At 37.5% G+C, this 72,089-nt stretch overlaps 1 protein-coding gene and 1 pseudogene across 1 annotated transcript; both read right to left on the reverse strand.

Moving 5' to 3' along the window:
• Positions 1-4,176: 4,176 nt before the first annotated feature.
• Positions 4,177-4,932, reverse strand: LOC149192272 (NDR1/HIN1-like protein 1; annotated as a pseudogene).
• A 12,550-nt stretch (positions 4,933-17,482) lies between these two features.
• Positions 17,483-23,582, reverse strand: LOC149192273 (folate synthesis bifunctional protein, mitochondrial-like). The gene is made up of 7 exons (XM_089404511.1): positions 23,514-23,582; positions 23,370-23,422; positions 22,904-23,193; positions 22,531-22,583; positions 20,396-21,114; positions 19,436-20,026; positions 17,483-19,051 (listed from the first exon to the last, which is right to left on the reverse strand). Exons 6-7 carry the CDS (start codon positions 19,521-19,523, stop codon positions 17,559-17,561), a joined length of 1,581 nt encoding a protein of 526 aa, XP_089260637.1. The 5' UTR covers positions 19,524-20,026; positions 20,396-21,114; positions 22,531-22,583; positions 22,904-23,193; positions 23,370-23,422; positions 23,514-23,582; the 3' UTR covers positions 17,483-17,558.
• Positions 23,583-72,089: the final 48,507 nt, after the last annotated feature.

Consider the following 72,089-nt stretch of genomic DNA (forward strand, 5'->3'; position numbering starts at 1 on the left):
CTCCATGAATTCATTCAATTGGCCTCTGATACCCTTCACCCACCTCATTAAAATCTGCAAATGTCGAGAAGTGGCTCACCATGATTAGATCGAGAATGTTCACATGGTGTACATGCTCAAAGGCTTCGACTAACCCACAAACCATCTCACACTATTGTTTCATCTATGCAAATGTGCACATTTTAATTGCCACACCACTTAGCATTTAAACACAGTAAGGATGGGTTGCCACATCCCCCATCCTAGTAGTGAGGCAGGATAGTGGAAGCCCATCTGCCACTTTCAACCTTGATTATCACCCCATTCAAGGTTATTTTAAGTTATTATTATTACTATTGATTATAAATGGAATTAATGTATGCGTTAAACATATATACATTTTTAAAAACATGAAACAATATTCTTATCAATGTAGATTCACCCCCACTTTACCATGTCAATTCTTAACTTGCAAATAGCTCTCAATTCCATACATAGGCCAATACCATGGCTTATCAATGCCACATGCCCAATATGAAATGTGTTCATATGACATTTTTTTTAATTGACTATTTTGACATAAATTAATTAGAAGAGCGTAACTAATTTGGAGATAACTCTTAACCATGGATCTATGAATACTACTATAATTATTTCAGCATATTTTAATGGAAATTAAATTTCTACCAAACTAAGTTATTGTAAAATAAACATACCTATCAACAAAATAATATAATCTATATAAAAATAAACTATTGTAATCTAATTATCTATTGTAATCTAATTATCTAATATAAATATTGTATAGATAAATAAATATATATATATATATATATATATATATAAATAATAAAATTTTATTTCTATCAAATCTCATAATACATCCAACATTATTAACTTTTATTTCTATCAAAACTGATAATACATCCAACATTATTATTATAATATTGTATTAATATTAACACAACACCCATAAAGTTTGACGAGGTATTATATATAAATGTGATAAAAACAAATTCGTACAAAAATATTATTATTAAATTGCATAACGCTATTAATAAATTTTATAAATATTAAAAACCATAAAAATGTTATACAGTTCTCTCAGTTCTCTATTGGTTATGAGTTTAGCATTTTAAAATTTACGATTTCAAAACTATTATCACTACCCTAAATTTAGGGTTTCGGATACATGTGTGAGAGAACCTATAAAGATTAGAACCCATTAAAATGTTACACAGTTCTCTCAGTTCTCTATTCGCTATGAGTTTCGCATTTTGAAATTTACGATTTCAAAAATATTACCACTATACAAAATTTAGCGTTCCGGATACATGTGCGATGGAACGTACCCGTGGAGACGGATATTGAACAAGTGGATCTTGCATCCGTTGGTCGAGGGACGGGTCTTATACCAAAAATACTGCGCATGGGCCAGTGATTAACGTGTTCTGATTGGGGGGTCATGAGTAAGAGAGCACATATGGAATGGCATGTAGCCAAAACTCTTTATCTTCTGCCGCCAATAATAAATAACTTTCAGTTAAGAAAAAGTACTTTAATGGTGTATTTAATCACAAATGTCCATAAAGAGTAAATTAATGGTGTATTCAATCACAAACGTTTTAAAGCTTCTAGAGTAATCTTATATTATATTGCTTAATATTTAAGTTAAATATATAATAATCTCATTACATATATTACAAATATATAATATATTTATAATTAATATTTGTATCAGATGTTGCAAAGGAAACATTCGCTGTAGAAAAGAAATTAGTATCTTGAATTGTTTTGTAAAATCGTTGTAATTTCTGCAAAGTATTGTAATGTTTTAAAATGATATATTTAGAATGTCTACATGTTGAAAGTTATATATTATTACTACATAAGGACCAGTGATAGGGTAAGATAAACGAGTAAAAGAGTGATAGGGTAAGATAAAAGGGTTTAAATTCCCTCAAAACTCAAATGACACTCACAACTTCTTGAGCACTCATGTTACACTCACAACTTCTTAAGCACATGTGTTCTCGCAGTTTATGGGTGCAAAACAGAGGGAACTCTCCAATCACCTAACCCAATAGTGAAGGTAAATAGTAACCTTCCCATAGGGGGAGGATGATTTTTTAATAATGAACTCACACATCACGATGCATTTAAGTTTGAAAGCAATGGTGTGTTTTTACCAAATACAACTATATAAACCATAGAAAGAGCAAAAGTGGAAAAAATGGTTGACAAGCTCCTTACAATAACTAGAGATAAACACATAAAGATGTTCCCCCATCTCGTCATCTATTTTACCAACTTCTTTTCCATTGCTTGCCCCTCTAAGCTCCACTAACTGGTAAAAAAATATCTATCTTGGTGAGAGTGCAAAATAAGAAAACCTTCAGGTACATTGTAATTACTTCAAGTGACTCAGATCCTTCAACTACTAGACTTCTTGTCATGGGCTTTGAAACATGTATATTGTTACAAAAAATTCAACTAAAGGCTAATTTTGGAATTGACAAGCTTCGAAAAATAAAAATAAAAATAGAGTGCATGTCATGTTTAAAAACTAATATGCAATGGATATGAGTAATGACTCTTGTAAAATAAAATTGTCATTGTAAATAAAAGCTAAGGTCAAAACTACAACAAAATATATGCTATCAAATTCATAATCAATGAACATTATATAAACCATAGAAGAAACTAACATGAAAACTCAATACAAAACCTTACTCTCAACAAACCTTTAAAAAAAAATGAAATATAAAGCAGAAAGAAAGAAACTAGTCCATTCGCTGTGTCGAAAAGGTACCCGTGAACTTTATATTTACAATCAGGCCTTGTTAACTATTGTTTCAATTTCACAATTGGTCTCTCTGCTTTGTATCCCTCCCTAGCAATGCCTTTGACCCAGTAGGGCTTCTATTTGCATTCTATGGAAATAACAGTTGTCCTAAAGAAAGACACTGTCGAAGTCAGAAATTTGGAGATAAGATTTTGGAAAGATCCCAAACTTTAATGGAGCTAGCAAACCTCTATGAAACTAGGAAGGAGAAGATTGCTACATATACATTGTATTGAAACTATTTTTCCATAAACAAGTATCTTGAAGAAAACCTCCAAGTACTTAGTAATTACTTCAAGTGAATCAAATCCTTCATCTACTAGACTTCTTGTCATGGGCTTTGAAACATGTATATTGTTACAAAAAATCTAACTAAAAGCTAATTTTGGAAATTGACAAGCTTGGCAAAAAAATATATATTTAAAAATAGAGTGCATGTCCCGTTTAAAAAATAATATGCAATGGATATCAGTAATGACTGTTGTAAAATAAAATGGCCATTGTAAATAAAAGCTAAGGTCAAAACTACAACAAAAATATATGCTATCAAATTCATAATCAATGAACATTATATAAACCATAGAAAGAGCTAACATGAAAACTCAATACAAAACCTTACTCCTGACCAACCTTTTAAAAAAAATGAAATATAAAGCAGAAAGAAAGAAAGTGGTCCATTCGCTGTGTCGACAAGGCACCCCGTGAACTTTATCTTTACAGTCAGGCCTTGTTAACTATTGTTTCAATTTCACACTTGGGCTCTCTACTGTGTGTATCCCTCCCTAGCAATGCCTTTGACCCAACATGGCTTCTATTTGCATTCAATGGAAAGAACAATTGTCCAGAAGAAAGACATTATCAAAGTTAGAAATTTGGAGATAAGATTTATGGAAAGATCCCAAACTTTAATGGAGTTGGGAAACCTCTATGAAACTAGGAAGGAGAAGATTGCTACATATACATTGTATTGAAACTATTTTTCCATAAACAAGTATCTTGAATTAACTTATTACTTCTTGGAAACTTACTACTTCTATGAAACGATGCCATCAATCTCCAATTATGAGAAATAAAAGCTTCCAATATCTATACTAATATTCGCTATTGAACTCAGAAAATGATCACCTTGAAATTAGAAGAAATTGAAACTTGATCTCATATGGGTGTAATTCTTATCAACATCAAAAGATTGAAATAGAATTGAATGATTCAACTAGAATTGATTGATCCAACTATACAAGGTTGTCCCTTTTTTACATATCATCTTCTTTTGTAGATGTTTAGAACTCTCAATGCAATAGAAAATACATTTCCAGCTGCACATTATTGCTCTAAACTAGACATTATAATGTCTATACCAATGACCCTTTCATCCTCTCGGAATTCAGGTGCTCTCACACGACAAGAGCCAAGGGAACAGAATTCTGATATAAAATGGGAGCCAAGACACTAATATCCTTGGGGTCTTGGTAGAAAGGGGGCAATGCACACTCGACCGTGATTTGCTAATCCAGGTACGAGGCGTACGTGCTCTAGCTGTCATAGATGACACTGATCCTATAATTGGGGTTAAGTGACACCACCGTGAATTGCAAGATGGAAGTGAGCAATCTGTCTCTCACATTCAGCTCGTTGATTGTAGCATTTTGCAGGTAGAATCGTGGCTCGTTCGGATCGAGCGCTAAGAAGATGACGAGGATCACAAACAACACAATGAAGAGAAATGCCAACAGATCCTGTAGAAATCTCCTGAAGGGAAACTCTTCCCACCAGTGGAAATGGTGGTCGCAATCATTGCGTGTCACACATCCCTTGGCAGATATGGCTAGATTTTTTTGCTTGGTCCCAATGCAAAATTCTAGCCACAAATCAACGGAAAAGCACCAAATTAGCACTGTAATGCTCAGAGCCCTACCACTTCTGATGCTTGGTGTCAAGCAGGAAATAAGAAAATTGAGTTTAAGAAAACCCAGGAAAGATAGACTCTTAAAGAACGGATTGAACACATAGTACTACTAGAATCTTTAGTGCGCTTACAAAGAAAATTCGAGTGGGTCGTTACGGTAACGAACTACCGTAACTTCTACCGTAGCATTTATGAAAACCATTTATGATGATCGGGTGGTGACAATATTTTTAATCATTTAACATCTCAAATCAACGGTCCAAGATAGTACATGGTGGCACAAAGGGGAGTTCATTTCAAAGGGAAATGCCTTACGACATAATTAATTTCCATCTATATATACCTGGTTAAATTTTAGATATATTATATTTAAAATTGAAACCATCATATAAAAGTGTAATTCATATATGTTATTTATTGGTATCGTCCTTGAAATCACAATGCACTAAATTTGACATAGAATTAAATTTTTAGACATAATTTTAAACTTTGCAAAATAAAAATTGTAGGACTATTTATATGTAAATTATCATATATACATTTTTCATTAAATATCCTAAATTTTCATATCAATTATTTTAAATTACATTAAAATTAATAAATTTAAAAAAAATAAAATAGAATAAAATTAGTCTATTTGTATAAATTAGAGGATTGAAAGAATACTTATCTCATGATAAATCTCATTTGCATAGATTTAAAAAAAAAAAAAAAAAAATACTTAATTATAACTTTATTTTATTTTTGTGGGGTGAATGTTTGTTAACTAAAAAAATTGTGTTTCCATTAACTAAGACATTCTTTCAATAGTCTCTCATATAGGAGATCTAACCATGACAAAAAATATACTTTCCTTAAACTAAACATAGATAGTTTAGAGCAAAGAGATACAAAGATATTCACGCCAAAGCTGACACTCAAGGAAGATTAGCCATGTATAAGAGGGAAAAACAAAGGAAATCAACAAAAATAACTACTAACTATCACACTTGTCACTGAGGGGTATGAATATGAGCTTATAATCTCAGTAGGTTCTTGTGGACCATCAGGAGGTCTTCTTGCTACCGGGGGAATGCTCAAGTGGTGCTCAATCTACTCAATTCTTTGATCTAGATCACATAAGTGTATATGAAAATGTTCTAATTAATGGAGAATATCCAGGTGGTATTCATGATTGTCCATGATATTCCTCGATAACAAAAAAATATTTTTCCAATATTGATCCCCAATCTGCATCTTAGAGGGGAGTCATTCGAGAAGAGCGGTCCCCTTCTACTTTAGTAAGTTGTTCCTGCATATTGCGTGGTGTCAGTTCCTCATAACGAGAAGCAAACCCCTTTAATAAGAATTTATTTGAGTATGTTCCTAGTGGGCTCTCTCTCCGTTTTAGGTTTCCCCAAGTGTAACATGATGTAATAGCCCTCGTGATAATTCCATCTAATAAAAGTAAATAAAGTCCACATAGGAGGTTGAATCCAATCATAGTAGCCTCACATTACATGTTTACCCCTGTTGGCTCGTTACTTGGATAGATGTGTGAGGAGGGTGTTACAGAGTGGTATCAGAGCATTGTTCACCCCTCGGACTGGATGAGAAGTGTGTGTTTGTCATGCATGCATGTCAGTTGCCTGTGTGTATATTACACTTGCATTCCATGTGCTTATTGCATTTTCTTGATATTGATCATGATGGTAGTAAGGTTGTCATGAGGAATTTGATTTTGATTTTTTGGAATGCATGGTCATGAGTATATGATTGGTTACATATTGTTACATGTTGCTTACATGTAGATTTTATGTTTCCTACTTACATCCTTGTATGTTAGGCTACATTCTTGTAAGTTTGATTGCATGTATCAATCTTGTAGGTTGATTGCAAGAATTGATTGCTTATGCTCGACTACATGCCTCTATGCATATGTGTAGTTGATTTGGAATTTTTATGCATGCTAATGGTTTCATGTGGAAATGTGTACAATGGAGTAATGGTTTTCGTCATGCATGAGGTCATAGCATGCATTATTCATATGGCCTTGCATTGATGACTAGACCCTAGCTAGAATGATGTTTATGCCTTGATACACTTACTTGTTGTATGTATATATGTTGTTATGTTTATGATATACATGTATCATGTTTATTTTTTGATCTTGCAGACAAGGTATCCTCCCCGAATTATACTAAGGTACATTGATTTATTGTGACTTGGTTTATCTGACATATTATGCATTGCAGAAAAGAGACCAAATGACTAGCAAGGTGGTAGACTACATAGAATCTCCCTATGAATCAGATGGGTAGAATTATGTGGAACACTCTTCTGAATTGGAAAACACATTGAGAAGCTTGAAGGAAGATATAAGGAGTTGTAAGGCAGATAAGGACTGGATCATACATGCACAAGAGAAACAAGTATAAATTAAAGCTATACTACTTCAAAGTTTGTTAGACTTGCAGCGACAAGGGCCACTTCCGATCAGCCATGCACATTAGGATAGAACTAATGGGGTATATGCAAGTAGGTCTCTTGGTAAACATAAGTCAGATAGATATGACAAGGTGAGAGATGGTAGGTTGTTGTACACTCCTGATAGGAGGGGTGATGAGCACACATACTATTCTAGTTTTGGTTCTAATAGACAACATGATCGTCATCACTATCATCCTTACTGGAGCAATGATAGGGGATACTTTCCATATGAGTTTAAGGAAGCGAAGCCACCTAATTTTGATGGATATGTGAAGAAGCCGAAAGATGCAAAGGCTTGGATATTTGGGATGAATAAATTATTTAATTTGCATGAGCACACAAATAACATGAACTCTAGGGTAGTGATCCTCATCTTGAAAGGTAAAGAAGAAATTTGGTGGGAAGATGTTAAGTGGGCCAGAGACATCAAGACAGATGACTTGAGTTGGAAGGAGTTCAAGAGACTTTTCAAGAAGAGGTACTTGTTAGAAAGGTACTACGATAGTGAGGCTAAAGAGTTCTATGATCTAAAGATGGGATCAATGATAGATGAAGAGTACACAATCAAGTTTCTGGAGCTATTGAGGTATGTAACATATCTTACTGATGATAAGGCTAAAGTTTAATGATTTGTCAGTGGTTTTCCATTAGCATTTAGAGATCGGATTGAGTATGATGAGCCTCGGTCACTTGAGGAAGTTATTGGGAAATTGAAGCATTGCTATGAATAGTCAAAGCGTAAGAATGAATCCCAACAATGATGGAAAAGGAAAGACAAAGGTAAAGTTAAATGGAAGCCTAAGAGGACAAGGCCTTAGCATGTAGATGAGAAAGAGAATGTGGCATCGCAGAAGAGATTCAATGCAGCTAGACAAGGACATGGGTCATAGTAGCAACATAGAGGTGTTGGTACTAGTCGACTGGAGTGTTGGACATACAATAAGGATCACCTTAAGAGAGATTGTCCACATAATCAGGGTAGTAGGCCTTAGATATACAATGCCCAGGATGCACAAACTGTTGGGGATGTTGGTCAGAGTATTCCACGTATCTATGTAGCAGTGGACAATAGGTAGGCAGAACACCAGGAATCTATCATTGAGATCGACGATAATATTTGTGATCAAGTTATTTCTATTTTTATTAACCCTGGATCTAATTATAGCTATGTTAGTCCTGACTTGGTGGAAAAGTATGGTTTGAGTAAGGAATTACATGCAAAATCATGGTTAGTGTAGATGGCTACAGGTACAAAGAAGTGAATTCATCATTGGGTAAGAGCTTGTGCATTTCAGCTTAATGGTATGCCTACAACAACACATTTGGATTTATTACCATTGGGATCATACAGTATGTTGTTGGGCATGGATTAGTTGTATTTTCATAGAACCAAGGTAGATTGTTAAGACAAAGCCACTGAGTGTGTTGATTGCAATGGAGAACCGAGAGTATTGCAAGGTAACAAGAAAGCCACATTATTTAGGATGGTGATAGCTATGCAAGAAAAGCTTAGCCATAAGAAAGGGTGTATGTTAATTGCAGTACACATTTCTAGTGACAAGGGTAAGGAGGTTGAGAATGCAGATGTGTTGAGTAGGTACCCAGTTTTGCAGCGGTTTCAGGATGTATTTCTTGAGGACATTTGAGAGTTGCCACCTCACAGGGAGGTATAATTTTCTATTGAGTTACTTCCAGGGGTAGCTCCATCATCAAAAGTGCCTTACAGGATGAGCACACGTGAGTTGGCTAAGTTAAAGTTATAGTTGAAGGAAATGTTGGACAAGGGATACATTATGCCAAGTGTATCACCATGGGGCACACTAATATTATTTGTGAAGAAGAAATATGGAACTCATAGATTATGCATTGACTACAAGCAATTGAAAAAAGTGACCAACAAGAACATGTACCCTTTATCGAGGATTGATGATTTGTTCGATCAACTGAAGGGAGTGGAAATATTGTCAAAGGTCAATCTGAAATCCAAATACCATCAGGTACACATCAAATAGGAGGACATTTACAAGACTGCATTTAGGACCAAGTATGGGCATTATGAGTTTGTTGTACTTCCACTTTCCTTAGCTAATTCTCCAGCTACATTTATGTGCTCGATGAATAGTGTGTTTCATTCGTATTTGGATAAGTTTTTTATTGTGTTCATTGATGATATACTGGTATATTCTAAAATGAGGAAGAGCATGTCAATCATTTAGCAACAGTGTTGAGGTTGTTGAGGGAGCATGGGTAGTATGTTAAGCTCAACAAGTGTCGTGTCTTTCAGACTTAGGTACATTACTTGGGACATGCGCTCTCCAAGGAGGGCATTGCAGTAGATCTAGAAACGATAAGGGCCATCATGGAGTGGGTAGCTCCTAAGAGTGTGGATGAGGTAAGATCTTTCATGGGTTTGGGAGGTTATTATAGGAGGTTCATTAGGAACTTCTCGCAAATTGCTTATCCTATCACATCATTGCGTATCCTATCACATCACTGCAAAGGAAAGGTAAGAAGTTCGAATGTACAAAGGAGTTTGAGGCTAGCTTTGAGTAGCTTAAGCAGTTGTTGACACATGCACCAGTGTTGTAGATTACGGATCTAGACAAGGAGTTTGTAGTATGTAAAGATGCTTGCAAGAGAGGACTTGGTGGAGTCCTTTTGTAGGATGGATAGGTGGTATGCTATGAGTTGCGAAAACTAAACGAGCATGAGAAGAACTACCCAACACATGATTTTGAGTTAACAACAATCATACATGCATTAAAGATGTGGAGACATTATCTTCTTGGGAGGAGGGTTTTACTTATTAGTGATCTTATTGGGTTTAGATATTTGTTTGACTAACCAAATCTGAATGCGAGGCAAGTTAGATGGTTGGCCACGATCAATGAGTTTGATTTAGAGATCAAGTACATCAGAGGTAAAGAGAATAGGGTGGAAGATGCTCTTAGCAAGTGGGTATAGGTAAATCACTTGGCAACTATGAGATCCTATGGGATCGACTTACAGAATAGGATATTGTAGGCAGGTTAGCAAGATGTCAGGTATATAGAGATTGTGCACAAGTTGCAGCAAGGTGTTGGTATAGGTACAACTTATATTACAGGTGCATGTACATGTGTAGGTATAGGTACATGTAGTGGTATAGGTACAAGTGGCAATATAGGTACAGGAACAAGTACAAGTACAGGTATAGGTGCAGGTGCACATAGTATGGATTATTGTCTTACATCAAATGGATTGGTCAGATTTAAAGACATGATATATGTTCCAGATAATAGTGAGCTCAAGAAGGTGACCTTGAGAGAGTTTCATGTGAAACCTTATTCCAGCCACCTAGGTTATCAAATGACATTGATTGCAGTGAATATATATTATTATTAGCTGAACTTGAAGAGGGATGTAGCAGAGTTTGTGGCTAGATGTTTTGATTGTCAGTGAGTGAAGTTAGAGTGCAAACATCTAGGTGGACTTCTATAGCTAATTGCGATTCCAGAGTTGAAATGGGAGGTCATTTCCATGGACTTCATCACAGGGTTGCCAAAGACAGTGAGACAACATGATTCCATCATGGTTGTTGTGGATAGGTTAAAAAAGGTTTCGCACTTCATTTCCATGAAGTCTACATTCTCATATAGGAATGTAGCATAGGTATTCATCCAAGATATGGTCAGATTGAATGGTGTTCCAAAGAAGATTGTGTCAGACAAGGATGTGAATTTCACTTCCAATTTTTGGAAGGAGTTTCTTGCAGGTTTGTGCACAGAGTTGGCCTTCAATACAACTCATCATCTGCAAATAAATGGACAGACAGAGAGGGTAACCAAGATATTGGAGGACATGTTGAGGATGTATGTGATGCATCAACAACAAAAGTGGGAAGAGTATCTCCCCTTGGTAAAGTTCGCATACAACAACAGTTATCAGGAGTCATTGAGGATGAGTCCTTTTGAGGCATTGTATGGGAAAAGTTGCAATACTCTCATCAGTTGGAGTGATCTAGTTAACATGGTGTTGATTAGACTAGAGATGTTGGAAGACATGGAACAAGAAATGTAGGCAATCAAGAATAAGCTAAAGGCAGCACATGATAGGAAGAAGAGTTATACATATTGAAAAAAGTTGTTTAAGGAGTTTTAGGTTGTGGAATAGGTGTACTTGAGCATCAAACCAAAGAAGAGCTCGTTACAAATTTGATCATGTACCAAGTTAGCACCACGGTTTTGTGGACCCTTTAGTATCATTGAGATGATTGGGCTAGTAGCCTATCGACTTGAAATGCCTCTGATAGTGAAAGTCCATGATGTTTTCCATGTGTAACTACTTAACAAGTATGCTAAGTATGTTGATCATGTGATTGAATGGTCTATATTGCAGGTGGAACCAAATGGAAAATTCCCGCTGGAGCCTTAGTGTATATTGCATAAAAAGGTGCTCATGCTGTGGAACTGAGAAATCAAGCAGGTTAAAGTGCATTGGAAGCACTTTAGGACCGATGAAGCTAAATGGGAGATGGCAGATCAGATGTGGGCTATGTATCCTTCCTTGTTTGCTAGTTGAGGCAAAGTAGTTTTGGTATGGTGTTTTGGTATATGTTCTGGTATATGTTTTGACGATTTTTCTATATGTAGATATGTATATGTATGTAAATACCACCATGAGCTATGTTATAAAGCTCCAATAAGAAGTATGGGTGTCATTTCATTATGATGTCATGTTATTATGTTGTTATGTTGGTTTGCTTTTAGCAAGGGTTATCATTGTAAATATTGCATCGAGCTATGTTATAAAATTCCATGGGTAGTATGTTTTCTTTTCATCAGTTTTTCTGAGGTCTTGGTGTGCTCTAGCACTAAGAACGATGTTCCCCAAGGGGGATGGTTGTGTAATAGCCCTTGTGAAAATTACATGTAATAAAAGTAAATAAAAGAAAAATAATAACCACGGTTGATGGGACACTTATTCCAAATTGAATGTTGGGCAAGACATCCTAAGTGGTGTTCATTTGGTTTATTATGGCTAAGGAAATTGGCAAAGGCAATGGCTAAGGCTTTGGAAAGGCAAAATGGAATTTTTGACACATATATTTATGAAAATAATGGAAATTAGGAGAGAAAAGGGAGGTGAAAGGTCACATGTTGCATGTGAGGAGGAAAATGAAGAAAATAGAGGCCTCACTAATAAAAAGGATTCTTAGGATCAATGGGTAACATTTTATCAGTTGATTTTTGGAGCTCTCTCATTATTATCTCTCTCACTCTCTCTCACTCTTAGATTTTTCTTGGAGCAAGAAAGGCAAAGAAGGCAACAGGAAGGAAAGATCAAGTAGGGAAAGGCAAGATCAAGCAACTACAACAAGATTCTCTGCAGGTATCGATTTGCATGTGTATTTTCCTTGTTAGATTTGGCATGCATGGTATTGCATGTGGTTCTTTGGTGTTGTGGCATGGGTTTTCCCAGGTGTAAAATTATTTTCAGCCTAGCCTTGTCATTTCAACATAGCCATGGTGTGATGGGGTTATCATGTTTTGGTTGAGCTGGATTTCTAGATGGATTCGAAGTCGAGTGGGGTGGATATCCAAATGATAGAGCACATGACCTAGTGGTCCCTAAACCAGACTGTGGATCACAGTAAAGCCACTGGCCTAGTGACCCCTGAGCCACATTGTAGGTTGCAGTAAAGCCAAGATTGTGTTGCCTTAGTGGGCCTAGGAATACTTGCCAATGAATGGAAGGATATACAGTAAAGCCAAGAGGTGGTTTTCTCTCAGTTGGGCCTAGTAATCCTGGGTTTGGAATATGCGATAAAGCCTGGAGAGTGGGTCTCGATTTAGGGCCTAGTGATCTGGGTTTGGATTGCGGTAAATCCCGAGAGACTAAGAGGCAGGAAAATTCCTCACAGTGTAGGTGGAGAAATCCGGTGGAGTTCATGCTTGTTTGGACCAGTGATTGGGTGGAGATCAGAATAAAGCATGTTATGATGTGTTCATTGTGTTAGCTTAGTGATCTAGGATGGATTATGGTAAAGTATGGTTTCCATTGATGAGGGAGAGGTGGTTTAGCCTCGATATTCCCTGGTTGGTTCTGTTGTTTTGAGTTCCACATTCATGCTTGGAATATGGCACGAGGGTGAATGGTTGAAGAGAGATTTGGCTTAGCCATTCTATGGGCTGGTGGAACACGAAAGTCCCATCCTGGGTTTGGTTTTTGCATCATTAATGAAATTTTATTTATCCTGGTAGTTCTATGAGAATTTTGATGGATTATATGTGGTCTATATGGATGTACTTTCATGAGTATTTTTGTTGTTATTATGCTGGTTATATATGTGTTTTATGACAACAACTATGTATGGCTCTCAACATGTTTTTGCTTGTAAATGAATGGATAATGTGTCTATGACCTAATAGATGATAATGCAGCAAATGACATGAGGGAAAAATGGTTCATAGAGATTCTCAAATAAGTATGAGATCCCTACACTTAATTCTATTGTTTACACCTGCATGTTATATGTTGATGATATGTTTGATGAAATGCTTGGCATGGCTAGTAGGGGTCTGATTAAGGCCTTGTTTAAATTATTTCTTTTGCATCATTTTTTCCCTGTTCTTTGACTGATCTTAAGCTATTATTCGGTTCTGGGTAGTGACTTAGGCTCTGGTCCTGAAAAGGTAGCTCAAATCCCAGTGTCGCTGGCATAACATTAGAAAATTGGGTCTCTAGACACTAGCAGGCGAGCCTCTGAGAGTAACTTTAGGTTTATGGATGTTATCACGCCTATAGCATGAGAGTGACTGAGGCTTAATATATCCATAACATCAGTGGGACCTAGGAACATGATGTTTGAGTGGCTGACATGTCTTCTGAGGTTTTTGTTGCTAATGTGGATTGGTTAGTTGATGTGTTCCATCGATTCCACTTCATTAAGGTCACATAGGAGGTCGAATCCAATCATAGTAGCCTCTCGTTGCATGTTTACCCCGGTTGGATTGTTACTTGGGTAAGATGTGTGAGGAGGGTGTTACACATAGCCCCTTTATCTCATCATGACTAACCTACTTGGTAAATTTCCCGATGCGAGCCTCAACTCCACCAAAGAAATTAGACCATAGGGATAAAGAGAGTGGCTCATACAAAATAGTCTTAGGACCATGCTTGGAAAGAAGAAGTGGCCAACCCAAATAAGAATATCGATAACCAACCATAGGGGGGTATTATCCCAATTTCACCCCTCCACCATGTATCCTCCTCACCATAACCCACATACCCATAAAACGACCCCTAAAACCACTTGGTAAATATCCAATTACACACCTGAGGAAGACTGTGATTATGACCCCCCCTCTTGGATTGCACCGAAAACACTAAAGACAATGCTAAGGTGTCCCGACCTCTAAAGAACCATTTTCCACACAACCACAAACATAATAATAAGCCAAGAAAAGAACCAAACCAGCCACAACACAACAACAAGGTGAGAAAATAAAGATGGGGGCATTGGACTAGAGGGGAACATACCACAAAAAATTTCATATAATCGTTGTTTCTCCCAACTATTTCCCTGACCCCTAGCCACATAGTTACAAACACGCTCCCAAAATCTCCATGCAATCACTATAAAAAGCTCATGAACAAAATATAATCTCTAAAACATAAGAAGGAAACAATAAAAATATTCATTATAAAAAAATGGAAACCAAGGATTATACATCTTATATTCAAGCAAGAAAAGATCCTAATTCTATTGCAAATAGTAAAAAGGAGGGGTAGTGAACAAATACTAATAATGATAAGGAAAAATATGCAAGTTTCTATCCTACCCAGTTTCTCGTCCAGCGTTATTGCATATTAGCCAATTGAGCTTATGAAAACCAATTATGAGATTCCATTAATCTTTAACTTTAGTAAGGCAAAACCACCAAGGCTGGAAGCTAACTGCTACCACTCCTAGGTATATCCTTACCTAAGTTTGATGATCCCTCATGTTAAGCTGACTTTCGAAGCATCTTGCCTCCTAGATCCTTTCACATTTGGTCTTTTTCACTATAGGATGCAACCATATCTCACATAGATACTCGATAGCGTTATTTTTTACTGGAAAATATTTCAGAGCTTTTAAGCTCGCTAGAGCTGCTCCACAATTTGCGCTCAATTGGATTTAATTCTCTCCTACAATGCACAAACTTTCCACACTTCTCAGCACTTGAAGCCGCTAAGATATGTGATGAACGACTCCATGAATTTAGTATATTTTCCTATGATAGCCTTCACCTACCTCAGTAAAATCTGTAAATGCTAAGTAGCAAACTGCCATGATTAGATCCAAAATGTTCACATGGTGCACATGGTTGAAGGCTTCGACTAGCCCACGAACCATCTCTCACTTTTCTTTGACTTGTGCAGGTTGGTGCATTTTAATAGCCACCCCATTCATTGAAGACAGGTTGCCACATGCCCAGACCTAGTAGCTAGGTAGGGAGATGGCAACACACCCCCACCTTCAACCTTGATCATCACCCCATTCAAGGTTATTTTAAATTATTATTATTACTATTGATTATAAAAAGGTTTAATATATGTGTTAAACATATATACATTTTAAAAAACATGTAACATTATTCTTAAAATTGTAGATTCATCCATGTCACCTTACCATGTAAGTTCTTAATTTGTAATTAGCTCTTGTTACTATACTATGGCTTATCAATATCACATGTGCAATATAAAATGTGTTCATATGATATTTTTTTTAATTAACTTTTTTGACATAAATTAATTAAAAGAGCATAACTAAGTTGGAGTTAAATCTTAACTCTTGATATATAAATACTATTATAAATATTTTTGCATATTCTAATAGAGATTAAATCTTTACCATCTATTCACTGATAATTAGATTATTGTCAAATAAACATGTCTATAAAAAAAATATAATTTATATAAAAATAATAATAATTAAGATATCCAATAGTCTAATTTAATTATTAGGTATAAAATAGAAACATATATTATAATTTTTATTTCTATAAAATTTTAAAATTTGACAGGGGATACAATAGTATTATTATAATATTTTATAATTATTAAAAATACGCTTATTAATATAAATTTGATAAAAAAAATTCCTACAAAATATTATAAATTTTACCATGATTAAAATCCATAAAAATGTTACACAGTTCTCTCAGTTCTCTATTGATTAGTTATGATTTTCGCATTTTAAAATTTACAATTTCAAAAATATTATCACTGCGCTAAATTTAGGGTTTCGGATACATGTGTGATGGAAGCTATAAATATTAATAAACACAAAATTGTCACACAATTCTCTCGGTTCTCTATTCGTTATGAGTTTTGTATTTTAAGATTTACGATTTAAAAAATATTTTCGCTATTGATTAGTTATGATTTTCGCATTTTAAAATTTACAATTTCAAAAATATTATCACTGCGCTAAATTTAGGGTTTCGGATACATGTGTGATGGAAGCTATAAATATTAATAAACACAAAATTGTTACACAATTCTCTCGGTTCTCTATTCGTTATGAGTTTTGTATTTTAAGATTTACGATTTAAAAAATATTTTCGCTATCCTAAATTTAGCGTTTCCGATACATGTGTGATCGAACCTACGCGTGGAAAAGGATATGGCCCAAACGGATCCTGGATCCGTGATGGGCCAGTGATCAACGTGTTTTTATTGGTGGAACCATGAGTAAGAGAGCAGTTATGCAATGGCATGTGGCCAATAATCTTTATCTTCGGCCGCTAACAATAAATAACTTTGGGTTAAGCAAATAAATAAATTTCAGTTAAGCAAACGGATTATATATTTATGTAAATATATAATAATTTATATGACTAGAGTGAAGACAGATACGCTGGCTCTCCTTGCCAATGTAGGGAGTAGTAAATTGTATATCAAAATTTTGGCTCAATGATGAATATTTTCTGATATATTCTTTAGTGCTCAGTAATAAATTGTGAGACGCTTTTTTCAAAACAAAAAAACTAAAATTACGTCCATAAAGGCCCTATTTGGTCTTTGTAAAAGATAAGGAAAAGGATTATATAGCTGAAATGACAAACAGACTAGAATGGATTAAGAACAACGCTGCCTGTCTTATCCTTATCCTTGGTGCAAGGACAAAGTCCTGACAAGCATTTTTGGACCTCAAGCATCATTGCAATTAATCCATGTCCGAAGTTGTGCAAATCAAACCATTTTATGTAGTTCTTTGTATCAATGGATGCCTATAGAATGAAATGGAGGAGAGATGACTTTTCTTGCCAATGTACCTGAATAGAACTGGTAATTGAAGAACAACAAAGACAGATCGAACATTCTTACAAGTTAGTTTGACCTGTAGAGTGTTCGCCTGCATAAGGCATCACAAACTTTCACAGCATCCAAGTTATCCTTAACATTATGTACCCTTACAATGTCAGCCCCACCCAAAACCCCAGCTGTCACGGCAGCAATTGTAGCAGGATCCCGTTCATCAGCTTTTGGGCGACCACAAATTTTTCCCAAAAAACTTTTTCGGGAGGGTCCAATTAAAATAGGCCCATGAGAAGCAGCCACACTGTTGGCTGCAAGTCCTTGTCGAACAGCTGATAGACCCCTAAGAAGTTCCAAGTTCTGCTCAAGCGTCTTAGAGAAACCAATACCAGGGTCTGTTATAATTCTCCATGCAGGTATACCAAACGATTCTGCATTCTTTATCTGTAACCATAACTCATTAGCAACTTCTTTACATACATCCCCATAGGTTGTATTTTCATCGTTCTGTATTGTTGACGGTTCCCCCCTCATATGCATTAAGATATAAGGGACACCGAGATCTGCAACTGTAGAAAACATGTTGGGATCCAAACGACCTCCAGATATATCGTTCACAACATGAGCTCCATTTCTTACTGCCTCAGATGCAACTTTAGCATCGAAAGTATCTACTGATAGGATTTTACCTTCAGCTTCAGGAATCTGCACCACTGCTTCTAAAACTGGCAAAAGCCAAGACAATTCCTCCTCTGTTGAAATGCTTGATGCTGTTGGCCTGGTTGACTGTGCTCCAATGTCAATCATATCCGCTCCTTCAGATATTATCAGTCTAACCTGATCAACTGCATTCTCTACAGACGTGTACCGTCCTCCATCACTAAAACTATCTGGTGTTAAATTTAAAACACCCATGACATGAGTTTTTCTCGACCAATCCAATAACTCATTTCCAATGGGCAAAACTCTCTTCATTCCCTCTCGTCCCATAAGGTCTTCCCCTCCAAGTTTCTCCCATGCCTCAAATATGCCGCCATTTCTTCCCGACAAGGCGTGCCAACAGGCAACAGTGTCGTTGTCAGCTACCAATCCAAGAAGGTCTACAAGCGGAGCAAGAACAAAGGGTCGCTCCCACAAATTCTGATGGGGTATTTTGAGCGTATCCGATGAAACCTTGAGCTTGCCATAGAATAAAATTTCCAAATCAATAGGCCGAGGCCCATACCTTATGCCCTCAGTCCGGCCTAATCCCTTTTCAATTTCTTTCAGAACTGTCAACAAGGCATGCGGACCAAGTTTTGTGATTGCCCTTATTGCAGAGTTAAGGAAGCAAGGTTGATCAGTTACATATGCAGGTGCGGTCTCGTATAAGTTTGCGTGCTTTGTAATACAGACACCAGCTTTCCCCATCATGCTCAAAGCTCTATTGAAATTTTCAACTCTGTTGCCAACATTGCTGCCCAAAGCAATGACCACTTCCTCCTCCGGGGAGTGAACTTCAATGCAAGATTCAGAGGCTGATGAGTATGCAAAGGAATCCCAAGAAGAATAAACCCGCCCCAAAGCTGCAAAAGATAGATCCAGAGACAACTGTTTCAATGAAGGATTCATGAAAATGGTTTATTTGCCCATTTGCATTAGCTTAGACCAACTGCCTAACGCGCGGGTGAAATTCAGTGCTAATGTCTAGCGCATACATACATACAGAAAGAGTGTGTGGGCCCTACCACAAGAGGCTCTAGCATAGAGAATGAATTTGATATAAGTCTGCCTGTAGAAGAGGCTCTATTACTTATATTCTAATTTACTGAAACTTATCTTGATATTACTGCCCGGTCATTGATGAAACTTGGAAGTGGTTTCTATCTTATGCAAATGCCCAACAAATAAAATCACATGGAAGAGAAATTAATGAAAGAAATGAATTTATTATGAGGTAGAAGACTTACCAGCATTCTGGGAACCCCACGGACTGATTCCTCCAAAGCCAAGTCTGAATCCTCTATAAAAGAAGCGTGGGCTGACTCCAAGCCTCATATTGAGACGGGTTTCGTCAAACCCAAATGCCCCTCAGATTGGATACTGGAGTCAGGCCGAACTGGAAGACTGAAGAGCTGTCAAGTTACGCCTTCGGAACCTTTACGTCTATAGGGACTCTGGAACTCTTATAGTTGCGCGCTTCACTGACTTCCGGTACAGCTATGAAATCCTGTCTGAAAGAATCAATCCCAATGCGGGGGGTTATATAATTGGTGGCTCCAAAGGCAAAGGTGAAGATACAGGGCTCCGCGGTTCAAATCCCTGAAGGAGGGGGTGTTATCTCCATACGTAGAGGGTAAGGGAGTATATAATGAATAGAACCAGTGGAAGCTATCCTTCCAGAAATCCATTCAGGAGCTATTTGTCCAAGGAGGTGCAACTGCTCCTCAACTTCACCTGCGAGTACAAAATATTAAGCATCCAATCATCTGCTGACGCATATTAGCAGCAGATACACCCGACTTGCACTCCTCTATCGTCTTCAACTCTTTTTCATAGACCTACAAAGTTACAAACAGTCTTTAGTACTCAAAGGGGAAAATTTTACTCAGAAGCTCAAAAAACTTTACAATTTCAAAGTGACCTGCAGTATGATCTCTGCTACAATATATTTTGACGTATAACATGCATTCAGTTTACAACACAGCATGCAACCAACCCAGAATCAGCCAGAGCAGATAAAGTATTAGCAACTACAAAGAACATCACAAAGAAAAGTCATTGCAATTTGACATGATATGCCAATGCAATTTCCAAGGCACTAACGAACATGGGGTAAAGCTTGGTCTGAAAAGCAATTTAATGTCATTGACTTGAATCAACTAATTATGAACAAAGTAAAACCACGAAAGATAATGACAAGAACTTACCTCTTGCAACACTGGCATTATGATGGAGTCAATGATTTCCTGATCTGATTGAGACATTCCATCGATATGTATCTTGCAAGCCTCCTGAATATTGTTACTTGTCTTTTCAGCTGGCTCTGAAACATTCGATTCTCTACCAATGTCCAGCTTGCAAGGTTCAGCATTGCTTTTCTTAGGAGATTGTAAGCACAGTAGGCTTGTTTCAGAGCAATTCTTAGTTGTGTCAACTTGCAGTGTCTGGGATTCATCTACACCGAATCTGAATCGCTTTGAACTTTGAAGCATGCAAGGGTGGAGTATTAGGGAACCCTTTCACTGGAGTGTTCTCCAAGTTGAATGTTTTTCTATCATGCTGAGGATATGTAGAGTTTCGCATCACCTTCTCATTCTTCTTCGATATGGCAAATGGATTTGCAGCCCTCCTCAAAGGTGATGACTTAAATGAATCCACAGAGTTACCCCATTCACCGGATTTGGCAGGTGTAGAGAGTACAAGGGACTGTGGAGATTGAAAACCTTGAGTGAGGTCATCATCCAAATTGGCTTCCTCTGCCTTCCTTTTCAGAGGTGTTGAACGGGTTCCAGGCTGCTCACAAGCAAGAGGAGCGGAGGAATCTTTTTCTGATCTGTTAAAAGCTATTGCTGCCCCAAAACTGTTTACTGTTTATACCCTTTTCCATAAGTAGGATACATACGCAGCGACATTTTTCACTCAAACCCTGAAAAAGAACAAGCCTTCAGGGAATTTCGTCTGGATCTTTTATCATTAATGTAAACAAAGAAACACAATCTATAAATTCCCACTGTTTTCTTGAAAAAGGAATCAGAAGAATTTACATTTTAAATGGCAGAAGGGATGAGTGGTGCAACCACAGAAACAGTCAAGCACAACTTTACCTTAATCTGGTCTCGTGCCATTGTCTGTAACACCCTTGGTTGAAACTAATTTCAACTGTGAGACAGTTATGACAGTTACCCCCTTCTTCCTGATAAAAGAGGGATCTCAAGGGAAAGAAGGGTTCTTCTTTCTGAAAAGTCCAAGGGGACAGAAAGAAAGGTCTGTGGAACTGGGAGGACGCTGCCAAGGAGTAATTCCTGTGCTGGGCATGTGCCAGTATAGACTCCGGAACAGATCATATTCAGATGGTATTGGCTGGACGGTGGTGCTGATGCCAGATACTTGAGTCTGACAAGCTGTACATACTGCTCTGGAGTGGAAGCTCGGGGGAAGAGGACGTAATTGCCCTTCTCACGGTAGGTAGGGAGGATCAGATTCAGTCTTACAGTAATTCTGGAGAATCGAGTGAACAATTAAGTAGTAGCTGCTTATGTTTCTTGTGTTCACTTTTGTTTTAATAAAGTAATGAGTTAATCCTGGAATCCTACTTCCTTCTGTGAAATGTTTTTGAGATTTTTTGAGATAAGCATAATGATTATAGATGGAATAATGAGCGAAGCCTGGAATCCTACTTCTGTGAATTATTTTTGAGATAAGCATAATGATTATAGATGGAAAATTTCTATTAATCCTAGAATTAATAATGTGGATGATGGAAGGTAATAATCTTGAACAATAATTAAGTTGCTGCAGTGCAGTGTGGGTCATCTGCTAAGGCCCAGAATGAGACCCTTAGAAACAAATGGAAAAATATCTTCCATTTAATTACCGTAGTAAGGAAACAGTTACCTCAGCAGATAACAATTAGACTGGGTTGTTGAGTTAGGCTAAGGGAAAACATTACGCGTGAAAGAACCTGTAAAGTTCTGGGTGAACAAGTTTGGGTGACTGCTCTTCCCTGTTATCAAATTATTCCTATTAAGCTTGTTTTAAAATTATCCCCGAGGAATGGTGGAAAAGATTACCCAACAGGGATAAACATAAAGATTGTAAAATCTATGACATCAGATCCAGAACAAGGCTGGCAAGATAGGGTAACGAGTAATTTCTTGATTTAGGAATTTGTTAACTAAAATAAAAAAGTGGAAAACAATTTAAAAGAAAAAAAAATAGAACTAAATAAAAAAATAGAACTATTTACCAGCAGCATGCTTAAATAATCTATTGCAGAAATTAAATAGAAATTAGATCAATGTTATGGATTATTTGTACAACAGAGGATCGAAGAGGTTGAGACCTGGCAACTGAGGGGTAATAGAAGCCGGGTCCGGTCCTCTTCGAAACTCGATTCTGGATACAAACAAACAAATGTGGAACGAAAACACCGTTTGGTACAGCCAAGAAATTCTCAGAAACCAATTCAGAAATGTTACAGACGCACAGGTAAACTTGCCCACTAAATTCCATGAATATCAATGGCGCTTTATGTAAATTCACGACAGTGGTTGATAACTAAGGAAACTTTTTACATTCAAACAGTCGAACATATGTGGATTGAACCCTCAACATTTCAAGAATCCGCTCTCATGTTCAGACGCATGAGAAAACTTTAATACATACTATAACTAAAACCCGTAAGAACCAATTGGGATTAAACCCAGAAAAATTACCATATAGAGAAGGGGAAACATAGATTAATTCGTATTGTTTAACAGACATTGCAACAGGATTGCTCATTCCAGTAATGAGAGTAATATGGCAGCCGAATCACCTATTCGGTTCTCAGTTCATACAATTACTGTCTTGTAACCCTAAGCTAGAAGCAGAACAACATTATCAATTGAAATGTCGGCAAGACCGGCCATAGATTAACTCTATTTAATCATCTCCGGAAGTTCAAAAGGTGACTTTGCGTTGTCTGGAAGTGAAAGAAAAACCCTCAGTGACTAGAGTAACCAACCTGGAGCATGGAAGAGAAAAATCATAAGTGGTTGCCACTGCAGGATTCCGAACTGTTGAGAAAAGGAGTTGCTGGGCGATACTTAACCTGCAATCAGATTTAAGAGTCAAGTTAGAGAAATTCCAGCGGAGACTGTTAAAGAAGTAAAGAAAAACAGGCCTGTAACAATATAGTACCTGTAGAGTGGTGGTGGGGTCACAATGCACACCTGAGTCAGTGAAACAAGACTCTGTAATTAAATGCCATAAGCATTTATCAGTTTCCTTTCTCTTGCAAAGGATTCGATACTGTTTCTAGAGAAAACGGTTTCCAACCATTACCTGAGGAAGGAAGCTGACCATAGCCTTTCCTTCACCTGTGGATGCAAGGCCGAAACCTGTAAGAACCCCCTGCATTGACAGTGCAACAAATTAGGGCTTCTAAATAGATATAACCGTCAACGAGGGAAAAATCAGGAAGCCTAATCTCTTCAAAATATACAACAGGCAACATACTCGGTATAGCTGCAAACGAGACAACCAAACTTGCAGGTTGCAGAGTGCTGTTGGGCAGAGTTTCCACAATCCACCGCACCGCACCACACGCAGGTTGTTGGGCAGAGGTTCCACAATCCTTAACAGCGCATACAGGGTCATTAACAAATGCGAAACTGCAAAGATGAAAAAAAATGCCAGGTGTCAACCTTAGAATGAAAGGGACGACGAAAGTCTCTTTCAAAGGGAAAGCCTATCGGCCTAATAAATATCAAATATATTTATTTTATATATTAATGATTCACTGATTAAACAATATATTAATGATTCACTGATTAAACAAATCTTTATATTTTAATATTTATTCATTAATATTATATGCATGAGACCTTTTTATTTTATTTCAATATGAAAATGTACCTAGGTCTTTTTCTATTATTTGAATATTAAATATTATGCTCTGTTTCTATTAGAATATATTCATCATGGTTAAGTCTATTCCTATTATAATTCTAAATATTTATTAATATTATAATTGTAAAAATTTTAAATAAATCTACCATATATATATATATATATTCATTCATTTTCACAATTAAGATTAATTTTAGAAATTATTTTATTTATTGTTAATATTCTAATTTAAATGAAAATCCATTTTCTGAAAAATAAATATTAGGAATAAAATGTACTTATTAAGCACTCTCAATACAGAGGAGATGTTGTAATATTATGCTTTGTCTTATAAATATTTACAAGCTATTTTTAAACTCTAAATCTTTATAACACATAATGTTTTTCTCTACTATTACCTATTTAAACAAATAAAACTCCAAAACAAAGAAAATTCCAATAAATTTTCGTTTCTTCTTGAACAGAGATCTATCCTCAACGTTTATGTTGAATGTGTGCCCCCAATTATGCCGCTAATAGACAGCACAGAAATTCATTTCATGATATGGTTCACCATAGAAGAGATGGCATAATCGTGGAGACAGTTTGGCGGAGCTTCCATTTCATTGGTTATCAAATCAAATCGCATCGGAGTTGACCCACAAATAATCACAGTTCTGGCAATTCTGACGAAAATTATCCGTTTGTAGAATCTCGGGGCTCCCTCGGGCTGAATCTCCGGGTTATGTTCCTAATACGACCACTGGCGAGGAAAAGATTTTGGGGATTTATCCCTCGGTTGGAGGTCACTCTTCTCCTGGATTTATAGAGAACCTTAATAGTCGACCAATGGGAAAGGTACTATGATATATATAGGACGAGAGACCAAATTATTTATAAAATGATATTGACTTTCTTCAGTCATAACAAGCCTGCAAACGCCACTATATTTTTTAATATAAATATTTGATTTAAAATGTACCCTTTTCACTACTTTTATATGTATAAGTTAATCATGTTTTTCCTCATTGAAAAATCTTAATTTTATTATGAAATAAAATTACATTGTATATGCTCCATTTTATTAAGACAAAGACCTAAAACGGTGGCATAAACACTAAAAAACACCTTGAAATTATGTATAAATATTTAGCTACCTTGTAAAAATACTTAACTATTTCTTCTTTTCTTCTTTTCCATAGATCTAAAACAGTGATAAAACACTAAAAAGCAACCCAAGACTGAGCAAAGATCTAAAACAGTGATAAAACACTAAAAAGCAACCCAAGACTAAGCAAAAATATTTAGTTACCTTGCAACCCAGGACTAAGTAAAAATAATTACGTAGATTAGCTATACCTTGCAAGCGAGGACAAAGTAAAAATACTTAGCTACCTCTTTCGTCCTTTCTTCATACTTAGCTACCTTGTAAAAATACGTAGCTACGCATTTCTTCCTTTCTTCATACTTAGCTACCTTGTAAAAATACTTAACTACCCATTTAGATTAAAAGTAATATTTAGCTACCTTGTAAAAATACTTAACTACCCATTTAGATTAAAAGTAATATTTGCAATTACTTGCTGATTTGCTTCTAATGGCGTTGGGTTTTCGTTATCTAAGTCCAAACTCTCAAATATATGATAAGTAACCTCATAGCAAGATACCTTTTATTATAAATGTTATTATTTTTTAATACAATACCTCATTAACCATAATTAATAAGTAAAATATACTTAATTGATGTTATACAAATATTGAACAAAAGCCTAATGGATTCTATATATACATCTCACTAAGCCTAATGGACTATATATATAGATCTCACTAACATGGTCAATACGTGAAAGTTGCAGTGTTTGTATCACTGGTTTAAACACTAAGAAAACTATACATATTAAATGTTTGGTAAGTGATAACAAACATCAATTCATAGTTAACATTGAAACAATTACTTCATCATATATTTCAAATTACTAAAGAAAAGAAAAGAAAAAAAAACAAACAAACATACGAATTAATGAAATTATAATTAGATGCTAGCTTTTTGAAAATATGTACAGTTCAATTATACAGTTCATACATGAAAACATGAAAACATCTCGATTTCATTTCATTTATTTTCACATTTCATATTACCATTGTTACACAATTGTATCATATGGAGAACCACCATAATGTATTAGTTCAAATAGAATTTTTGTAACACCATCCTCCCACATTTCTACCCAAGTAACCGACCAACTGGGGTAAATATGTGATGAGAAGTTACTATGATATGATTCGACCTCATAAGTCACATTAAGGAAGTGGAAATGATGGAAACACACCATAGAGACCTTCAACATCAGCAACAAGACTTTTAAGGACCATCCCAACCTCTCAGATAACCAACCCCTGGGTCCTATTAACGTTTTAGACCACTTGACCCCCGGATTCTCCCATGCTATGGGCCTGGAAATGTCCAGGAGGCTCTAGACACTCTCATCACAAGGCATGCCAGTGTCTAGGGGCTAATTTGGTCATTGTTGTGCCAACATCCCTAGGATTTGAGCCACTTTTTTAGGCCAAGAGCCCAGGTCACTGTCCAAAAGTCTTGTTGGGGTTTTAGACCACTTGATTCCTGGATGCTCCGATGATATGGGCCTCAGAGCATCCAGGAGGCTCTAGATGCTCTCATAACAAGGCATGCTAGTGTCTAAGGACTAATTTGCTCAGTGTTGTGTCAGTGTCCCCAGGATTTGAGCTACATTTTCAGGCCTAGAGCCCAGGTCACTGCCCATAATTGAATGAAAACTTTAGAGCAGAAAGATAATAAGGAAACAATGATGAAAATGCAAACACTTGAACAAGCCCTTGAATGGACCCCTACTAGCCATGACAGGCATATCGTCAAAAATATCACAAATGTGTAATCTACTGGTGTAAACAAAAAATCTATGAATATGGGTATCATAATCATCTGAGAATCGCTAAGAGACATAGATGCCTCAACACAATAGTTGTAATTTCAGCCATTAGGTCATATATACATTGTTCATTCATTTACAACTAAAAACATGATGAGAGCCATACATAGCTACCGCCATAAAGCATATATATAATCAACATAATATCAACAAGAATACAAAGGAAACCACAACCATATGATCCACATATAAACCGGTATAATACTCATAGAAATACAAGGAGAAATAACCTCATATTGATGATACAAAATCCAAACCGGGATGGGACTACCATGTTCTACCTGACCATGGAATGGTTGAGCCAAATATCTCTTCAGCCATTCAATCCCATGCCATATTCCAATCATGAATGTGGGATCTCATAAAACACATCAATCCAAAACCATCCAAGGCTTCTAGAGGCCAACCCCCTCAACCCATCAAACAGTGATTCCACCTCACGGTCGGACATCACAAAACCATCATCAGATTGGTCTACATCTAAGCTTTCCAGGGTTCCACAACGCTTTTTCTAACCAAGGCTCCAGGACTAGTAAATCAACCCATAGCTTATACCAAACTCAAACGTGGTTGTACAACCAAGGCTCCAGGACTAGTAACTCAACCCACAACTTATACCGGGCTCCAGAGCGATTGTCCAACCAAGGCTCTAGGACTGGTAACTGAACCCACCTAGGGCTCTAGAACGTTTTCCAACCAAGGCTCTAGGAATTAGTAACTCAACCCAAGCTAAGGAAACATGAGAACCAACCAAAAAACAAAGAAAATGAACCCACAACACCATACCTATCTAGGAAATGACAAGGCTAGGCAAATCCATTATCAATCTAGGCAACCCTCCATGCCAATGACAAATCATAACCAAGAAACCACATCCATCTGCCATGCATAAAAGGACTAGTGAGGAAAACATACATGCAACTGTGTACTTACAAGAAAAACTCGTTGTAGCTGTTGATCCCGATGTCCTGTTGTGCTTTACTGCTCTTTCTTTTCCTTCTTGCTCCAAAACTCCAAGTATTCCACACTCTCTAAAATTGCTCTAAGAAAACCCTAAGATTCCAAGAGTATGAGAGAGAGAGATCCAAAACTAAACTGACCAAGCTTGCCTGCTAATCCTTAGAGGCCTTTTTATCAGTTAAGCCTTTATTTTTTCAATTTCCATTATTTTCCTTCAATTTCCTCCTCACATGCAACTTGTGACCTTTCACCTTCATTTTCTCCTAATTTCCTTTATTTTCATAAATAAAATGCCAATAAATGCCTCATTCTTTTCCAAATCCTTTGCCTTTTCCTTTGCCAATTTCCTTAGCCATAATAAACGGAATGAACACCAACTAGGATGTTTTCCCCACCATTCATCTTGGAATACGTGTCCCATCAACTGTGGTATTACATATATTTTACATGAGTTTTTAACCAGGGTTGTTACAAAACCCTCCCCCTTGAGGGAACACTATCCTCCGTTTTAAATGACACCTATAACCAATGAGCCCGTTGAAAAAAAAACATATTGCCTATGGAGCTTTATAACACAGCTCCTTGCAGTATTTTAAATGACCATCTTCTAGAAAATGACAAACATATCATTTACTGGAGCTTTATAACATAACTCATTACGATATTTACAATAACCACATATACACACATACACATTTGCTTCACCCAATAGATAATCATACTGTCTATGGAGCTTTATAAATCCATCTCAATACAATATTTACAATAATACACACATATACACATTTTCACATTTGCACATTTGCTCAACCAACAAATAAAATGATACGATGCTTGCATCCACAATAAGGGAATCCAGAGGCTCACACCTCCACCCTCAAAGTAATACTAGGACTCACCTCCTTCCCAAGAAGTCTAGAATTCACTACCAAAGTCAAATCTGCATCCAATGTCCAATGCTATAATCCTGCACCACTTGTCCTCTCAATGAACAGTTACTGGCTCATTATTCAAGGGCACACTCTCGATGTGCATTTGACTCCATTTGGTAATGCTAATGACCAAAACGAACAAATACATCCCTGACCTTCCCTTCTCTGCTACACAGTCTCTTGGGAAATCTAGTCACCCCCTTCTATGCAGTCACACACCTTCCAAGTTCCACTAGCACCCCCTTCCCGGGCAATCCATCCCTAGGCGAGGTTTCCTCGCATCGAAAGGTCCAACAACCAAGGGATATACCTGCCTCAAAAGCATCATATCGGTCATAATGTGGTCATGGAAATCAATGGACACTATTATGTACCAGTGTCCCATAATGGCCCTGCTCTTGAAGTGCTTTGCTAGCATACTGCTATATGTTCCAATTCCTTTCATTGACGCTACTAATTCTTGTAGTCATTTTTAACCATCCAACTGGGCATTCCATGCTTTCTTGTACCAAGCACATAATTTCCATTGGATTCACAATATATTGAATAACTTCAAATCATACCTCATTGGTATCATGTCAATAAAGTACACTTGAAGTTATGTTCGCTTCCCATCACAGCAATTCAAGCTAACATCTTTGACCAAATCAACATGTATAAAAATATCACATCAGGTTATCTCAAAACATAACCACCATAGATCAAAATCATGAATCACATGCAATCATCATAAACCAGAATCATAGATCACATGTAATCATCATAGACTAGAATCATAAATCACATGTATAATAAAACTAAAATAAAATACTAATACTTGTCCTTTAACCAATCCTTAGCTTCTACCTTTGTCCTATTCTGTACGCACACCAGATTGGTTGCCACAACCCAAAATCACCCGATGCCTTCTCCTCAACCATGTGCACATACACATAGTGTGCATCACACACATACAACAACACACGACATACAGTACCATGCAATACATGCACCTACCCCTGACATACAACACAACACAATACATACTCCTACATCTGGTGTGCACCATAACACAATACATAGAGTACATAGAGTATAACACAATGAATACACATGGCATGATACCATGACTACATAATGCACATACATAGTACCACATGCTTACAACAAAACATGTTTGACATGCGCACAATGCCACACATATACCAGTACTATATGTACAACATGTACATAGTACCACCTGTACACGCACCACCTATACAACTTGTGCACAACATCACATGTACAAGACACCACCTACACAACATGTACACAACATCACATGCACAACATGTACACAACACCACATCCAAACAACCACATGTAAAACATGTACACAACACTACATGCTCACAACACCACTTGTACACTCATGCACACAACACCATATGTACATATCATTACATATACAACATGTACATAACACCCTATCTAAGAACACTACATATCCAACATGTGCACAACGACATATGCACACAACATCACATATCCATCATACGCATAGTATAATATGTACACAACACTGCATGTCCAACATATGCATAACACCATTTATACCCAGCACTACATATGCAACATCCACACAACACCATATGTACCACCCTGTACATAACATTGCATAAACAACATGTACACACACTATATATGCACAACACTACATGCACACAACATCACAGATGCAACATGTACAACATATACAACATATGCACAATAACAGTACCACACATCCAAAACCAAGGTGTCTCTACCATGCAACCTTGTTTCCAGTTTCTCTCTGACATCCATGTTTATCCTAGCATGCCGCAAAGCACATTGTTTTCATTTTGTTGATGTATCCTTCAATGATCCCTTTCATAACATAAACATTAGAATAATACAAGCATGCAATATCAATTCATATCCACATGATACTGACCTCATATATTTTTCATGACTACTCTCCCACTTGATTGTTTATAAACCAGGAACCTATTCATACCATTCACCTACCTAAGAAATAATTCCTCCACAAGAATGATCCCTGGTGACCTTGTTAGACAACAACATACATATATATACATATAAATATTAGCATTAATAATCATGATCCATGATGACCCTATCAAACATGACATACATACATGCATACATGTATACACATATAGACATCAACATATTCATGGTCACAACATAATTACTGGATCTCAAGGTCAAGGTTAAGAGAACTTCCTTTATTCATGCACAACATTGAGAACAACGATTCCCAACATGGCCAAGGCATCTCATGCCTCAAACCTATTTACCTTACCTTTCTTGTTATATTTTTCATGATTGTCCTACCACCATCCATTTACATTAATGGACCCAATCAGTCCAACTGGTTGTCATACTCTTGCGTTCAATTGCCTTTATACATGCACTGAGCTTCATCCAAGTCTTACCTTACCTATCACATACCACACATCTCTCCCCGAGCTCCATTAACTTCCTCATTCCCCAACCAATTCTTAAGACTCCCAAAAAAATAAAGGTAAGATTGAGAAGCAAACAAGAAGAAAACCATGGAAAACCAACAACAATTCAATACCAAAAACAAAGAGGCATGGCCATGCACAATATGCAAAAAAATTCACAATCAAGCACAAAAAACCACCAAACTACCAAAAGCACATGATTGATAATAGATGACATGAATCAATCCCCATTGTTCCCAGTGCTTCCAAGGGAAAGCTCAACCTGAGCCTTCTTCGATATTTCATGGCAACCCCTTTTCCATGCCATCCCTTGCATCATACTGCCATCAACACATAATTGTCAGGGTATAAATAAACATAAAAATACACCAATTAGCTATCCTTGCTATGCCAAGCATGTTTCTTTCAACTAAACACATCCACAACATCTCTCAAGGGACTCCAATCATTTGACAAATCTCGGCACAATGAGAACTGGCAGTTATACTTTTCAAATACATGTCCACAAATATAGCATGCACTACAAGAAAAAAGGTCATTGGTGAGAGTCATGCCTGTGATGGACCTTTAAGATCCATCACCAATGTCGCATATGGTGATTGTACTTTAAAAAACGTTGATTTAAGTTCATATAGTTATGGTCCTTTAAGGCTTGGTACCAAAGCCATTTTCAGTGACACTTTTGGTGAGGGTTGTTAAAAGCTTATCACTAATTCTCTCTTTGGTGACTCTTCTAGTGGCGATATTTTATTGACTCTCACCGATTCTCTTTTTGGCTACTTTTGGTGACAGTAAAAAAATTTTCATCATCATTGATGATTCCAATGAGTTTTTAATGATGCTATGTGCATGTTACCATGCTTTTTGTCAAAAGATAACGATTGAAGACCATTGTTGTGGAGTCTTTTTCATTATGTTTGCAATGCCATTGTGGTTAGAGTTAGTTAATTTGTTAAGAAGTAATTAGTGTGTATCATTTCCCTTGAGTAATGAGAATATAGTTTTCCTATGAGTCAATAAATGATTCATCTTTATTAAATTTATTATCTAACAAATTCCCTTTAGATAAAGTTCCACTAGTGTGTGTATGAACTATATTATTTAATACATAATCAAGATATGTCAATTATGCTAATGAGAGAGACCTAGAAATTCTCAACACTCTTGGCATGCCTTAACATGCTTTGGCACACAGTAACATTCCTTGCCACCTCGCATGTCTTGGAACATATTTATACCTAGAATATCTTGCCATGACTAGGACACTTAAGCACATGTTGGTAGGACGTAACATAACACATAAGAACTCTGCTAGCATGTTTTGGCATGCCCTGTAGTCCCTACCATTCCCTATAACACTTTGGAATGAATTAACATACATTAGCACTTGGCACACATTGGCACTTGGCATGTATTGGAACCTATTACTAGTGTGCCTAGCATATCCCTTTTGAAAAATATAAAGTCATGGCTTGTTAACCCTCTTATGTGTTCATTTCCTTGCGTTTTAGATTGGTTCTTTCTTTTGTTTCCTTGAAACTCCTTAACACATATTGGCATACCCTAACACCTTGCGCATCCTAGGATGCCTTAGCATTTGGCATGTCTTGGCACTATTTGGCACATTTTAACACACACTATAACTCCCTAGCACACTCTGGCACTTCTTGACATGCCTTGATATTTCCTGTCATGCCTTACCAATGCTTAACATAACTTGTCACTCCCTCATTGGCATGCTAGCTAGCACTCTTTGACACTCCTTGACACACCCTCATATTCATTCACTTCCATGCATTTTGACCTAGTGCTCCCTTGTGCTTCCCTAGTACTCCATAACACTCCTCAGCATGCATTAGCACATCTGAACACTCTTTGACTTGCCTTGCGACTTCATAACATGTGTATCACTCCCTAACACACATTGGCACTTGACACATGTTGTTGCTTGACAAGTCTTAGCATGCCTAGCATTCATTGAGATGTCTTGGTATGCTTTGGCATGGTTTCATATTAGATTTATTTGAGATCAATTATTGGAAAGTATATGAGAAGTAACATAGGAAGATTTGCACTTATAATGCACTAACACTTAGCACTTGGCACCAATTGGCACCTAGCGTTGATGTTCCTAGCATGCCCCTCCTGGAAAATGTAAATTGATGACTTATTAACCCTCTTATGTGTTCATTTCCTTGTAGTTTAACTTGTTTCTCATTTTTGTTTCCTTGACAGTCCCTCGCACATATCGTCACACCCTTGCACATCTTGGCATGCCTTACCACTTGACACATCTCAATATATTTGGCATTCCTTAGCACTTGACACATGTTAGCATCCCCTAGTACACCTTGTCATTCATGCCCTCACAACTAGCCATACATTTTTTCACAACTTAGGGAATCCAATCAAGTCCTTAGCTACTACAATTCATGTGAAATTAGCCCACTTCATTCGCAACAACTTGACACACCTACTACATGCAGATTGTGCCTTGTTCACTTAAGAACTACCTATAACTCATCTTTGGCCACTCATGTCCAAGCTGAACTTGTCCCACTTAAGAAATCAGCAAGACAAGGATCACATCTAGCCATGTCCATAAAACAACAAATAAGCATAGCTTACAAATGCAATGTTTCAAATGTATGTCTAGTTCATATAAATAGTAGAGAATTAACTGCGAGTTCGCAAGAACCACAAGACACACAATATATAAGTCAACACAAGTTGAGTTCCCGAAAGCTTATACAATAATGTAAAATATTAAATTGTCTAAAATAGTTTAAAACACGAAAATTTTGCGAAAGTGTGCCACATGTCATATAAAAATAATAGATAAAGAAAAAACAATTTTTTTCCCAGCACAAAGTCTCCCTTTGTTTAAAACTTCTATGTCGAGCGCCTTATTGCAACCATAGGATTTCCTCCTGCAATCCTATTATGAACTTCTTCTAACACACTTCGTCCTTGGAATACTTGAATTCCCTAACACTCCCTGGCAGACACTCTTAGTTTTTCATTTCCATGCACTTTGACCTGATTCTCACTTGTGATCCCTCAACACTCCCTAACACTCCTCATCATGCATTAACATTGTTTGGCATGTGTTAGCACACTTTTTCATTCCTTAGTATTCCCTAACCCTCCCTGGCTATCATTCCCTCAAAACTACCCTTACTTAATTTGCAGCTTGGGAATCCAAGCAAGTCCTAACTTGACTACAAGAGCTTGACCAAGTTACGGTTACTACAACTAGACTTTGTTGTTGAATTGTGCAGCTTAGGAGGTACTCCACAAGCCTAGTGAGATGGATTTGTGAGTTTGGTCACAAAAGGGTTTTTGGGCAAAGAACCCAAGCGAAGAGGTTTTGGACCCAAAAAGGGGTTTAAAATCTAAAATAAAATTAAAAAGGAAAATTAATATTTCCTAAGGTCTAAGTGGATAAAACCCATAAGTTCTAGAGGATTCCTAAGAGGCCTAGCTAGGAAAATATATTTAAGGAGGCCTTAGTATGAAGGCAAGAAAATCAAGTGAGAAGGAACTCATTTGATCAAGGAGGTGAGGGGAGATGTTGTCCTAAATTAGGTCGAGTAAGAGGGCTAAGTAAGGGTTGCTAAAGGGAGGCCATAATCATCCTCCAAGAGCAAGATCATCATGTGAGGGTTCACAAGAATGTCACATACCTTAATGGGTTCGAGCTAGGATGTATGATGGCATATTGTTGGTTCTCTTTGGGCAGATCGAGCTCAGGAAAGGCGACTCATGAGAATTTGGGCATGTTATTTTAGTGGTGTTTCTGTGTGAAGGGCACATCAAATTATGAAATAGCAGATAGGGTTGAGACCCTGTCTTGTGGTGTTTAGTAGGCTGCAAGTTCTATGGTAAAGACCAACACAAATGGAGGAGGGTTTGCACTGCAATTTAGGGCCAGAACATAAGTAGCCATAGGTGTAATATTGACTAAGGTAATCTTAGTTTGAGGGTCGTAGAGATCTAAAGTTTATTTCAATATTCAATCAAATAAATGCCTAGAATATATGGATCGATTTGAGCTAGGGCAAGTCTCTTATAGAGGCATGAGTTGTTGTTTTTGCCATGGGTGGATAATTTTTTTTCTAAAGAAATTATAACAAAAGTATAATTCGCTAGTTAGGGCAGTTTCCTAGCGTGTTTAGTCCATAAGGTATTCCCTTAAGACTGTGAGAAATTTTTGTAGAAGAAGAGGGGTCATGACCCTTAGAGTGAGGTTTATCTTTGCAATATAAACAACATATATTGAACATGGTTTGCAGAAGTATATGTGGAGATAAAAAACCCAAATGAGGGTGGAACCTGAGTAGAATATTGAGCAGAAGACATGTGCCATATGAGGAATGAATTGACATGAAGAGGAGTTGATTTTGGTGGACTATCCATAGATTTTTGGACAAAGATATGAACTAGCATAAAAAAAATTAGTCAATGGACTGTTAGTGGATGATTTGTGACCCTAGTTGAGTCGTATAAAAATTCTTAGAAGGATGACAAGAGGAGTAGTTCATATTTATTCATAGATTGGACAACAAAAAAATTTATACACAAGAATAATGATTTTTAGAGGACTCAAATCACTATCAGGTGGCAAATTTGAAGAGCATTGTATGAGGGCAGTGTTTTGGGCCCTAGATCAGTAAAAGAATTGACTGTGGTTGGGAAAATTGATGGAATTCCAGGTGGAGTTGAAGGGTTGTTAGGTAACTATCAAATAAGAAACCTAAAACCTGTACTTTTAAAGGACAACAAGACTGGTAGAAGGGTAGGTGTATTGGGCCTAAGGATGTTCACAGTTTGAAGGACTAAAGTAGCAGTCAAGTGGGCTAGCAAACTAGCCCTAGTTCAATGTATAGTAGAGGATTGAGTCAGTGAGAAGAAGGGAAACCCCCATAGCCCTAGACTTGTCATATTGGAAAAGTGGTATCGAAAAAGTGGCCAAACCAAAGAGTTGTTAACAAATGGATTTGTGAATAGTTGATTGAAGACCTTAAGTGTTGTAGACCTTGAAGGAAAAGAAGGTATCTAGAGGGAAAATTTTGTTGAGCCGAGTTCAGTAACCTAAAGGACTTGATCTCATTGACAGTGGCAAATTGAGGAGTTGCAGAATGGGAGGCAAGAGGACCTGGAAGATGTGTTCAGAACATGTGGACTAAAAGGGTTGTTTGTCACCACCATCAACAAGTAGGTCAAGTGTTGTCTTGTTCAAGGTAGATTGGTTTTCAAAGGACTAACACCAAGTCTTACTTGTATCACTTGTATCAATGTAATTGCAAAATGCCACGATCCATGGTATGAGAGCTCTATCCTATTCTATTATAATCTGTAATATAACGAAAAAAGGTTTGAAAAAGTTAAAAATTTTCATGTGCATTAGTTGATTCCCTATATGTGTAGATTTTGTTCTATAAAGTAGATGTGTTGTGGCACTTGAGTGTCTTCGAATCAAATATTCTAAGACCAAAACCAAATTCTCATGTGTCATGGAAATTCAACATATGCCTTGTTCACCTAAGAAATACATGTAACTCATCTTAGGATACTTATGTGCAGTATCAACTCATCCCACTTAACAAGTTACCAAGACAAGGCTCATCACATCCAACCGTGGTTGTAAAACAACTAACAACCACAATTTACATCTTCACATGCCATATCACCTGTCATGTCTTAGAATGCCTTGGCACTATGTGGCATGTGTTAACATCTCCTACATTCCTTTGCATGCTTTGACATTCCCTAGCAGACTGTAGCACTTCCTGACACACCTTATTATTATAACATACCTTGGAACTCCCTAGCATATAACCTTGTCACTCCCTCCTTAACAAACATAGAACTTGTTGAAACTCCCTGTCACACACTCTTATTCATTAATTTGCATGCATCTTGACCTAGTGCTTCCTTATGTTTCCTTGACACTCCCTAATACTCCCTAGCACACATAAGAACACCTTACTTCCTGCCACATCTTGCCCTACCACCCTAGTACACTAGAATTCCTTAGAACTATCTAACATACCTTATCACTCTCTCCTTAGCACACCTAGAGCTTGCTAACACTCCCTAGCACCCCCTAGCACTCCTTAGTATGCACTGGCACTCTCTAGCACACCTTAACAATGTTCAACATGCCCTAACACTCCATAACATGTGTAACACTCCCTGATACAAATTTTCACTTGGCACGTGTTGGTACTTTTCAAGTCTTAGAATGCCTAACATGCATTGAGATGCCTTAGTATGCTTTTGCATGGTTTAAAATTAAATTTATTTGAGATTAATTATTGGAAAGTAAGAGAGAAGTAATAGAGGAAGATTTGGCACTTAGAATGCACTAACACTTGGCACTTGGCATGTATTGGCACCTACACTACTACAAAAAAGGCCTTTAGGAGCAGTTTCATTGCAGCGGTCTTACCAAAACCATCTATAAAATTGTTTTTAAAGATTTAGGGGACGTTTTTGAAAATCCCCCCGAAAGTCATGAAAATTTGAACATTTTCGGGGGTTTTCTAACAATCTCCTTTAAAAGTGTATGGGCTAAGGGGTCTAGAGGGAAGGAAATGAAAGAAATTGACAAGGGAACCCACAATAGTGGTGATAAGGGGATTAGGGGCCCCATTATCACAACCCATAAGCCCTTAACCCATGACCACTAAATTCCCTATCCCTTTAACCCCCAAGCCATACTCCCTTAACCCATACACTGGCATAACTTGTAACACACCCCCTTACCTAACTAAAGGTACTTACTATGCTAACCCAAGACTCAAGGTGTAATTATGAGAATGGGGTAAAAGTCTACCTTTCTTTTTCTTTTCTTTTTTCTTGGGAAGACTTCTAGTGGAGAATCTTCCCTTGAATTGTCCTGAAAGATTGTAAGGTACTAGATGGATTTTCTAGAGTTTGTAGTAGACAACCTTATAAATCAACCTAGATATACTTACATCCTCTCAAGGTAGTCTTTAGTTGACTTCATATGCCCAAAAAAATATAGTAGGCACTAGTTTCTCCCTAAAACCTAAATTTTAGTTCCTATTAATATAGTAGGCACTAGTTTCTCCCTAAAACCTAAATTTTAGTTCCTATTTTATGTTTTAGGGTTGGGTTAGGGTTTACAACAACTTTACATAAGTTCTTAGCCATAAATAAGCTATATGTCTTGGTGACTATGCATTTATTTGACCTAAAATTACTCTTGTCACCATACTTTGTCTTGCTAATTTCATTTACAACCCTGTTAGGGCTAGACATCCTAATACTTAGGATTGGTATATGCATCTTAATGTTCAAATATAGCTAGCTTGATAAACCCTAGTTTAACTCATTGTTTAAACCTATTTTTTCTTGATGATTACTTGTTTTAAGGGTTGAATATAACATGTTCTACTACTATGATTTATCACCTTTTATGTGAGTTTGCAACAACCAATATCTTTTTCTTCTTTTGTAGTGTTTGGGGATCCTCTTGTACTAAGTGATGACTTACTAAGACTTCTAAATTACTTGAGATCCTCATCCATCCAAACCCAAAAATGACGTTCAATAATAACCTTGATCTTACCTTGATTATAATATTCTCTTGATGGTAAGTTTGGTAGTTGCATAGGTGCTCGCAGACTTGATTATCTCGCTTTAGGGACCATCAAGACTATTAAGTAAGACTACCTTATGTAGGAGCCATCCTTCACTAAAATGAGGAAATTTGTTGCCTCGATGAGTGTGGTAATGCTTCCCTATTCGATTAGCCTTATCACCTTGTCAAGGGTTCGCACTAAGGTACTAGAGTTTGTGATAGTAGTCTTATCGACCTATTTCAGTCATTTGTGGACATTGACAAAATTGTTTTGTTTCTTTCCACATTTGCAGTAGAAAACACTAGTTTGGGATTAAATTCAAAGGAAAAGGTTAGGGCTGGTAATTGGTGTGGGATGAGGAAATAATGAAAGTGAAGAAGCACATAACTTGATGTTGTGTAATTTCCAACTTAAATATAAGGTATTCAAACTCCATTTCAAAATTGTTGGGATCGACCTCTTTCATTGTTAGTTGTTGGTTAATTTTCCATGTATTAATCTTACAAGTTTGTTGGACATAAATGTATTTTTCACTCAAGAAACTATTGGAAATATTCTAGGTCCACCACCTACTTGTGAATGTGGCTGCATTCAATAACGGTTTCAAAGCATAGTCAAAGGGTCATTATCAAAAATTCATTTTTCATCTCCATTTTTCCAAAATATAATGGTTCATGGGTCATGTTCACTTGCTACTGAAAGGATATAAGTACTAAAAATCCCTAATAATTAACAATCAAGGGAGGCTATAATTACAAAAAAAATCCACAATAATTAACTAGTCAAGAAAAGTGATAAGGAAGTAGAAATCAACAATTAAAAATGCATCGGTATTGGAATTAACCTTCTTTCAACTTAACCTGGAATATGGGAGAATGTATCCCAAATGCTAGAGACTCTTCCATCCTCATAAGTAACTCCTTCCACCTTGGGAAACAAATAATATTTTTTTCAAAATGAATCACACTAAATATTTAACAAGAAATCCCTAATAACAAATCAAGTGCACATAAAAAGCTAGGATTGACACATATAATGTGGCAGCCAATATTATTTATACCTCAGAGTGTTTAGAGGTCTCTGGTGGAAAGATAGTGATCTTGAATAGCTAATATTAAAGTGTTGAGATTAGAAGTTGGTGATGGAAAGTTTTGTGTTTATAGCACTTAAAACTTGTAGTAGTTGAATGATCACCTCAATTGTTGAATCATGAGTAGAAATTACCATGAAATAATGAATTGGTAACGTATACACTACTATGAAATGGTCAATTCACATAGCCACCTAACACCTCACTAGGTTAGCTCAAGGAGACACCTCATCATCAGTTTTGAAACACACAATTATGTTGATTAGGTTTAGAAACCCCAAGTTTCATTTGTAAGATTATGAATACAATGATTCCAAATTTATCAAATCTACATCATCTGGAATTAGAAATATCCAACCGATATTCCAAATAAATATGCCTACAAGTGTAGTGAAATTATACAAATTATGGTGTTTGAGTGTTTTTTATTAAATTTAAAATTGAATTTGTTCTTACCTATTTGATGATATAATTTAATAAATATAATGATATTTGGGAAACCCTAAACCCATTTTGAAAGCCTATCCTACTTCAAATTACCCCCAATTTATCATTTTTGGTGTAAACCTAAAACCATGAAACACAGAGGAAATGTTTCAAAATGTTAATGTAATAAATGATGGCTTGATAAAGGCACTACAAACTACTGGTAAGCATCATCTACCCATTGAAACACTTCAATGCACAAGAAGAACACAAACAAATTCTATGAGGGAAATTAAGGACTTTCATAGTCACTTCTTAGAAAGAAAAAAAGACATGGCAAGCATGGGGAAAGCTATCCATAGAAGAAGGAAAATTTGTCAAAAGAATATTAGGAAGAAGAGTTCAAAGGTCACATCTATGACCCCAAATACTTGATAACTCATGAAACAAATATATTTAACTTGTATGAGTTTTATTGGATGAATAAAATATTCACTACCAAGGTGGTGGTGGAGAGGTAGCGCATGTCAATTTTTTTTTACATAAATTTAGTGTGATGGAGAAACAATTCGACATTTTTGAGAAGATTTCAATGCATAGATTAAAATGCACAATGATACAAAAAAATAAAACAATACACCAGAGGAAAATGACCAAGTACTAAATTCCAAAGGGGCTCCATTGAATCCCATTATGATGGATAAGAAAAAAGAAGTCTAAAGATCAATAACCATGACAAACATGGAGATTGTTGAAGTATGTAACTCATGTGTAGTGTCATCATGCATGTAGGAGAGAAATTGACCATTGCATTAATCTAGAACCAAGGGTTTGAGGATCACGTTCAAGTTTTAGATTAGCTAAGAAGGCATTTTATTTGCATCCACAATCATTGGCTACAATGTGGACTTGTTGGAGTGCCTACTAGAAATTGTAAATTGTGCTATGCATAGAAAGAAGAGTTGTTTATCTAGTGACAGAGTTTACTAGACTACATATTTTCTCCAGTGGCCATGTGGATATTGAGTCAAGTAGAGATATTGACCACTGGTTCTCCTCCACCCATTACTATGCTATTGAAACATGAAGTGCCAGAATACTCTATTATTCATGGTTATAGCCTCATAGAGATTGCAAGGATGAAGGACATGAGAATGGGGATTTTATATATAAATATTGTCATATAAAAAAAGAAAATAAGGTTGCGTCATAGTTCATAGGAGAGTTATCATTTTGTTTGATAGGTTAAATTTGTGTGTTGATTGAAGAAGGCCATTGACAGTTGCGTTAGTTCAAGACAATGTGCATGTCCATTAAGATCCATGTGCAAGTTTATTTATTAAGAGAAAGAGTAGTGAACAAAGGGCTTAGGTTGTTGGAGTATGTCATGGAGCACATGGATATATGCAATCTCCAAACCATATTGTGAGTGTGTTGTTCAACATGGTGATTGTGTTGGATGTTGACATTATGTGCCCATAGAAAATAATGCCCACAAAGGTTCAATTTTGATAGTAGAAGAAGTGCATCACCATTTACCAAGGTGAGCGTTATCATTGTGGAGGTTTTCAAGCTAAGAATTATCATTGTGGAGGTTTTCAATGGCAAGTTTGAGATACACAAGCAGGTTTTCAATTTCATAGATTGAAATTTGTTTCGAGTTTGAATTGTGTCAAGGTAGTGGAAAAATCTCATGGTAGTGACATGGATTTGAGAGGCCAAATGATGAGGAAAGGTAAAGAATGGTCGACATTTGTGTGAATTGGAAGGGATGAATCAAAAGTGAAATTTATCAAGAATTCCATGTCAGATAGTAAAGGCACAACTTACAACAAAACTGTAAATTTAATCTCCTTCATGGAATATGATATCTTATGCTTGGTGATTGTTTTGATGATGTGCTTTGGAAGTGCAAACAACATGAATTCATGCATAAGTGATAAAATCCCAAGCCTTAATTTAATCTAATAAATTTTCTCAATGGTAAATCCTTTAATCGATTTGGAATAATTTCATGAGTGGTTCCATGGATTACGTAAATAATATTTTTGGTATTTCATTTATATTGTATGGGAACATATTGTTCATAGGAAATTTATTACAGTAGATCTTGTCACATTTAATTATAAGAATAAATCAGATTTAAATGTTACCTTTAAGAGAGTTTATTTGAATGATTTGTGTGGATACCATATCTTTATAATTTTGAAGTTTTGAAACTAAGCATTCATATTGAACTTTTCTACCTCAAAAGGATATAGAATTATTTTGTTAGAATTTTCCACTTTAACAATTGATGGGTGAAATAATAAATATTGAAGACAAATATTGAATAGAGATGTTGAAGAAGCAAAGGTCAAAGACATAGTTGAAGATACTAAGCATGAGGAGGAAGACAATATTACTATCATGTGTCTTACTTTTTTTTATCGATGACATGTAGTCCTATGTAGAAATATTATGTGATGTAAAATAATTCCTAATCTTGCATGGTAGTTGAAAAGGAGTTCCCCATGAACTCTTTGTTGAATGGTGCACCATAAATCCTCATTTCATTAGTAGGTGTAGAGAATTGAATATTGAAATAGATACATTTGATAACCTATTTTTCTAAATAACTCATAAGCACCATGGTTAGGTACCTATATTTCTTATTAGATGAAAGCACTATTACATCCACGAGGATTTTAAGACATTAATACATTAATTTAAGAAGAAATACAATTTCTTCTCAGCTTAACCTTTTTCTATTTCTTATTTATTTTAATTAATATTTATTATATCTCTACCAACATAACATAAATCAATCAATGGTGGTATCGTACTGCATTCAAATATTAATTTTGGTTTTGAAATTCTAGTGCTCCAGTTAGTCCTCCATCACAATTTGTCTATTTGTAGGTGTTGGTAAGTTGTCAGTCCTCCATCATAATCTATTTTTAGGTGTTGGTAGGAAAATTCAGGTATTTATTCATAGGTTTTGTAGGTTTATTTGATTTGTCTATCATTCTAAAACTATCTAGCTCCAACTCTCTTAAACGGTTGGCTGATGCCTGCATTCCTAGATCTTGAGGCATATGTATTTTTGTAAGTGAGATGTCTGGGCTAGATTGGGACTGAGTCAAGTGAGTAATTCAACGATTGAAATATAGGTAGGAGATTTCATCACTGACCTTCCCAAAGGAAACAATTGACAATATCGCCATCATCGACGTCCATCATCCATAAGGCTGCAATGGTTATAGGTACAGAAGGAAGTGATCAATTTTTGGGCTTATATTTTGTAGTTTGAAATCTGGATGCCGACCTTCGTTCTATTGATTTACTATTACTGTGTTTGTTTTGGGTTTCTGCTTGCTGTAGAGTGCAACCACATACGAATTTTGGCTGGGAGTACTGAGGATCATCAAATCTCAGGCCTTCCCCTCTCATTCAGACCTCAAGTGCCCTATTTTCTTGAATCATGCCATTTTCATTTTAATCATCGATGAGTTTACTATTTTTATAATTTATTGAAATAATTTCTTGGAAAACCTTAAGCTCTTGGAACACAAACAAAAGATGCATGAACCAAATCAGAATATGAATTTAGTGAGAAAAAATTTTCAAGAAATATTCATTAATGTCAAACTAAAACAATGTTTTACAATGTTCAACAACAAGTCTGCAGGCTCTTAGATTTTTCTATGTGTCTTGTGCAAGCCATTTCAAGTCGGCATTGCAGTGATCAGGTTCACTTTTCAGGTTGATCAGGTTGAAATTGATTGACCAATAATGGAGATCGACCCATAAAGTTAGAGATAACATTGATTATATTGTTAAGATAGGGAGAGGGGCAACGCTCTTTATTTAGTTAGAAGAGGTTGAGGGGAGATAAAGGAAGTGCAGTGAACAATAGCGAAACGGGGAAATCCAAAATTGAAAGGGATCATTCCACCAATAGAGATTAGCCTTAGCTCGCTGCACCCATTCGTGAATGCGTAAATTTGAACCCTGGCACACCTTGCCTATGGTTCCTTGTTGTTTGAGTTTTTCCTGAGATATTTCTCTACCTCTAGCCATAAACTTCTTGATTTTAACCTCTAATGTTCCTCTTCCTTCCTTCTTGTCTATAATATCATTTGTGATATGCTTTTTCTTCCTGTTGTGTTTCTCTTGTGACCTCTTAATTGTCCTGTTTGGTTTGAAGGGTGCTCAACTTGAGTTGAAGGCCTTCTCTTTCTTTGGCATGGGGAACGTAATGTACCTTCGCCCATTCCTTCAGCTTGAACTTGACATTGTAAACCTTTCTTTCCCACACGAAAGAAGGTGATCCCTATACTTGGATTCCCCACACATCCTCTATGACTTGCACATCTTGTGGCATCTCCCAATCTTTCATGACTGTTGTGAGGGTGTCTTAGCATTATTCAAATTTCTTCTTTAGAAATGGCAGCAATTTGGTAGAGGTATCAAGGTGCTTTTCCATCTCTTCCATCTTCTTGTTGAACATATGGACCTACTCCTTCAAGTGTTCATTCTCTTCTTGAAGTTGAGCATTGCTGGCCCTTAAGTCTTCCAACTTTTCTTTGCTTGCTTTACCAGTCTGCAATGTTCTGTTCAAAGTTCTAGAAGTTGTCATGGTCAAGGATGCAACTGTTTTGATACCTTATGATCCGTAAATGAGGGACTTATAGCCCACCCACTCTCTTTACCAACACAGATCCTCTGTGGAAGTTTGTTTATGGTGAACCTCATACTTGTACAGAGCACTCTATCTGCAGAATGGCCACTAGGCCTCTGTTCCTCTACCTTGTGCAAGGATCTATGTTCTTGGAATGGCTACAAGGTTTATGTTCACTGTGTAACCTCTGCTCTGGATGATTGGTTGATTCCTTCTTTGCGTAACCTGCACACAAGGAACCAGATTACAACGCAATTGAAAGTCTTTGTTCTCAATGAGCCAACCAATGCCAGGTATCTCACTCTGTTTCAATTTGAGTACTTTGTGCAGTCTTTGTTGGTTGTCTTCAAGGCTTGGCAATCCCCAGGCCAATGCCAACAATGGAAAGAAAATGCACCCTACCTATGTTGAAGATATATATTTAGTCTAACAATACCTATCTCCTATTGAATAGCTCCTTCAAGTTTAATAGAAATCCATGACTAAGTTATGGACTTCAAGGATTCACTTTGCAATTCAAAGGTGGTAGTTGCTGCTTGAAGAGAAACTATCCCACTCCTTTGAAAGGTCTACGGGATCCATGTGTGATAAGGTTTAGGTGATCTTGACCCAAAATCAATTCAGATTTCGCCGGACATAAGCTTTCATTTGAAACCACAAGAAGTAATAATTACCCAATTCAAAAGGTATACTATTTAATTCATTATCATGTAATCTATGGAGTAAGTCTCCTCTCATGACACGACAATCATCCCATACTGTCACTTAGTAGGACCCATGTATAAACCTATGGAGAAAGATTTTATTGTTTACCCATAACCCAAATCCTCTGGAAATCATGTTGTGTTTCATTGCATTTTCAATACTTTGTTAAAAATAAATGCTTCAGATAAGCAACAAGTCCATGTAAAGTTGGATTTGATATGCACTGGGAGATTGCTAGGGTTAAGCATTCCACTACAACAAAAAGGGTCATTGATGAAGGTCATGCTTCTGATGGACCTTTAAGGTCTGTCACCAATGTCGCATATGGTGACGGTTCTTAAAGTAGCATTGTTGTAAGTGCATATAGTGATGGTCCTTTAAGGTTTGTCACCAAAACCATTTTCAATGACACTTTTGGTCAGGGTTGCTAAAGGCCCACCACTATTTCTCTCTTTGGTGAAACTTCTAGTGACAATCTCTTATTGACCCTCACCAATGCTCTTTTTGGTTACTTTTGGTGATGGTAAGAAAATGTTTGTCATCATTGATCATTCCAATGAGTTTTTGATGATGCTATGCGCATGTTACTATATTTCTTTTGTCGAAAGATAACGATTTAAGACCATTATTGTGGAGTCTTTTTAATTATGTGTCTAATTACATCGTAGTTAGAGTTAGTCAATTTGTTAAGAAGCAATTATTGTGTATCACTTCTATCAAGTAACAAGAATATAGTTTTCCTATGAGTCAAAATGTGATTCATCTCTATTAGGTTTATTATCTAACAAATTACCTTTAGATAAATTTCCACTAGTGTGTGTAGGTGCTATATCATTTAATACATAATCAAGCTCTGTCAATTCTGTTAATGAGAGAGACCTAACACTCCTCAACACTCTTGGCACACCTATTTAACGTGCTTTTGCACACACATTCATTAGCACCTTGCATGTCTTAGGACATCATTGTACCTAGAACATCTTGCCATGACTAGGACACCCAAGCACATGTTGGCAGGCCCTAACATAGCATAACACTCTGATAGCATGTGTTGGCATGCCTTGTAGAACCTATCATGACCTGGAACACTTTGGCACGCATTAACATACATTAGCACTTGGCACACATTAGAACTTGGCATGTATTGGAACCTATTATTGATATGCCTAGCATGCCCCTTTTGAAAAAGATAAAGTCTTGACTTATTAACCTCCTCATGTGTTCATTTTCTTTCATTTTAGCTTGGTTCTTCCTTTTGTTTCCCTGACACTCCTTGACACATATTGGCATACACTGGCACCTTGCACATTCTAGTATGGCTTAGCATATGGATTGTCTTGGCATGCTTTGGCACTACTTGGCACATGTTAACATACATTGAAACTCCTTAGCACACTCTTGAACTTCTTGACATGCCTTGATATTCCCAGGCATGCCTTACTAGTTCTTATTATACCTTGTCACTACCTCCCTATCATGATAGCTAGCACTTAGTGGCACTCCCCGACACACCCTCATATTCATTCACTTCCATGCATTTTGACCTAGTGCTCCCTTGTGTTTCCCTAGTACTCCTTAACACGCCTCAACATGCATTAGCACTCTCTGGCACACCTTAGCACTCTTCGTCATGCCTTGCAACTTCATAACTTCTGTATCACTCCCTAACGCACATTGGAAGTTGGCACATGTTTCCATTTGGAAAGTCTTAACATGTATAGCATTAGTTGACATGCCTTGGTATGATTTAGCATGGTTTAATATTAAAGTTATTTGAGGTCAATTATTGGAAAGTAGATCAGAAGTAAGATAGGAATAGTTGGCACTTAGAATGCACTAACACTTGGCACTTGGTACCTAGTTTTGGTGTGCCTAGCATGCCTATATTGGAGAAGGTAAATTGTTGAGTTATTAACCCTCTTATGTGCTCATTTACTTGTAGTTTAACTTGTTTCTCCTTTTTGTTTCCTTAACAGTCCCTAGAACGTATTGTCAAACCCTTGCACATCTTGGCATGCCTTATCACTTGGGACATCTTAGCATATTTGACATGCCTTCACACTATTTGGCACATGTGAGCATTACCTAACACGCCTTGGAAATCATGCCCACACAATTAGCCTTACATTTTTTCACGACTTGGGAACCCAATCAATTCCTTAGCTATTGTAGTTCATGTGACATTAGCCTACTTCAATCACAATAAGTTGACCAATTGCACCTACTACAAGTAGATTGTGCCTTTTTCACCTAAGAACTTTCTATAAATCATCTTAGGCCACTCATTTCCAAGCTCAACTTTTCCCATTTAAGAACTTACCAAGACAAGGATCACATCTAGCCATGGCCATTAAACAACTAAGAAACATAGCTAACACAAGAAATATTTCACATGTATGTCCAGTTCATATAAATAGTAGAGCATTAACTGAGAGTTTGCAAGAACCACAAGATGCAGAAGATAGACAAGATATAAGCCGACACAAGCCGAGTGCCCCAAAACTTATATGAAACAATGTACAATATGCAATTGTCTAAAACAATTTAAAACATGAGCATTTGGCCAAAGCGTGCCACATGTCATATAAAAATAATAGCTAAAGGGAAAACAATGTTGTACCCAAGACAAAGTTTACCTTTGTCTAAAACTACTCTGTCGAGCCCCTTATTGCAACCACAGGCTTGCCTCCTAAGAATCCTATTATGAACTTATCCTAACAAACTTTTTCCTTGGCACACTATAATTCACTGGAACTCCCTAACACACACTCTTATTTGTTCATTTCCATGAATTTTTACCTATTTCTCCCTTGTGATGCCTAGACACTCCTTAACACTCCTTAGCATGCATTTACATTGTCTGGCATGCGTTAGCACACATTTTTATTCCTTGGAATGCCCTGACCCTCCATAGCTATCCTTCCTCTCACAACTACGCTTACTTAGTTTTCAACATGGGAACCCAACCAAGTCCTCACTTGACTACAAGATCTTGACCAAGTAACAGTTACTACAACTAGACTATGTTGTTGAATTGTGTATCTTGGGGGGTACTCCACAAGCCTAGTGAGATGTGTTTGTATGAGTTTGGTCACAAAAGGCTTTGTGGGAAAAGAACCCAAGTGAAGGGGTTTTGGACCCAATATGGGGTTTAAGGTATAAAGGAAAATTAAAAGGAAAAAGTAATATTTCCTAAGGTATAAGTGGATTAAACGCATAAGTTCTAGAGTGTTCATAAGAGGCCTAGCTAGGAAAATCTATTTAAGGAAGCCTTAGTATGAAGGTGAGAACATCAAGTGAGAATGAGCTCATTTTATCAAGGAGGCAAGGAGATATGTAGTCCAAAAGTAGGTTAAGTTAGAGGGCTAAGGGTTGGTAAATGGAGGCCATGATTATCCACCAAGAGAAAGATTATCAAGTGAGGGTTCACAAGAATGTCACATACCTTAGTGGGTTTGAGCTAGGAAGTAGGATGACATATTGTTGATTCTTTTCTGGTAGATCGAGCTCAAGAGAGGTATTTCATGAGAATTTGGGCATGTGATTTCAATGGTGTTTCTATGTAAGGCTGTATGGAATTATGAAATAGTATAGAGGTTTGAGACTCTATCTTGTGGTGGTTAGTAGGCCGTAAGGTTTGTGATAAATACGAACACAAATGGAGGAGATCCTACACTGGAATTTAGGGCCATAATAGAAGTTGTCATAGGTGTAATATTGACTAACGTAACCACAATTTGAGGGTTGTAGAAATCTAAAGTTTAGGTCAAGACTCAGTCAAAGAAATTCCCAACATCTATTGATCCATATGAGCTAGGTCAGGTCTCTTATGGAGTCAAGAGTTGTTGTTTTTACTATGGTTGGATAGGGTTTGTTCTAAATTAATTAGAACATATAATGCCCTAGTTGGGTCAGTTTCCTTGCATGCTTATTCCATAAGGTATTTCCTTAAGACTGTGAAAAATCTGTGTAGAAGAAGGGGTCATGACCCTTAGAGTGAGGTTTATTTTTGCAATATAGACAACATATATGGAACATGGTTTGTAGAAGTATGTGTGGAGATAACAGATCCAAAGGAGGGTGGAACCTTAGTAGAATATTGATAAGAAGAAATGTGTCATATGAGGAATGGATTGACATGAAGAGGAGTTGATTTTGGTGGGTCGTCCACAGATTTTTGGACAAAGATATGAAGCAGCCTATAAAAAATTAGTCAATGGATTGTTAGTGTATTATTTGTGACCCTAGTTCAGTCATCTACAAATTGTTAGAATGATGATAATATTAGTTCATATTTTTTCAGATATTGGACAATAAAGAAATTGGTACACAATAATAGTGATTTTGAGAGGACTCAAATCACTATTAGGTGGCATATTTGAAGAGCCCTAGATGAGGGCAGTGTTGTGGGCCCTAGATTAGTAAAAGAATTGACTCTGGTTGGGAAAATTGATAGTAGTCCATGTACAGTTGGATTGTTGTTAGGTAACTGTCATAGAAGAGCCCTAAGTCATGTACATGTGAAGGACAACAAGACTGGTAGAAAGGTAAGCGTATTGGGCCTAAGGATGTGCAAAATTTGAAGGACTAAAGTAGAAATCAAGTGGGCTAGACAACTAGCCCTAGCTCATTGTATTGTAGAGTATTTTGTCAGTAAGAAGAAGCGAAACCTCCATAGCCCTATACTTTCCATCTTGGAGTAGCAATATGAAAATGTTTGCAGACCAAAGAGTTGTTCAAAAATGAATTTATGAAAAGTTGTTTGAATACCCTAAATGTTGCATACCTTGAAGGAAAAAGCAGGTAGATAGAGGGAAAAGTTTGTTGAGCCAAATCCAGTAACCTAAACGAGTTGAGTTCATTAATAGAGGAATGTTGAGGAGTTATATAATGGGAGGCAAAAGGCCCTGCTAGATGTGTTCAGGACACGTGGATTGAAAGGGTTGTGTGTCGCCACCATCGGAAAGTAGGTCAAGTGTTGTCTTGTTCAAGGTAGATTGGTTGTCAAAGGACTAACACCAAGCACTAGTTGTATTCCTTGTATCGGTGTGATTATAAAGGGCCATGATCCCTGGTGTGAGATGTCTATCCTATTCTATTATAATTTGTAATATAACAAACAAGGGTTTGAAAAAGTTAAAAAATGTCATGTGCACTAGTTGATTCCCTAATGTGTGTAGATTTTTTTGTGCAAAGTAGATGTGTTGTGGCACTGGAGTGTTTATGCATCAAAGATTGTAAGATCAAACCTATATTCTCATGTGTTGTGGAAATTCAACATATGCCTTGTTCACCTAAGAACTACTTGTAACTCATCTTCAGATACACATGTCCAATCTTAGCTCATCCCACTTAAAAGGTTACCAAGAGAAGGATCATCACATCCAACTGTGGTCATAAAACAACTAAGAAACACAATTCACATCTTGACATGCCATAGCATTTGGCATGTATTAAAATGCCTTCGCACTATGTGTCATGTGTTCGCATCCCCTACATTTCATGGCATGCTTTGAAACACCTTAGCACACCCTAGCACTTCCTGACACACCTTGGTATTTTAGCATATCTTGGAAATTCTAGCATATAATATTGTCATTCCCTCCTTAAAAAACATAGAACTTGTTTACACTCCCTGTCACACACTCTTATTCATTCATTTCCATGCATTTTGACCTAGTGCTTCGTTTTGTTTTTGTGACACTCCCTAACTCTCCCTATTAAACATTATCTCACCCTGGCACTTGGCACATCTGGGAATGTCACCCTAGAACTCTAGCATTCCTTGGCACTACTTAGCATACCTTATTACTCTTTCCTTACCACACCTAGAGCTCATTGACACTCCTAGTCACAAACTCTTATTCATTCATTTCCATACATTTTAACCTAGTTATCCCTTGTGTTTCCTTAGCACTCCTTAACATTCCTTTGCACATGTTAGTACACCCTAGCACCTAGGACATCTTGGCATGTTTCCCTTACCTCTAGCATGCCTTAACACTTCCTAGCATACCTTGTCACTCCCTCCTTAGCACACCAGGAACTCACTGAGACTTCTAATCACAAACTCTTATTTATTCATTTCCATACATTTGTTCACTTCCATCCTCTTATCACAATCATAGCCTTGCCTCCTACAAGTCCTATTCTAAAATTCTCCTAACACACTTCATCCTTGGGAGAACTGAAATTCACTGACACTCCCTAGAAAACACTCTTATTCATTCGTTTCCATGCACTTTGACCTAGTTCTCCCTTGTGATGCCCTGACACTCCCCAATACTCCTCGGCATGCATTGACACTATCTGGCATGTGTTAACATGCCTTTTCATTCCTTGGCATGCCCTACCACTCCTTAGCTATCATGCCCTCATAACTACCCTTATTTTTTTTAGACTTGGGAACCTGGCCAAGTCCTGCCTTGACTACAACAACTTGATCAAGTTACAGTTACTACAAAAATACTATACCTTGTTCACCTAAGAATGGACTCTAACTCATCGTAGGCTACTCATGTCTAGTCTTAACTTATCCCACTTAACAAGTTGTCAAGTTAAGGCCCATGTCCAACCATGGTTGTAAAACAAGTAAGAAACATAGTTTAAATCTTGGCATGCCATAACTCCTGGCACGTCTAACAATCTCTTGGCACTATTTGACGTGTGTTATCATCCCATACTTTCCTTGGCATTCCTTGGCACTCCCTAGCACACCCTACCACTCCCAAACATGCCATAGCACTCTATCATGCCTTAGCATTGCCTAACATATAACTTTGTCACTCCCTCCTTAGCACACTTATAACTCACTGACACTCCCTATCACACACTCTTATCCATTCATCTCCATGCATTTGAACTAGTTCTCCCTTGTATTTCCATGGCACTCCCTAACACTCCCTAGCACACATTAGCACACCTTGGCACTTGGCACATCTTTTCATGTCACGCTGGCACTCTAGCATTCCTTGGCACTACCTAACACAACTTTTCACTCCCTCCTTAGCACACCTAGAACTCGTTGACACTCCCTGTCACACAATATTATTCATTCATTTCCATGCATTTGAATCTAGTTCTCCCTTGTGTTTCCTTGGCACTCCATAACACTCCCTGGCATGCATTCGCCCACCCTAGCACTTGGAGCATCTTGGCACATTTCCTTAGCCTCTAGCATGCCTTAGCACAACCTAACATACCTTGTCACTCCCACCTTAGCATAATTGTCACTCACTAACACTTCTTGTCACAAAATATTAATTGTTCATTTACATGCATTATTTTCACCTAGTGCTCCCTTGTGTTTCCCTAGAACTCCCTAACACTTCCTAGCACATGTTGGCACACCCTGGAACCTAACACATCTTGGACGTATGCCATTATGGCACACTAGCATGACTTAGCTCTACCTAGCATACCATGTCACTCCCTCCTTCGTACACCTGGAACTCGTTGACACTCCCTATTGCACACTCTTCTTCATTATTTTCCATGCATTTTGACCTAGTGCTCCATTGTGTTTCCTTGGAACTCCCTAACACTCAACACACATTGGCACACCTTGGCACTTGGCACATCTTGGTATGCTTCCCTAGCACTCTAGCATCCTTTGGAACTGTCTTTCATATCTTGTCACTCCCTCCTTAGCACACCTAGAACTCATTGACACTTCATTTTAATCAATTCGAAATTAGTGATCCCTTGTGTTTCCCTGATAACTAGCCCTAGCAGTTCCTAGCATGTGTTTAAGCCGCACCCTGACACTTGGCACATATTTCCAGGCCTTAGAACTTGGCATGTACTGGCATTCCTAACATGCCTTGGAAATGTATAGCATGTGTTAGTACAACCTGGTATTACCTAGCACACCTTAGCACTTCATAGTTGTCATGCCCTCATAGATAGCCTTACATTTTTTGTGGCTTGGGAATCCAACCAAGGCATTGGAAAAACAGTGTTGTGCCAAACCCAAAGTCTCCCTTTCTTTGAACTTTCCTTTTCTAGCTCCTTATCGCAACCATAGGTTTGCCTCTTACAAATCCTATTATGAATATCTCCTAGCACACTTGGTACTTGGAACACCTAGAATTCACTGACACTCCTTGGCACACACTCTTATTTGTTCATTTCCATTCATTTTGACCTAGTTCTCCCTTATGATTCCTTCTCACTTCCTAAAACTCCTCAAAATGCATTGACAATTTTCGACATGTGTTATCATGTTTTTTCATTCCTTGGAATGCCCTGACACTCATTATCTATCATGCCCTCATGACTACCATTATTTTTTTGGGACTTGGGAACCCAACCAAGTCCTACCTCAACTACAACAACTTGTGTTTGCATTATGATACAGGTGTTGTCCTTGATGGCAACTCACTCAGATGACAGTTCATAGTGCAGCAGGTTAACAATAAAGGCTTATCGATTAGACTCCAGAGATTAAAGAAAAGATAGTATTTTGATAAGTATATGCTGTTTCATGTTGTCCAAGCAACGTATAGATGTGGTTGATAGAAAAAAAGGAGCACATACGTATACATGCACTTTCACAGGAGGAAAAGTGCGTACATGTCGGAAAACCAAGGTTTTGGTCCAAGGTATTTAGTCCAAGGTATTTTGGTCCAAGGTATTGATCCAAGGTATTTGGTCCGAGGTATTGACCCTAGATATTTGGTCCAAGGTATTGGTCCTAAGTGGTTTTGGTCCAAGGTATTGAGAAATTCCAAAAACTATATAATGAGGAGAAGATCATTAGGCCAAGGTGTGCAAGTATTGAATATCTTATGAAGTGTTAGATCAAATATGCATGTTATGGGCTTCTGATGCTTTTCTTGAACTGAAATAAGGATGCACCTACATGGTTGATGATGGATGATGGATCAGGATCATAAGGCCTGAAATGAATTATCATTATGTGGTTTGGTCATGGATAGTCTAGATCTGAATGCTGACGCATATTTTATTCTATAAATGTTATGATCTAGGTATGACTGAAGTCTAGAATAGATGTGAAGTTTTAAGTTAGTATTTGTAGATATGTACACTGGTTTGCTTTCGTAAAAGCATGTATACACGCTGGTTCGACACATTGAAGTAGCGTATACATTATGAAATATGATGTTTGAAGTTGCAGTTGGTTGTAGTTGTTGATTCAGAGTTCTAGGTTATGCTTTGTGTTATGGTGATTGTATTCTGGTGACAGTGTTTTGAATGTTCAGATTGATTGATTGTGATTTTCCTTCGTGATGATGGGTTTTCAGTGATTGATTGATTCACTTGTGGTTGATTCAGAGAGTGATGATTGAGTTTCAATGATTGGTTGATGCAGATGTATTTGATGGTTGTATTGCAGTGGTGATTGATTTTGAGCTTCAGTGTTGTTGATGGGTCCAGTATGAAAATTTGATGAAACAAGGCCTTCAGATTGTGGTGTTGTATTCTAGGTGTATCCAGTCTAGAAAATTTATGAAACATGGTCCCTAGAGGAAGAGAGAAGGCCATAGCCTTCTATAGGCCAGTGCTTACGTACTGGTAAACATATCAACCAATACAAGAGCTAGGGGGTTGGAGCTCCCTTTTAGTAGCAGCTAGAAAACAAGTGAAGGTTGGAGCCTTCTATAGGCTGGTGCCTATGTAATAGCAAATGGATCGACTAGTACAAGAGACAGGGGGGTTGGAGCTCCCTTCAGTAGTAGCTGGAAAATGAGAGAAGCTTGGAGCCTTTTGTAGGTCGATGCCTACATACCAATAAACGAATCAACTAGTACAAGAGCTAAGGTGTTGTAGCTCCCTTCCAGTAGTAGATGGAGAACGAGAGAAGGTTGTAGCCTTCAGTAGGTGGGTGCATTCTTACTGGTATGACTCTACGCCAATACAAGATTGTAAATAGGTTTTTTCTTATATTAAAAGAAGACAACAACAGGTGGATTTTGTCCCGCATTAGGTTTCCACCTTAAATATTGGTGTTCATGTCTGTTTCTTATGTCTGATGGTTTCTTTTGTTATTACTGCACATGGTTACTATTTATATGGTTAATGAAGTACTGATGCACTAATTAAAGATCAACATATGATGAATTAACTAAATCATAAGTTTGTTGGATATACATTGGTTTCCTTATATACAGTTGTGTGTACACGCGAGTTACCTTCATTGAAGTACCATATATAAATCAGAGTATGGAAAGAAAAAGCTATTGATTTGAATAATACTGATTCAGCCCCCTCTCAGTATTATTTCCAATAATTGGAATCAGAGCAGGTCCTTTGGCAAAAGCTTGATCACTTGAAGGAGATCCGTATGGGAAAGAAACTAAAGAAGAAAGTGCCTCAGAAAAGGAAGACCTCTCAAAGGAACAGTGACATCAGGAGAGACAATGGGTCATTATGTGGAAGCAAGTATTCAGATTCAGAATCACCTCAGATTGAAGATGAACAAGCAAATGATGTATCAGGTACAATTGTTTGGTCTTTTAGTGATACTTTTCTTTGTTCATGCAATATTGAAGATATTGGAAGTCATTGTGAAAGAAACATAGAGGCAGAAATTAAAAGACTCACATATAAAATTAGAGATCAACTAGATCTATTTAAGAAAAGGGAGTGTACCTTCAGAGAATAAGTTACCAGATTAAAAGCTAAGCTGGAGGAAGGAAACAATGTAAGGAAGCAGTACAAGGAAAAGGAAGATCAATGTCAAAAGTTGTAAGATGAAGTGACATCATTAAGAAATGAAGTAAATGAAAAGAGTACAACAATCAAGAGACTTATAGATAGATCCAGTTACTATGAAAGTCTTGAAGCTAAGATCCTCTCTAAAAGAAGATCTTGAAAATAAGAAGAATGAAGAACTACCTCAAGTAGATGAAGAACAAGAAAATGAGATTCTCAAATTAAGGCAACAAGTGGAAGAAGTAAGAAAGGCCGATGAAATCTTGAAGAAGAAATATCTGGAAAAGGAAGAGCAATATAAAGTTGAGGTAAATATCTTAAAAGGTAAATTAGAAGAAAAGGATAAACTGTTACAATTTCAATACAATATTACTAAAATTTTGGATAGTCAAAGGTCTCCTACCATCAAAACTGGTGTTGGTTTTCATGAATCTGTAGAAGGTGAATCTAACTAACAAGATGAGGCAAGGAACTCTAATGCAAAATATGAAATGCTCAACAAGGAGATGAGAGGTCAACCCCATCAACAACCAAGGAAAGAAAGTCTTCAAAGAAAATCTTTTGTTCCTAACTGTGGAAGTGATAGTCAGTTATTTCCTTCGATGAATAATGTTGAATGTTTTATATGTCATAATTTTGGACATGTTGCAGCAAGATGCAGAAGTAGAATGGTTCAAGACCGTCAGACAGAAAGATCTTCAACTTCTAGGTACTTTAAGGGATATTGTTTTTCTTTCAATATGTTTGGTCACAAAGCCATTGACTGCTATAGAAGGAATATGAAACATGTAGGATGTTATGCATGTAACAAGTTTGGACATATAGCAAAGGAATGTAGGAGAAAATTTCGAGCACCATACTAAAAGGAGAAAACATCATCACATTCGAAGATATGGAAGAAGAAGGAAGTATAGTCAGAAAGATGTGGCATAACTCAGTTTAAAAACATAACAGACTCAGGGGGAGATGAAAGTGTGAAACTTCAGTGTTCTAAATCCCATACACAATTTTCATGAAGACAAGTCGTGCATATACATGGGTTCGAAGCTGCACATTCATGTATATGTTGGTTTGAGGAAAAATAAGTGGGACAGACTCAGGAAAAGGGGTCTGATATGGTTCAGTTAATTATCTACTCTGTTTGATGATGGTTACAATCTGCTGATGATAAGTGGAAATGTGTTGCTCCTCATAAGCTATTAGAAAGTTGATGTATATTTGATTAATGATGATTCCTTGATGATTCTTACTAATATTTGTAATGATCAGATCTGACAATGAACAATTGGCATAGGTTTAGGGGGAACATATGCTTCTAATAATGCATTGTTGGCATTATGTTAGAAGATCTTGGAACATGAAGATGCTTACATTTGCTTGATCCACATAGTTGTTTTGATTCAAGTGACTCTTTTGATGATGGAGATATACAGGTCGTTGATCTTGATGCTGTTGGCAGATGCCGATCATATATGGTGTATGATAGTTGATGATGACTATCATGGTCCTATTTAGATTGTTGGTCCTTGTTATAAATGTCATGTATATCATTTGATGTAAAGGTCATGAAAAGACCTAATTTTTAACCCCACTATGCATTGGAAGGATGATGTAATAATTTCTATTTTTAGTCATGTATAAACATTTGGTATATCCCCACTTGGTTGGGTGGAGGAGTCAAATTTGGTGTATCCCCACTTGGTTGGGATATTGATGTATGTATGATTCATTGATGATAGGAAGGTCATACTCACATAGTTGAGTTATAGAGTCATGTTATTCTTTTGGAAAATATTTTTGTAGACTCTGCATGTGCTCAGGATGAACATGGACAGTTTAGTGCATCTTATGGTGTACAAAGGGGGAGCTTAATCAGATAATTCAGCATGTACTAAGGGGGAGCATGGACACCATAATGTATATGAAAGGGGGAGAATATATTGGTCCACCCTTTGCCCTTGATTGCAAAGGGGGAGATTGTCTTGGTGTTGTTGTTGCCATCAAGTCCAAATGTGGATATTTTTGGCATAATGATACATGTGTTGTCCTTAATGGCAACTCAATCAGATGAAAGTTCACAGTGCAATAGGTTAATAACAAAGGATTATAGATCAGACTCCAGAGATTGAAGAAAAGAGAGTAGTTTAAGAAGTATATGCTGGTTCACCTTGTCCAAGCGGCGTATACACACGGGTTAACATAACAAAAGGACAGTACACACATACACACACTTTCATGGGAGGAAAAGCTTGTACATGTTGGAAAACCAAGGTTTTGGTCTCAGGTATTTAGTCCAAGGTACTTTTGTCCAAGGTATTGACCCTAGGTATTTGGTCCAAGGTATAGAGAAAGGCCTAAAACTATATGTGGAGAAGATCATTAGGCCAAGGTGTGCAAGTATTGAATATCTTATGAAGTGTTAGATCAAATATGCAGGTTATGGGCTTTTGATGCTTTTCTTGATCTCAACTAAGGATGCACCTACGTGGTTGATGATGGATGATGGATCAGGATCATAAGGCGTGAAATGAATTATCATTATGTGGTTTGATCATGGATAGTCTAGATCTGAATACTGACCCATGTTTTATTCTGTAAATGTTATGATCTGGGTATGACTAAAGTTTGGAATAGCTATGAAGTTTTAAGTTAGTATTTGCAGATCTATATGCTGGTTCGCTTTGGTAAAAGTGCATATACACGTTGGTTCGACACATCGAAGTATCATATACATTATGAAATACGAAATTTGAAGTTGCAGTTGGTTCTGGTTGTTGATGCAGTGTTCTAGGTTATGCTTTGTGTTCTGGTGACTGTGTTCTGGTGACAATGTTCTAAATGTTCAGATTGATTGATTGTGATTTGCTTCAGTGATGATGGGTTGTCAGTGATTGATTGATTTAGTTCTGTTTGATTCAGAAATTGATGATTGAGTTTCAAAGATTGGTTGATGTAGATGTATTTGATGGTTGTATTGTAGTGGTGATTGATTTTGAGCTTCTATGTTGCTGATGGGTCTAGTATGAAAATTTTAGGAAACAAAGCCTTCAGAGTGTGGTGTTGTGTTCCAGGTGTATCTAGTCTAAAAATTTATGAAACGTGGTCCCTAGAGGAAGAGAGAAGGTCGTAGCTTTCTGTAGGCCGGCGCCTATGTACTGGTAAACATATTGGCCAATACAAGAGCCAGGGTGTTGGAGCTCCCTTTTAGTAGTAGCTGGAAAATGAGTGAAGGTTGGAGCATTTTGTAGGTTGGCGCTTATGTACTAGTAAATGGATTGGCTAGTACAAGAGCTAGGGTGTTGCAACTCCCTTCCAGTAGCAGTTGGAAAATAAGTGAAGGTTGGAGCCTTTTGTAGGTCGGCACCTACGTACTAGTAAATGGATCAGCTAGTACAAGAGCTAGGGGGTTGTAGCTCCCTTCCAATAGTAGCTGGAGCACTAGAGAAGGTTGTAGCCTTCAGTAGGTGGGTGCCTACTTATTGGTATGAGTCTGCACCAATACAAGATTGTAGACATGTTTTTTCTTATATTAAAAGAAGACAACATCAGGTGGTTTTTGTCCCGCATTGGGTTTCCACCTTAAATCTTGGTGTTCATGTGTGTTTCTTATGTGTGATGGTTTGTTCTATTATTACTGCACATGGTTATTGTTTATATGGTTAATGAAGTACTGATGCACTGATTAAAGATCACCATATGATGAATTAACTGAATCATAAGTTTGTTGGATATATGCTGGTTGCCTTAAATACAGTTGCATGTACATGCGAGTTACCTTCATTGAAGTAGCTTATATAAATCATAGTATGAAAAGAAAAAGTTATTGATTTGACTAATACTGATTCACCCCCCCATCAGTATTATTTCCAACAACTTGACCAAGTTACAATTGCTACAAGTAGACTATGCCTTGTTCACCTAAGAACTTCCTACAAATCATCTTAGGCTACTTATGTCCAATGTCAACTCATCCCACTTAAGAAGTTACCAAGTGAACAATCACATCCAACCATGGCCATAAAAAAACTAAGAAACATACTTTACATCTTGGCATGCCATAACACCTGGCACGTCTAAAAATCCCTTGACACTATGTCATGAGGCTCATCAATAGGTAAATTATATGGACCTCCTCTCCAGCTTATTAAAATCAACTTTTCTCTCATTTATTTACATATTTTATTATATTTTGCTTAGTAAGAAGGGTAAAGGTGAGATGTAATGTCATGTGGCCTAATGTGCATTACTTGTAGGATTTGTAGTAGTTTTTGGCTAATTTAAGAGCAGGAAATCAAAGTAGACAAGCAAGAGGGATTTTAGGAGATTGGATATCCCTCCTTAACTCCTCAATCACTTGAAGATTCCTCCACCATATCTCATCATCTTAGAGTTACAAGCAGCCAAGCTAGTGATAGTTGAAGACAAGTTAATCTCGAGTTTGGGAGCCAAGCCTCCCTAATTTTACGAAAGTTGTTGTTAGCTTCAGTTGTATAAATAATAAGGCCTAGGGCCTCATTAGGATTCAACATTTTATTATATCCAGGAGGAAATTTTGAGCATAAGACACTATGACTATTATTCTCATGTCATTTTCAACATTTTGGTGATAATGGAAAGGGTTTATTTGATCTAGCACTGAGTTGACTCAGAGGGCTGAAGCTCTCAGGTTAGGGCTCAACCCTAGTAGCAGAGGTTCCTCTTATTTTTGTATATGTATTCTTAGATTACATTCGTAGTTAGATGTTGAAGTTATTTCTGTTTTATCCCTTTTGCATGTACATGAATGATTGTTTAGTTTTTCTGCCATTAGTTGAAATGGTAGATCAGTGGTACAATAATGAAAGTAAATACTTTAGAAAAGCTTATGATAGTGGCCTGTTCCTCATCTCCCTCATGGGATCATGGTTTGACGGACCCACTCTCACAGCCCCAAAAACAGATTTGCCTCTTTATATCATTGCATGGATAGGGTTATTGAATGAGTAGATTACTGATTTTAATTGCTTAGAGGTACCTACAATTGTCATTTTGGTCTTTTTAAGTTGTTGTAGTTTAGAAAGAATTACATTTCACAGATTTCACCATTAGCCATCAATAACTCTGTTTTTCCTAAATTCAACTCGTCTTTTCCATATGAAAATGAAGTTATGCATAAATGAAGGAAATAATGTATGTTTTTGTAGGAATTTATGATTTTTAGGGAGAAATAATTTCACCAGGCTCATCTAAGTATTCTTCACCCATACTACCCAATTCTACCAACCCCTAATCTAAATTTTTGTTCTGTAGCAAAGTGGATATCTCCCTTGAGAAAATCCAACCATCTTGACAAGTTGGGCTAAACCTTGTGCAATGTACACCTCCTCTATGCCTTATCCCACCACTAAACACCTTTCCCACACTTTATTCCACGTCTCCTACCCTCCTATAGCTTTCATCCTATTTCATGTAGTAAACTAGGACATCCCATAGTAGAAACCAGTACATCCTATAGTAAAAACTAGGATATCCTGTAGTACTACAGGAAACCCTATAGAAGCCTGTTTTAAGCCCAAATTAAGAAAAAAAGATCACCTGATCTTAGGTTAGGCCTCCACTTGTCTTCCATACCCTTAGCACCATTCTATACCTATTTCCCCATGCCTTTATCCCCTGCAAAAGATCATATTGGTTCACATAGAATTTACATTTATAGAATTGAAAATAAAAAAAGACTCTTTTTTGCAAATTCTAAGTAGTACATGCATACATCAATTAGAGTAGTTTGAGGTTAATTTCTATGCTTACTTAGTCTAAATAACTAGGTGGTAGAATTCAAGGTTAAATTAGGTCCCTTTTGTAAGTAATATGTAAATTCTTAGCTAGATAATTTCATGTCACTTCACAACACTTTCCCATTCAACATTTTCATTTCTTAGAATAGGCAACATTTTGTTTCTACAAGACAGATAGTTTTCCAATTGTTGTTAGTAGTCAAACTCCTTCTAGTAAATAGAAGACTGGTTTGAAAAACCTTAGTGGTTTATCACCCCACTTAAAAAGTGACAAGGGTAGGCCATTGAATCTACTGTGCATACAACACTGTCACCTCCAAGTTTGTACAAGCCCTGGGTTGATGAAGTAAATTTGGTAGCCCTAGGAGTTGCAACATCCTTGCTGCAATACTAGAGCTCATCACTTTTTGACGTCATTGTTGGGGAGGTGACTAAGTAGATATGATTTCTTCTTTCCTTTACATTTAAGATTCAGTAAATAGACGCAATTCCTTCTTTCCTTTCTTTTTTGCAATACATAGTTGCAACCTTTGGTTTCTTTCCATTCTGCAAGTAGTTCCATTCAACAAATAGTTGAAAATCCTGTTTTCTTTCCATTCTACAAGTAGTTCTGGAAAAACCCTAAAAAAGAACAAATTCCTTTCATCCATCCTAAGAATAGAGACAACTTGGGAAATTTTTTGCCAGATACCCCCACATCATCTAACAACCAACCTTCCCTCTTCTTTGGTGGTTGTGAGTTAGAGGATTCATTAGGAAAACAACTAGAGATCTTTGAAGAGCCTATTGGGGAAGAAGAAGAAGAAACCATTCCACCAACTTACACATGGTTGAAAATAGAAATGGGATTAAAAACAAAAATGGAGTTGAAAACATAATTGAGGGTGCTTTTCCCATCAAAGAAACTAATGGATATGCTAGGATGAACAACATAAGCCCCTCTTCCCTTCCTCACTTTCATGGCTTAACCACATAGGACCCTCATACCTTTTTTTTTGAATTTTTTGTCATATGCAGAACTTATGATTATACCTCTGATGACCAGAAGTTGAAATTGTTCCCATCCACCCTTAAAGATGAAACCTTGCACTGGTTCATGGGTTTACTTAGGGACAACATCACTACCTGGGCTCAAATATAACAAGCCTTCAACAATAGGTATAGGGATTATTGCAAGTCCAAAGATACAAAAGGGGAAATATTTAGAATGACATTAGGGCATGATGAGCCTTTGGAAGATTATGAGGAAAGTTTCCAATGCAACTACAAAAGGGCCAGATGCACCCTCATTCCTGCACCACTCAAGATAGTCCTTCTTAGAGGGATCAGGGAAGATCTCCTACAAACCCTAAACATGCTGTCGAGAGGGGACATCTCCCAGTTATCATATGATGATATCAAGACATTTTTCAAAAATCATTCTAGGGTAGCAAGATTGAAGGGCAGGGCTAGTCAAGCTTTGGCTAGTTCATCGTCCTCCAACACATCCATCAAAAGTGAAATTGGGAACATGTTGGAAGACTTCAAGATTTAAATGTTGCATACCCTTACTCTGCAAATGGACACCATTCAGATCAAGAGGATGTTGAGAATGCAACAAGATGATGGAGCTTAGTGAAAAGAAGTCGCCTTCACTAAGTGGGCCCGCAGGCTATTTTTGGCGCAAAGTCTATTTTTAGACTATGTCTATTTTTAGACATATGGATCATGGTCTATGAGTTGCAGGATGCTATTTGTGCATGATTGGTCATGTTGGTAAAAATAGATGGACTTCTATTTTAGACATATGGGCGGAGTCTATTTTTAGACTGCCAGGCTAAAAATAGAATAGTCGAATATTATTAGCTCTTAATAATATTTCCACTATAAACATTATCTTATCCTCTTGGAGCACTTCAGTTTGAGCTATGGATGTGGCACATGCAACCACTAGAAGGAAATATACTTTTATTATGGGTCAGTTGAGCTATTGCATTATGGACTTCAGTTAGAACTCAAGTGATTGAGTTTGGTAGAGTTGATTGAGGAGTTGATGGAGTTGTGTTCAGTTTGACTTGGTTGAACTAGTTGTATTTAGTCTAACTGCAGAATGCACTAGTGATTAGTGAGTTGAATTAATTTTTAATTAATTCACTAATTATTAGCTCATAAAGCAACTAAAGAATACATCAGTTAAATCAGTGCATGGACAGTTCAGTGGAGACAGGTGTTGGAGGTTGAGATTGCTATTAGTTGTGACTATAGTTGTGCATGAGATTTGCACAATCAATGGATTGAGTAATGCCAATGAGGATTGTGTGGTTCAGCCAAGGAAATACGAGTTTGCTTCAGCCATTCATCATCTATTCTCATGCATGACTGCATAGTGGTGGCAAGCAGACAGTGGAGGAGATTTGAACCTGTGATTGATTCAGATTTGAGCTAGTTTTGTGTGTAACAGGTGGAGATAGTACTGAGTACTTGTGAGGAGTATTGTACTATGTATTGTTACATGTTCTCAATCAATATAATATATAGACAGTTGGGGGTTTTCAGCTGTATGCTTTCCCCATGATTGATATGTGCGATTGATGCTTCAATGTGCACATGCGATTGTTTCTGAATATTGCAAATTGATGATCAATAGTAGAGGAGGTTATGTATTATGCATGCATTCCGCAAATAGTGTATAATCAAGATAGTCTTTGTGAATAAGTGTTATATTATTCAAAATTTCTACATGGTATCAAAGCAGAGTTGATCATCAGATCTATTATTCAGAAAGTGTTTACATTTTATTTCTCGAGGCAGAGTCTGTAATCGGGCTAGGTAGCCTTTGGATTCATCCTTATTTTGGAAGGTGAGATATCCAGTAAAAGCCCATACAGTCAATCTCTGTACGAGAAATACTTTGTTCTCACGAATTTTAGATCAGAAGTGGTTGAGTTTTGAGCTGGTGGAATTTGAATTTGCAGCAGTGTTTTCTTGGTGTCAAAGTTGAAATGTCTTTCAACGGATTGCGATTGGAGTATGCCCTTGAGGGAAGCTCGAATTATATTGCATGGAATGATAGGATGGAGGTGGTGTTAGATGACAATGGGCTGAAAGAGTTCATAGAGGCTGAGGTCCCAAAGCCTACTGATGCTGCTCACGTTGACGTTTGGCAAAAGAAGACAACAAAGTGTCGAAGGATTCTGTTGGAGGGCGTGAAGGATCAAATTGTGTCTAGCCTGCATGGAAAGGCTTCTCCATACTTGATGTGGAAAGCGTTGACAGATTTATTGCAAAGCAAGAACAACAAGAGGAAGTTGGTGCTCAAGGATAAACTCAGAAACATTAAGTGTGAGAATGGAGACAGTATGTCCGAGTATCTCACGAAGTTCACCCAATGCCGGGATGAGATGAGAAGTGTGGGGGTGACTATTGATGATGAGGACTTGGTGAGATTGGATCTCCTTTGCCTTCCGAAGAGTTGGCATTCCTATCAGGACTCTGTCAATGGTCGGGAGAAATTGCCAGGATAGGAGAGACTTTGGTCGGATCTTGTGCAAGAGGAGATCAGGTGGAATACCGGGGATGGATCTTCATCAAAGGCATCTGATGAAGAAAATTGCGCTTTGGCTGCCAAAGCAAAGAAGGGGAAGGAGAAGGGTTCTCTTTCCGAATCCAGTTCTTCAAATGATGGGAAGAAGGTTGAAAAATCGAAAGTGTGATGCTTTTGTTGCCATGAGGTGGGCCATTATGCTGCAAATTGTCCACGGAGGAAATCCAAGAAGGGATTCGGGGAAGGATCTGAAGGTGAGGCACTTACTTCACAGTTTGAGTTGGATTTCACACTCTTCGCATGCATGGTTTCATCCATGGTGAGAAGTGGTTTGTTTCTTGACAGTGTAGCTTCTTTCCACATGACCGGTGACAAGGGTTTGTTCAGTACTTTGGAGGAGAAAGATCTCCAGATACTTATAGCGATGGGTAATGATGAGAAGTATAGTGTCTAAGGTGTAGGCACAATTATTTTTCAGAGGGAGCATGGAGCTCGCCTTACCTTGACCGATGTCAAGTATGTACCAAGACTGAAGAGAAACTTGGTGTCAATCGCGATGCTGGAAGATAGAGGCTATGATGTAGTCTTCAGTAAGGGAAAGGTTTTCCTTAGACACATCATCACTAGACAGGTGAAGCAGATTGGTTCACAGGTCAAGAACCTGTATGCTCTTGAGGTTCAATATGCATGCAAAGCCTTGAGCAGCGAGGCAACTGGTGGAGACTTGGTGGTTGAGAGGAAGTGTATATTACCTCTCAACATGTAGAGCTAGAAGAAGTCTCAAACGATTGTGGAGGAGCCACGATTGGTGCAGCAGCTTCAGGAGGTTGTGGAGCAGCCACAACAAGGGAAGCTGAGAGGAGATCGAGTACAGACATCTACTCATGTAGAGACCTCTAGTAGGGGGAAACTTCGAGCCAGGTCGGCTGAGGGATCACATGCAGCCATACCTCCAGGTAGGAGGTGGGGTGATATAGAGTGAACGTCCCAAGGAGGAGGGCAGGATCCTTGAGGTACCCAACCTCTTGGATGAGACCTTGTTACGGGAGCCCCGATGTGGAGTAGCAGGAACTGACTGATTGGGTGGAGACAGATGTGGATGGAGCAAGAGAGAGAGAGACAGTGTAGGGAATCCTGGACAACGCATAGCTAGCAGGCTGCAAGAATGCGAGAGGCACAAGTGTTTTGCACAGTGTTAGGTGGCACAGAGAAGTGTGCAATGGTGCGAGATGCATGGAGATGTTGCAGTAGCACATATGTCAGAGAGGGAGCACTTGTCAGCAACAGGTAGACCTTCAGCATCAGAGTATGTTCCTAGCCCAATAGAGTGGTCAGTTGGGAGTGTTTTTGTTCCAAGTGTTGTTGGAGCAAGTGGACTGGGCAAATGTGTTGCATGCAGAACAATCTAGAGTTGCAGGATAGGGGTTGCAGATAATCCATATCTTGTTGAGAGGGAGTGTTGAGAATGCAACAAGATGATGTAGCTTACTGAAAAGACGTCGCCTTCACTAAGTGGGCCCGTAGGCTATTTTTGGCGCAAAGTCTATTTTTAGACTATGTCTATTTTTAGACATATGGATCATGGTCTATGAGTTGCAGGATGCTATTTGTGGATGATTGGTCATGTTGGTAAAAATAGATGGACTTCTATTTTTAGACATATGGGAGGAGTCTATTTTTAGACTGCCAAGCTAAAAATAGAACAATCGAATATTATTAGCTCTTAATAGTATTTCGACTATAAACATTATCTTATCCTCTTGGAGCACTTCAGTTCGAGCTACGGATGTGGCACATGCAACTGCCAGAAGGAAATACGCTTTTCTTATGTGTCAGTTGAGCTATTGCATGATGGACTTCAGTTAGAACTCAAGTGATTGAGTTTGGTGGAGTTGATTGAGGAGTTGATGGAGTTGTGTTCAGTTTGACTTGGTTGAACTAGTTGTATTTAGTCTAACTGTAGAATACACTAGTGATGAGTGATGTGAATTAATTGTTAATTAATTCACTAATTATTAACTCATAAAGCAACTAAAGAATACATCAGTTAACTCAGTGCATGGACAGTTCAATGGAGACAGGTGTTAGCGGTTGAGATTGCTATTAGTTGTGACTATAGTTGTGCATGAGATTTGCACAATCAATGGATTGAGTAATGCCAATGAGGATTCCGTGGTTCAGCCAAGGAAATACGAGTTTGCTTCAGCCATTCATCATCTATTCTCATGCAGGATTGCGCAGTGGAGGGAAGCAGACAGTGGAGGAGATTTGAACCTGTGATTGATTCAAATCCGAGCTAGTTTTATGTGTAACAGGTGGAGATAGTACTGAGTACTTGTGAGGAGTATTGTACTATGTATTGTTACATGTTCTCAATCAATATAATATACAGACAGTTGGGGGTTTTCAGCTGTATGCTTTCCCCGTGATATACTGTGTTGATATGTGTGATTGATGCTTCAATGTGCGCATGCGATTGTTTCTGAATACTGCAAATTGGTGATCAATAGTAGAGGAGGTTATGTATTATGCATGCATTCCGCAAATAGTGTATAATCAAGATAATCTCTGTGAATAAGTGTTATATTATTCAAAATTTCTACAGAGGAAGCAGAAACAACCTTAGCTATCTTTTGCCTTAGATGTACCAGAAGGAACCCTATAAATGAATGTCCATTGAATGTTATAGAGACATTCTCTGTCTTTGAGGAGAACCACTCAACAAACAAGTGCTCTTCTCTACTTAGATTGAAAGATGTGTATCAATGAACTGAAGGTGTGACTGAAAAACTCTACTATATCAACCAAAGAAGGCCTCAAGGACCTCGACCATACCAGAAAGGCACGTAAGGGGCATCCTATTCATATTACAACCCTAACAATAATGAATCCATTCCCCCTTGGTGTCCTCCTACTCATCCTTCATCGTCCACACCTCCCTGGTCTTTTGCACCTCAATACCATTCCCAACTTGCCAATCAATCATTTCAGCCATATGCTCCCCCACAACCTTAGTGGAATACACCATCCCAACGCTGGAGGCCACCATACAACCAATCTCCAGCCTTACTTCCTCCACATCCATCTCAACCATAACTCCTTCACCCTGCTCCACATAAGCAACCTCAAATGCTTGCTCAACCAAATCCGAACCTGAACAACAAACATGCACAACAGGTCTGTAGTGGGGAAACATCTTAGCCTACCTATGTTGTGGAAATTCAAGAAATCAACCTTAGGTTTGGAAAAGTGCTTCTAGATAATCAACCTCCATCCCCACCTGAACAGCTTGAAGAGGAAAAGGAGGAGAGTGTTCCTGAAGCCAATCCACCTCCTTTTCCTGAGAGATTACTCTATCCTATCCAGCACACCCTAGATGATGCCTTGACACTTCCTAACACTCTTCAACATGCATTGACACTGTTCGACATGTGTTATCACACTTTTTCATTTCTTGGCATGCCCTAGCACTCCTTAGCTATCATGCCCTCAAAAATACCCTTACTCTTTTTCAGGACTTGCAAACCTAACCAAGTCTTGCCTCGACTATAACATCTTGACCAAGTTACAGTTACGAGAACTGGAGTATTCCTTGGTCACATAAGAACTGACTATAACTCATCTTAGTCTACTCATGTCCAGTTTCAACTTATCCCACTTAAAAATTTACAATTTACTAAGTCAAGGCTCATGTCCAACCGTGACCATAAAACAACTAAGAAACATAGTTTACATCTTCACATGCCATAGCACCTTACATGTCTAACAATCCCTTGGCACTATGTGGCACTTGTTAACACCCCCTCCATTCCTTTCATGCTTTGGCACTCCCTAGCACACCCTACAACTGCTTGACATGCCCTCGCAATCTAGCATGGCTTGGTACAACCTAGCATATAACCTTGTCACTCCCTCCTTATCACACCTAAAACTCACTGGCAATTCCAATCAAACAATCTTATTTTTTCATTTCCATGTATTTTTAACTAGTTCTCCCTTATGTAGGTTTTAATGTCATACAGAAATTACCTGCATACAGATTCTAAAACACAGAAAATAAACAATGCAAGAGCATAACACAAAAACACATATACACAGAGATTTTCCCCTGGATCGAAAAACCAGGACTACTAGCTTGATTTTTCATTATATTCCTTGCAACGTTACAATACATATTTATACATGTCGAAGCATCCAATACCATGGACCGAAAACCATCGCATCCAAAACCATGGAACGAATACCATCGCGTCCAAAACCATGTGTGAAAACCATGCATAGAACCATAGGTAGGTCCGCCCAACCTAATATAGGGTCCAAAAAAAAATTTCCCAGGGCACTGCCCTGAACCCCATAGAGGGTGGGTACCTGCCCCCCTCAAACACCCCTGTGACCCCCCTGCTATGCAATCAGTGCAATGAAGGGTGGGCTCAATGCCCCCTCTAACCTCCCGGTTAACTACGTCAGCTAGTCATGGAAAGAATATAACACAACCTAACATTCTCCCACTTGTTGTTTTCTTTCCACAAGGGGCCACAGGAGAGCTTAGTCATTTATATAGCCCTGCGACGCCCATTGTTTCTCTACACCAAGAGAACTTACCAGAGCTGACATATTTTGTTAATGCATTTACAATATTCTTTAAAGTGTCCACCTTTACCAGCAACAACTTTTTGCCTTCTATCATATCCCTCAAAAAGTGATATTGAACATCGATGTTCTTTGTCTTTGAATGGTAAGTAGGGTTCTTTTCCAAGAAAATTACACTTTGGCTGTCATAGTCTATCGTTATAGCTCCCTGTACTAACCCCATACTTGAACACAATCTCTGCAACCAAATTGCTTCCTTGATTGCATGAGTGGCTGCCATGTATTTTGCATCTGTAGTTGATAGTGCCACTACAGAATGTTTCTTACTCATCAAACTAATTGCACCTCCAAATAGGTTAAACACATACCCCCTTGTATATTTTCTTCGATCCAAATCTCCAGCCGAGTCTGCATCAACAAAGCCATGAATATACAACACTCTGTCTAATCCCGGTCTTCCTTTGTAGCACAAACCATAATCACTAGTGCTACGAAAATACCTGAAAACCCGCTTCACTATTGTCCAGTGCTCCTTCCCTGGTTTTGACATAAATCTGCTCAATACTTCCACTGCATGTGCAATGTCTGATCTAGTATAGACCATTGCATACATCAGACTACCAACTGCACTTGCATATGGAACACGGGACATGTCTTCTTCCTCTTCTTGTCTCATGGGAAACTGTTCGAGAGATAACTTTACACCTACAGGAATAGGAGCCTTCACTAGTTTACTATCTTTCATATTAAACCTCTACAATATTGTCTCAACATACTTCCTTTGGTTTAACCAAAGCTTCCTCTTTCCCTGATCTTTTTTAATTTCTATGTCCAAAATATAGTTTGCAGCACCAAGATATTTCATGTTGAATTTGGAGGACAATTGGGTCTTCAAATCTTGGATAATTTCTTTGTCACTTCCAACCAGCTACATATCATCCACATACAAGACCAGATAAATGACATGGTCACCAATTAATTTAAAATACACACAATGATATGCTTTGCTTCTAGTGAAGCCAGGTCCCCATATAGATGTATCAAATTTCGGATACCACATCCTTGGTGACTGTTTTAACCCATACAAAGACTTCTTTAACTTGCATACTAGTTCTTTCTTACCCTTCACCGCAAAGCCTTCGGGTTGCTTCATGTAGATCTCCTCTTCCAGATCCCCGTGAAGAAATGTTGTCTTCACATCCATCTGTTCTACCTCAAAATCGAAAGCAGCAACAACTAATAAAATAATCTAATAGAAGCTACCTTGGCACTAGGAGAAAATATATCACCAAAATCAATTCTCGGCACCTGGGAATAACCTTTTGCTACCAATCGAGCTTTGTATTTCTCCACCTTTCCTTCTGCATTTATCTTCTTCTTGAACACCCATTTACTACCAATGGGTTTCCTTCCAGCTGGCAACTCCACCATATTCCATGCCTCATTTTTGTGCAAAGATACCATTTCATCAACCATGGCCTCTTTCCAAAGTTTACCATCCTCTGAATCTATTGCTTCCTTCACAGTTCCTGGATCATCATCAGTAATAGATAAACAAAAATTTGAATAGAAAGCAGATGAACTATAACTTTTTTACTGCCTTCTTTCTTGAACTAATCTTCTCACACTCAGAGTTT

This window comes from Pinus tabuliformis, chromosome 2_2 (genome assembly GCF_031772625.1).
Source record: "Pinus tabuliformis cultivar Carrire ecotype Pingquan chromosome 2_2, CPIR1, whole genome shotgun sequence".
Taxonomy (NCBI): domain Eukaryota; kingdom Viridiplantae; phylum Streptophyta; class Pinopsida; order Pinales; family Pinaceae; genus Pinus; species Pinus tabuliformis.

Excerpts from the sequence above, each read along its gene's own strand:
- LOC149192273 (XM_089404511.1), bottom strand. The coding sequence starts at position 19,523 with ATGAGGCTTGGAGTCAGCCCACGCTTCTTTTATAGAGGATTCAGACTT. Across the intron at positions 19,052-19,435 it reads GTGGGGTTCCCAGAATGCTG|CTTTGGGGCGGGTTTATTCT; the intron begins GTAAGTCTTCTA and ends TATCTTTTGCAG.